Below are 72,089 nucleotides of genomic sequence, written 5' to 3'. Positions count from 1 at the left end.
ATTATTCATGGACTGGCACCTCCCTACCTAGCTGACCTAATTAAACCTTACGTACCAGCCCGGGCTTTACGTTCTCAGGGTACAGGACTACTTTGTGTCCCTAGGGTGAATAAGAAGTCTGCGGGTCACAGAGCTTTCGCTTATCGTGCCCCTGTTCTGTGGAATGGTCTCCCTGCATCAATAAAACAATCAGATTCTGTGGAGACTTTCAAGTCCAGACTTAAGACGCACTTATTTTCCCTTTCATATGGCTAGCATACTGGTACAGTTTTGTTTTACACTTTTTACTCTTTTAATTCATGTTATTAGTAATTGGAGTGGGCCGCAGCCTCAACTTCACCTAAATTCCGGGTCTTTTAGTGAAGCTTGAAGCTGTTTTTCTTGTTGATTAATGCTGGCAAATTATACAGTATTTTTTGTCTTTCTGATGCCTGATTCTGTTTCTTCTCTGTTTAAGGTGCAGCTCCATCCAGAGATGGGAGTTGTGTTTGTGTTGGCGACCCTCCTGTCCTGTGCACCAACAGCAATTCTTGTATATTCGTCAGTGAATTGTTCTGTGAATTATTTCTGTAATTTATGTTTGTAGCATGGCCCAAGCAGAGGGTCATCCCTTTGAGTCTGGTCTGCTTGAGGTTTCTTCCTCAGAGGGAGTTTTTCCTTACCACTGTTGCTCTGGGGGTTGGTAAGGTTAGACCTTACCTTTGTGAAGTGCCTTGGAGCAACTCTGTTGAGATTTGGCGCTATATAAAGGAAAGGAAATAAAAAAAAAATTAAACTGAATTGAAATTGAAGAACAGCATAGTTTGATTAAAAAGTTGATTGGAGAGGGGAAAACTTATACACAAGTGCAAAAAAGTATAGGCTGTTCATCTACAATGATCTCCAATGCTTTAAAATGGACAAAAAAAAAAAAAAAAAAAAAAAACAGAGGCGCGTGGAAGAAAACGGAAAACAGCCATCAAAACAGATAGAAGAATAACCAGAATGGCAAAGGCTCACTCATTGATAAGCTCTAGGATGATCAAAGACAGCCTGGAATTACCTGTAAGTGCTGTGACAGTTAGAAGATGCCTGTGTGAAGCTAATTTATTTGCAAGAATCCCCCGCAAAGTCCCTCTGTTAAATAAAAGACGTGCAGAAGAGGTTACAATTTGCCAAAGAACACATCAGCTGGCCTAAAGAGAAATGGAGGAATATTTTGTGGACTGATGAGAGTAAAATTGTTCTTTTTGGGTCCAAGGTCCGCAGACAGTTTGTGAGATGACCCCCAAACTCTGAATTCAAGCCACAGTTCACAGTGAAGACAGTGAAGCATGGTGGTGCAAGCATCATGATATGGGCATGTTTCTCCTACTATGGTGTTGGGCCTATATATCGCATACCAGGGATCATGGATCAGTTTGGATATGTTGAAACACTTGAAGAGGTCATGTTGCCTTATGCTGAAGAGGACATGCCCTTGAAATGGGTGTTTCAACAAGACAATGACCCCAAGAACACTAGTAAACGAGCAAAATCTTGGTTCCAAACCAACAAAATTAATTCCTCACAGATATGAAGAAATCATGAAAAACTGTGGTTATACAACTAAATACTAGTTTAGTGATTCACAGGATTGCTAAAAAAAATCAGTTTGAACATAATAGTTTTGAGTTTGTAGCGTCAACAGCAGATGCTACTATTATTGTGAACACCCCCTTTTCTAATTCTGAACAATGTCTTGAACATCCCATTTTCCTCAGGCTGTCAAAGAGAAAAGCATGTTCAACAGGTGCTGCTTCATCCTTAAATAGGGGACATCTGATTCACACCTGTTTGTTCCACAAAATTGATGAACTCACTGACTGAATGCCACACTACTATTATTGTGAACACCCCCTTTTCTACTTTTTTTTTTACTAATAGCCCAATTTCATAGCCTTAAGAGTGTGCATATCATGAATGCTTGGTCTTGTTGGATTTGTGAGAATCTACTGAATCTACTGGTACCTTGTTTCCCATGTAACAATAAAAAATATACTCAAAACCTGGATTAATCTTTTTAGTCACATAGCACTACTATTATTCTGAACATTACTGTAAGTGTTTTCATGTTCTTGTGTCATCCATCTATTTTTAATGTATTGACAATTATATTAAGTACTTATATTGAACTGACCAAATAAAATCACACTCTTCACCAAGGAGTGATAGAAGACCACCAGCAGATTGGTCTCCAGGTTGTTCTTCCTGAGGACACGCAGGAAGTGTAGCCGCTGCTGAGCCTTCTTAACCAGAGCCCTGATGCTGGAGGCCCAGGTATGGTCTCTGGAGATGTGGGTGCCCATTTTTGATAGTGGGGGTTGGCGTAGTCCTGTCTGTTCTTCCTGAAGTCCATGATGACTGCTTTTGTCTTATAAACCTTCAGGGACAGGTCATGCTCCAAGCACCAGAGCAACAGTTCCTCCACCTCGGTCCTGTATGTTGTCTTGTCCACATCGCAGATGAGTCCAACCACTGTGGTATCATCTGCATATTTTATAATGCGGTTGGTTTGACGGGTTGGAGAGCAGTCATAGGTATACAGGGCGTACTGTAGAGGGCTCAGAACACAGCCTTGAGTGGAGCCAGTGCCAAGTGTGAATGTGGAGAGATGGTGGGGGCCAAGTCTCACAGACTATGGGCAACTCATCAGAAAGTTTTTAATCCAGTTACAGATGGGGAGATGGATCTGTAATTTCAGCAGTTTGGGGATGAGAGTGTCCAGTATGATGGTGTTAAACACTGAGCTTTAGTGCACAAATAGCATCCTCACATAGCTCTTCTTATTCTCAAGGTGGCTGAACGCTGTGTGGAGAGTGAGGGCGATGGTGTCCTCCTCAGACTGGTTTGCCCTGAAAGCAAACTGGTGGGGATTGAGGAAAGGAAGGAGTCTCTGTTGTGGTGGGAGACTGATCGCTCCATGCACTTCATGATTACAGACATCGGGGCAATGCGTCTGTAAATATTCAGGCTGTCTATAGCAGGTTTTTTGGGGGGATGGAGACGACGGTGGAGGCCTTCAGACATGTGGACAGTGACTTGTGTCAGAGAGAGGTTGAAGAGTTTGGTGAGGATCCGTGCTACTTGATCTGCACATACTTTAATCACCGCACCTGGGATACCATCAGCGCCAGCAGATTTCTTGGGGTTCACTGCTCTTAGGTTTTTCCTCACCTCATGCTCCAAGAGAGAGAAAGAGGTGAGGTGCTGGGACCAGGGGGAGGCAGTGACTGCAGGTGTGTGGTGGTGGTCTTAAACCGGGCAAAGAAGCTGTTTAACTCACCTGCCAGTATGCTGCTGATACTGGAGGATGTTGCTGGGGGGGTAGCCTTTGTAGTTGGTTAGGGCCTGGATGCCCCTCCACATATGATGTGGGTTATTGTCCATCAGGTATCCTTTTGTAGGAGTCCTTAGCCTGTTTGATGCCCTTTCTCAGGTCAGCTCTGGTGGTGCTGTAGAGAGCTCTGTCTCCTGCGCTGAAGGCTGAGTTATGAGCTCTGATCACGGTCTGGACTTCCTTTGTCATTCATGGTTTCCTGATTGGAAAGATCCAGACACATCTGTCCTCTGTGACGTTTTCTACACAGCAACTGATGTAGAAGAGGACAGACTCTGTGTATGTGTCCAGGTCCTGATCTTCAAAAATGCTCCACTCTGTGCAGACAAAGCAGTCCTGCAGCTTTCACACTGGGCCTGCGTAGTGTTGCCTTGTGCTGCGTAAGTTGGGTGCAGAGGGGAGAAGCTTGGCTCCATGATGCCAGACTGCCTGGACACACAGATGGATTGGCACATATGGAAAAAGTCAGAATCCAATATTTCCAGGAGTTAATGGACTTTAGTTAACATGCCACAATTGGGAGAGAACTTTAGGAGGTGAAGGTGGAGCTGCAGCCAGAGATCGCACACGCGACCCATCCATGAGGAGTTAATGGACATAGAACCTTGACCCACCTCTTCTTCTGTGGTTTTGAAACTTCACTGTGAGCAAAGTTCACCAGGATTAACAAAATCTAGAAATGCAGGTTTGTACTGATAAAAATCTTAAAAGGATTTTTCACTGGACTGGCGTAGGGTTGTGTACAATTGTGGAGGCACGGTGTACAGTAGCGCAGTGCTGCATAGACTTACATACAGTAGCAGAGTGTTGTGTAGCCTTGCATAGAGCACTGCGTCCGGTACTTTATGCCAAAAGTCCACAACAAAATTAAACGTTTAATTTTGGAATCCATTTCATGGAACACCCCCCCCCCATTTTGTGTCCCTCAGCGTATTGCCACATAGGGCTGCATAAACTCAGCGTAGTCAGTACTCTGCATTACGCAACTCTACGTTGGCTCGGTGTGAAAGGGGCTTAACGGGAGTGTAGGCTGGAAAGAGAAGCAGAGAGAAGAGATGGTCTGATTTTCTGTGGTGGGGGGGTGGGGTGGGGTGTCACTCTCTAGGCATGCTTTATATTGGAATAAGCATGATCAAGTGTGTTTTCTCACCTAGTTGCACACTTGACGTGCTGGTGGAATTTGGGGAGAACACTCTTGAGACATGCTTTATTAATGTCCCCAGCAATGATGTGCGTGCCATTCGGATGAGCCCTCTGTTGTTTAGACACCATGATCTGAAGCAGGCCGAGTGCCATGCTAATGTTAGCATCGGGCAGTATGTAAAGAGGAGTCACGATGATTTCTGTTATCTCCCGTGGCAGGTAGAAGGGTCGGCACTGGACAGACATGGCCTCTAGCAGGGCCGTATATAGGAATGTGAAAGGGGGGGTTCAAATCCTTGAGTTGGGGGTCCAGTGGGCCACAGGGCCTCCGGTGGGGTTGAGGGGCAATGCCCTTGTGGGGGGCTCAGGGGGGCGAAGCCCCCTGAAGCAGAAGCTTTTTGAGGATTTTGAGGGGTAAAAAGCTACATAAATTTCATTTGAAACCCAAAATGTATCATTTTAGGAAATACATTTTTATATACAAATAGTCCTTGCTTGGGATTGGATCAGTTGCCATAAGAACCACCCAGGAAGAACCAAGATAACATTAATGCAAACTTTATACCTGTCTGTCGATTGCAAATGACGTAACCAACAGGCGTGAAAAAACTCACGCATGCGCACGAAGGTTCAAGCTTGGCTAATGCAAGCGCACATGATTCAAATCCATATAGTTTTTGCAAAAAATAAAAATGTCGGATAATTTTCTAACAGACCTCGTATTTAGCGGTATTAATATTCGTGTTTACATTATGAATATGTACATATATGTACGTTATGTATTAAAATAGCAGTATTTAATTTGGCGACCTTGTTTAACTCACAAAATTCGTATAATAAATCCCACGCGAATATTTGCACCTTTACAGTATTTGCAACAGGAAGGAGAAGCTCCCTTTATTTCTCAGCTTATACATACAAACATGTTTTTACAAACCAGACAAGTGTAATTGTGTGTCTACATGGGTATTTACAAGCCTACTAATCTGTTTGATATCAGAGGAGGATAGGGACCAGGGAGCAACAATTCTCAACCCCCATGGGAAAAGTTTATCTAGCAGTTTCCCCTTTCATCACTTAAGGGATTACTCTAGCAGAGGAAATTGAAACTTGAGGGTGTGTGATAATAGCTGTGTAACAGTTAGTGGTTGTTGCTTATTATCAATGAAAAGAAAATACATAAGGTTGATATCCAGATCAGAAAAAAATCAGCAGAAAAAAATCAGCAGAATTCTCGGGAGGGGGGGGGTTCGGTTGAACCCCTGAACCCCCTCTATATACGGGCATGTCTAGGTCCGGTGAGCAGTGGGTGTATATTAATCTGGTGTCCAAGCACCAGTCCTCAGGCGCGTAAACACAGAGTCTCCTCCTATGCTCTTACTACAACTGGCTTCGGTCCGTTCGTAGCAGTGAATGGTGCAGCCTGCTAGCTTTATTATTATAATATAGATGGTGTGCATACTTGCACAGAATTTAGTTGCAGGGGCTTTTTACTTTGGGGCTTGTCTTCTGTTTCAGGGTTAGCTTCACCTGGCTAGTCAACGTGACTGTGTTGTTTACAACTGGTGCACAACTTATACGGTATGGCTAGCAGTGAGGTAACATACTCAAGACAGCGTGGGAACATATTTCTTCTATATTCGTGTTTCAGAATGACTTATATTACGCTTGTTTGGATGTTGTGAAAGTCAGTTCATTTGAAAATGGCGGGCTGTGGCGCCAGACCAGACAGTGATACAACTTGTGATGTAAACAAACATTATTGATGAGTTGCTGTACTTCGAATCGTGACCAACAAGCTGGATTTGTTGCCTCTGGACAGAATTGTACAGCTTTGTGTGACAACATGAGATCGAGAACTCCAAGAAATAGCTATATGACCTGTGTGCAGACAAAAGCACTTCCTGCAAGAGAATCAGGAAAGGACAAAGAAAAATTAACAAAATTTAGAAGATATTGTCAAGCTACTACAAGAGAAGGTTTTGGAGGTGCCAGTCTTCATGGTGAGAGACTTAAGTTGCTGCGGCCTGTCAACTTTGACAGTATCAATGTTTCATCACTACAGAAACAAATAAAGTCAACTCAAGGTGAAGTTGATATGTTTGAAGGCCTGTGTCAGCTCACAAAATAACGCATGTGACAGCTTGTGGAGGGTGGTGGCCAAAGTTGAATCACGTGCGAGTCACCTAAAACATAAAGGCCAGACATCGGCGAAAGTGGTTAATGTCACTCCATAAGTAGGTTCATCTGATGCTACAGCTGCTCCCTCATCCAGCAGATGGGGTCCAGACAAGGTGTAGGAACAGAGTCACAGGATGAATATAATGTTTTGAAATATTGAAAATGATCACTTGTGGATAATTTTACCTCGAAAAGGGCACCACCTAGTTCAAAGTATAGGTACTTTTAGTTTAAGCATTCATTAATTGATTAGTCTCAATTTAATTAATCAGTCTCAGTTTCTAAAGGATAAGCTCCGCAGGTCAGATCCGACACCCTCTGTAAAACCATACAAAAATCACAGACAACTTCACATGTTTAAGATATTTATTTAACTCTGGCAGAAGTTAAATAACAGGACATATCACAGTGAGCAATTTAATGATGACGACATTGAATGAGCAATGATTATATGATGTTCAGATAATTTGGTTTCGTAGCTGGAGTTTTAGGAGTAAGATTCGTCCTAATTTAACAGGTAATTTACTTTGGTATTATTAACGTGAGAGAAGATTAATGATTCTGAATAGAGTTAAATAAAGCCACCCTGTTTATCTGACAACATAGCCCGGTCTTACTTTGCGCAGTGCAGCGGGTCTCCGTGAGGTCCGATGCTGGAATCGGCTGGTTCACTCTGTCTGCCACACAGCTTCATCAGGGACCTTGACAAAGAGGCTCGGTCTCGTCAGTGGCGGGGATGATTTCTGTTATTGTGCTGTGGTTCAAGTCGCTGTTGAACGTCTCAGCTGACCTGGATGTTTTTCTCTGCAGCGTTCTGGAGTATGGCTTGTCAGAATAAAGGTTTGAGCGTCTTTATTCTCTGTCAAAAATCAAAAATTAGTCTTTCGTCGTCGTCTTTTTGGAAGCTTGGTTAAATCAGAACTCAATGCAAAAATAGCTGACTTTAGAAGAGAAATGTTTGTGAAAGGAATTTTGAAAAAGCTTTTAATTTGACAATTCAAAAAAGGAAGTTAAATGCGCCGGGGCGTTTAACTTGACAAAGGTTGCAAAACTTATCTGTCGGAAAAACAAATTCTTGTCGATGCACCAAACAAAAATGAGTCTTAAGTAGCACGTGGCTTTAAACAAAGAGTCATAAACCTTACTACTGACGGATAGGTGCGTCTTTAGACTCAAGAAAAGTGGAGAAGAGTAAAAGGGAAAAGCGTAAGAGAGCGAATTCCCGGGCGCGAGCTCTTTTAAAGGTTTAATAAGCTCCACCCCCAAGAATTCTGGGTAACGTAGTTTCTGGAGTTTCCTTTCTCTAGTTTTATATATATAAATCAGCGTGGCTCCAACATTCTGCTTTGAAACCAAACCAAGTCCTGCAGAATAAATCTTGTAACTGGTTTACCTGGAATTATACACCACACACACACACACACACACACACACACACACACACACACACACACACACACATATATATATATATATATATATATATATGTGCAGCATATATATATATGCTGCTTTTGATACTGTTGACCATAAAATTTTATTACAGAGATTAGAGCATGCCATAGGTATTAAAGGCACTGCGCTGCGGTGGTTTGAATCATATTTGTCTAATAGATTACAATTTGTTCATGTAAATGGGGAATCTTCTTCACAGACTAAAGTTAATTACAGAGTTCCACAAGGTTCTGTGCTAGGACCAATTTTATTCACTTTATACATGCTTCCCTTAGGCAGTATTATTAGACGGTATTGCTTAAATTTTCATTGTTACGCAGATGATACCCAGCTTTATCTATCCATGAAGCCAGAGGACACACACCAATTAGCTAAACTGCAGGATTGTCTTACAGACATAAAGACATGGATGACCTCTAATTTCCTGCTTTTAAACTCAGATAAAACTGAAGTTATTGTACTTGGCCCCACAAATCTTAGAAACATGGTGTCTAACCAGATCCTTACTCTGGATGGCATTACCCTGACCTCTAGTAATACTGTGAGAAATCTTGGAGTCATTTTTGATCAGGATATGTCATTCAAAGCGCATATTAAACAAATATGTAGGACTGCTTTTTTGCATTTACGCAATATCTCTAAAATTAGAAAGGTCTTGTCTCAGAGTGATGCTGAAAAACTAATTCATGCATTTATTTCCTCTAGGCTGGACTATTGTAATTCATTATTATCAGGTTGTCCTAAAAGTTCCCTAAAAAGCCTTCAGTTAATTCAAAATGCTGCAGCTAGAGTACTAACGGGGACTAGAAGGAGAGAGCATATCTCACCCATATTGGCCTCTCTTCATTGGCTTCCTGTTAATTCTAGAATAGAACTTAAAATTCTTCTTCTTACTTATAAGGTTTTGAATAATCAGGTCCCATCTTATCTTAGGGACCTCGTAGTACCATATCACCCCAATAGAGCGCTTCGCTCTCAGACTGCAGGCTTACTTGTAGTTCCTAGGGTTTGTAAGAGTAGAATGGGAGGCAGAGCCTTCAGCTTTCAGGCTCCTCTCCTGTGGAACCAGCTCCCAATTCAGATCAGGGAGACAGACACCCTCTCTACTTTTAAGATTAGGCTTAAAACTTTCCTTTTTGCTAAAGCTTATAGTTAGGGCTGGATCAGGTGACCCTGAACCATCCCTTAGTTATGCTGCTATAGACGTAGACTGCTGGGGGGTTCCCATGATGCACTGTTTCTTTCTCTTTTTGCTCTGTATGCACCACTCTGCATTTAATCATTAGTGATCGATCTCTGCTCCCCTCCACAGCATGTCTTTTTCCTGGTTCTCTCCTTCAGCCCCAACCAGTCCCAGCAGAAGACTGCCCCTCCCTGAGCCTGGTTCTGCTGGAGGTTTCTTCCTGTTAAAAGGGAGTTTTTCCTTCCCACTGTAGCCAAGTGCTTGCTCACAGGGGGTCGTTTTGACCGTTGGGGTTTTACATAATTATTGTATGGCCTTGCCTTACAATATAAAGCGCCTTGGGGCAACTGTTTGTTGTGATTTGGCGCTATATAAAAAAAAAATTGATTGATTGATTGATTGATATATACACACACAGGAACACACTAAGTAAACGTTCCCCAATGAACAGAGTATAACAAATATAATACTTTCAGGCATAAATACAAAAGAGTGACATGTTTCCTTTTCTCTTTTGTTTTGTTCTTTTGTTACAACCATACAATGAAATTTCTCTTTTAAAGTGTGGCTACAATTTTGAGTCTTGCAGGAAATCAATCCTGTCCTTCCCAAATCGTCCCACAGGGGTCACTATTGTTCCATGGTTAAATTTGGATTTATCTAGCATGAAGGTGAAAGGGGTAATACTGGGTTAATTTCGACCGGAAAACCTTTCCAATAATCAGTGAATCAAGAGTAATCCTTCAGTGAGCTGTTTTCTTTTGAGTTTAGTGTGAAAAACCTCTTTTCAGGACTTTTGGTGAAGAAGGTGTCTTTCTGTGGAGGTTTTTTTATGTGAGAGGGGAGTTGAGTTGCATCTGGTTTGGGGAGCTGATAAGAATTCACAGCTCCGTGTGGAATGCTCTTTGGGTAATCTTAAATCCTGTATATAGTGGGGTTTGTTGACAGATCCAAGCAGTGCCAGGCTTAGAGGTCTCCTCTTTGACACCTGGAGATATACCAGGCCTTGCTGTATGGAGTGTATCTTTCTTTGAAGACACTCAATGGCCTCATCTTAATGCACGCTTAAGATGTTGGCTGTTTGATCACAGCTTTCCGCTACAAAGGGTTCTTATGCACAGCGAGTTGCCCGAGGTTGTGAGAGGTCAATAGAAGGGTCTGCAGTGAATCCTGACCCTGACACTTGGATAACTAATGTGGAGGCCTAATCTTTGACCTCCACAAAAACAGCCAAAGCAAGATGTTAGTACACCATAAGGTTTATAAAAAATAATGAAAACTTTGAGGATAGAGTTATTGGCCAAAAACCTGTCTCACTTGGATGTAAAATCCTTTTGGAAGGAGGTTAAAGTAATGAATCAAACAACACCCCCCTGCCGGCCACCACAGACGGAGTGTCAGGTGGTGCTGCCATATAGCTGCAATGTGGAAGAGACACTTTGAGGACATTTTCAACTACCATAAGAAAACACACGATAACTATAACGACAAGGTAAATCGCAGATATGAAGAGATTTTTGTGTCTAGGGAGGAGATCAAGAACCTAGAAAAGAACAAATCTTGTGGACTTGATGGTATCTATGCCAAGCACCATCCATTCCTCTGCCAGACCTTCTTAGTCATCATTTTTCTAATTTCTTAGTACATGGTACCTGTCTTTAATGACAGGTACTAATACCACTGCAATTATAGAATCTGGCAGCACACCATGTACTAGTAGACTAGTACATGGTGTGCTGCCAGATTCTATCTTTTCATACCTGTCATTAAGGACAAAGCAGGTAATATCACATCCAAGGACAACTATCGGCCCATAGTGTTATCTAGTATTGTTAAGCAAAGTTTTGGAAGTGCTATTATTAAATCATATATCTGAATACATGGTAACCAAGCCAAGTTAGTTTGGCTTCAAAAAGAAGCATGGTACGGATTAGCGTATATATGTGATGAAAGAAATAATAGATGTCTATAGAGTGTTTAATGGTAGTATGTTTGCATGTTTCCTTGATGCTAGTAAAGCTTTCGACTGTGTAAATCATTCAGTATTATAGAAAGCTCTCATTAGTAGAGGAGTTCCTGATTATATTGTCAGATTACTGGTGGGATGGTATGCTAACCAGAAAATTTGTATCCGGTGAGGGAATGATCTCTCAGAGTTCTGTGGAGTATCTAATGGTGTCAGACAGAGTGGCATTTTATCCCCTCATTTATTTAATATCTACATGGATGACCTTGATATTGCCAGACAATGCAGATAGCGACCCTTAACTGGACTAAGTGGTTGAAGGTGAGTGTGTGTGAGTAATCTTGACGTTAAATTAACCTTGTTTCGTTCATACTGCTCTCCTATGTGCACAGCTCAACTTTGGTGGAAATACAAGAAATCATATAAACAAACTGTAGGTGTCCTATCATAATATTTTTAAATTATTCATTGGATTTTCCAAATATGAGAGTACAAGTACACTCTGCACAGTCTTTGATATACAGTGTTGTCAGGCTATGATCAGGAATTTGACATATCGGTTCATGCAGCATTTAGACAAGTCTGCGAATCCCATCATATGTGCTATTCTTGACACCAGCTTAAAATATAGATCCAGGATCAGGACCCACTGGTTATGGATATTACATACAAACTTCACTGTATAAGTCTGCAAATGCCCACATATTGACCTATGTGCATATATCATTTATCTATGTACTCTTTAGTCTGGAATAAAGTTATTATTATTATTGCTATTATTATTTTCAGTGTCATCTTTCTAAAGCTTTTAATGTTTTTAAAAATGATTTTTCTCAAGAGGAAACATGCTACTTGTCAATGTATTCCAAAAATAGATATGCTGTCTTTATTTTATTTTATTTTATTTTTTTTCAGTTTCAGTTCAGAACACTTTGTTGTTGTAGTTTGGGGTTCTCTCACTGTCTTATTTAGTTTTAACAGGGTCTGTGTGTTTTCTCATAAATCTCCTTACATCACTTTATAAAGGTCAGACCCCATAATGTTCTTAACTTCTTTCACATTAGTCTATCGGACCTGTTTCCAAACTGGAGTGTTACACAGAAACATGCTGTCATGATTTACCTTCAACGCCTCTGCTGCTGAAGTACGTCAAGAAGCTGGACCACAGCGACAAATGACTGAGTGAGGACCTCCTGCATCAGCAGACAAGAGGGTGGTGAGGAGGAAGAGGAGACGTCATGGAAGATGCCACCCGCTTCCAAGGAAGAACAACGGCGACAAACCAGCTGTTATGTTGAAATTTGTGAGTAGGAAGCACAAAATCGCTTTGCTCAAACAAGGTCCTAAATTAAAGGGATCAAATGTTTACATCAACGAGCACCTCACCAAACAAAACGCAGAGATCGCGAAAATGGCTCGCTACCTGAGGAAACAGAAAAAAATATGGAATCCTTGGACATTGAACTGTAAAGCGTTTATAAAATTAAATGAGGCACCTGAGGAGGCAAAGATACTTGTAATCAAGAGCATGGAGGAGCTGGAAACGTACAAATGAGTAAAGACAATAGGTAACAAACACATGAACAAGAATTCATCAATTGACAACTTGGACAGCTTAATTCAAAGGATCAATAATCATGACAATACAAAGTTATTTTCCTCCGATTACACTGATCTAAGCACATGGGATGTGGAATACAATATAGACCCAGATAATAACTTTTTTCCTCAAATGGAAGCAGTTGTCTCTATTACAATGAAGACCAGTTCAACAGGAATATACAACCACTGGCAAAAATTATGGAATCACCGGCCTCGGAGGATGTTAATTCAGTTGTTTAATTTTGTAGAAAAAAAAGCAGATCACAGACATGACACAAAACTAAAGTCATTTCAAATGGCAACTTTCTGGCTTTAAGAAACACTATAAGAAATCAGGAAAAAAAATTGTGGCAGTCAGTAGCGGTTACTTTTTCAGACCAAGCAGAGGGAAAAAAATATGGAATCACTCAATTCTGAGGAAAAAATTATGGAATCATGAAGAACAAAAGAACGCTCCAACACATCACTAGTATTTTGTTGCACCACCTCTGGCTTTTATAACAGCTTGCAGTCTCTGAGGCATGGACTTAATGAGTGACAAACAGTACTCTTCATCAATCTGGCTCCAACTTTCTCTGATTGCTGTTGCCAGATCAGCTTTGCAGGTTGGAACCTTGGCATGGACCATTTTCTTCAACTTCCACCGAAGATTTTCAATTGGATTAAGATCCGGACTATTTGCAGGCCATGACATTGACCCTATGTGTCTTTTTGCAAGGAATGTTTTCACAGTTTTTGCTCTATGGCAAGATGCATTATCATCTTGAAAAATGATTTCATCATCCCCAAACATCCTTTCAATTGATGGGATAAGTAAAGTTTCCAAAATATCAACGTAAACTTGTGCATTTATTGATGATGTAATGACAGCCATCTCCCCAGTGCCTTTACCTGACATCCAGCCCCATATCATCAATGACTGTGGAAATTTACATGTTCTCTTCAGGCAGTCATGTTTATAAATCTCATTGGAACAGCGCCAAACAAAAGTTCCAGCATCATCACCTTGCCCAATGCAGATTCGAGATTCATCACTGAATATGACTTTCATCCAGTCATCCACAGTCCACGATTGCTTTTCCTTAGCCCATTGTAACCTTGTTTTTTTCTGTTTAGGCGTTAATGATGGCTTTCGTTTAGCTTTTCTGTATGTAAATCCCATTTTCTTTAGGCGGTTTCTTACAGTTCGGTCACAGACGTTGACTCCAGTTTCCTCCCATTCGTTCCTCATTTGTTTTGTTGTGCATTTTTGATTTTTGAGACATATTGCTTTAAGTTTTCTGTCTTGACGCTTTGATGTCTTCCTTGGTCTACCAATATGTTTGCCTTTAACAACGTTCCCATGTTGTTTGTATTTGGTCCAGAGTTTAGACACAGCTGACTGTGAACAAGTTCAACCAACATCTTTTGCAACATTCCGCGATGATTTACCCTCTTTTAAGAGTTTGATAATCCTCTCCTTTGTTTCAATTGACATCTCTCGTGTTGGAGCCATGATTCAGGTCAGTCCACTTGTTGTAACTGCTCTCCAAGGTGTGATCACTCCTTTTTAGATGCAGACTAACGAGCAGATCTGATTTGATGCAGGTGTTAGTTTTGGGGATGAAAATTTACAGGGTGATTCCATAATTTATTCCTCAGAATTGAGTGAGTCCATATTTTTTCCCTCTGCTTGGTCTAAAAAAGTAACCGTTACTGATTGCCACAATTATTTTTCCTGATTTCTTATAGTGTTTCTTAAAGCCAGAAAGTTGCCATTTGAAATGACTTTAGTTTTGTGTCATGTCTGTGATCTGCTTTTTTTCTACAAAATTAAACAACTGAATGAACATCCTCCGAGGCCGGTGATTCCATAATTATTGCCAGGGGTTGTACAAACAAATGGTGAACTCTCAATAATTCATTTGAATAGCAGAAGTCTATATGCTAACTTTGAATGGCTCAAGGATTACTTGAAGCAATTCACTCATTGGTTCAACATTATAGCAATATCGGAAACATAGATAACAGAAAACAAAGGCGTAAATTTTGAACTGACAGGATATGAACTGACCTACATGAATAGGAAAGATAAAGGAGGAGGAGGAGTGGCTTTGTTTGTGGACAAAAATCTCAGATACACGGTAACAGACAATATGACAACAACAGTGAGCAATTTGCTGGAATGTATAACAATTGAAGCTGATGTAGAGGGTGCTAAAAATATCATTGTCAGCTGTATATATAGAGCACCTGGTTCTAGTGTGGAGTTATTTAAAGAATGGATAGAGGAAAAATTTATAAAGAGAAAAAAATAATCGAATCTATGTATGTGGAGATGTAAATATCGATCTGCTCAACCAAAATAACCACAATGCAACAGAAGAATTTATAAATATGATGTATAGTCTGAACCTAATACCCAAAATAGCTAAGCCATCAAGAATCACCATCAATAGTGCTACTCTTATTGACAATATTTTTACCAACGATCTGAGCATTGGTACAGTGAATGGGCTTCTATTAAATCACATCAGCGATCATCTACCAGTATTCACTATAACAAAGCAAATTACCAAAAAACAGCAATTTGGACAAAAAGGAATTTTACAAGCGTGAGCAATCTATAGAAAACATGAATGCCCTAAAAAATGATTTAATGAAGCAAGACTGGAATGCAGTATATGAAACAAGGGATACAGATCAGGCATATGAATATTTTTTAGAAACATTTATTTGTTTGTATGACAAAAACTGTCCCTTAAAACAAATCACTAGGTGCACTAAAAATTGGAGAACCCGTGGATTACGTTAGGAATTGTAAGATCATGTAAAAAGAAAAATAGATTACATCAAAAATTTATCAGGAAAAGAACTGAAGAGGCAGAAATAAGATACAAACAATATAAAAACAAATTAACTACTATAATGAGAAACAGCAAGAGAGAATATTATACAAAATTAATAGATAAGAACAAGGGAAACACAAAGGAAATGTGGAATATATTGAATACTATTATTAAGAGCAAAGGTAACCTTGATAACTACCCAAAATATTTTATTGAAAATTGAAATTAAATTAATATGGAGGAGGCAGCCAATAGCTTTAATAGATTTTTTTTCTAATGTTGGTTCTGATTTGGCTGCAAAAATCCCTGAACTGAAAAAGGGAGAAAGGCAGCTAGGACAGCTAATAGAAAGAAATCCTCACTCTATGTTTCTACAACCAGCGGATGAATTTGAAATTATAGGTGTTAGAAAATTAAAAAATAAAATGTCAACAGACTACAATGATTTGGATATGGCCCTGATTAAAGATGTAATTAATTTAATTTTAAAACCGTTATTTCACATTTTCAATTTATCATTAATCACAGGTACGGTTCCAAACAGTATGAAGATTGCTGTCACCAACTATAGACCAGTATCTTTATTACCACAATTTTCAAAAATTTTATAAAAACTGTACTGCAACAGACTGAATAAATTTATCTATAAACATAAATTACTACATGATAGTCTATATGGTTTCAGGCAAAATAGATCCACAGCACTTGCTTTAATGGATTCTACTGAAGAAATAACACAATGCATTGATGAAAAGAAAATAATCGCAGGGCTGTTTTTGGATATACGAGCATTTGATACCATAAATCATGATATATTATTGGGTAAGTTAGAGGGGTATGGGATAAGGGGGTGGCATTACAATGGGTAAGGAACTACTTAGGAAATAGGAAACAGTTTTTGAAGCTGGATGATTTCTGTTCTTTGTGTGTGGACATGCTGTGCGGTATCCCACAGGGGGCAGTATTGGGCCCTAAGTTACTTATTTTATATATCAATGACCTGCGTAATGTGTCTCATGTTTTCCAATCAGTCTAATTTGCTGATGACACAAATTTGTTTAGTGCAAATCACAACTTAAGAGAGTTAATCAGTCACATTGAGATGGAATTTGGTAAGTTAGGACAGTGGTTTACACAAAATAAATTATCATTAAATCTGAAAAAAACAAAAATCATGTTTTGTTGGAAATTGTACAGAGACAGAAGAGGTCAAACTTAAAATACAAGGTGTTGAAATTGAAAGAGTAAAAGAAAATAAATTTCTTGGAGTCATAATTGATGAGAAACTAAATTGGAAGAGTCATATAAAACATATACAAAATAAAGTCTCAAAAAGTCTGGCAGTTTTATATAAAGCAAGACATATGTTAGATAAAAAAAAATCATTAAAAACCTTATACTGTTCACTAATATTACCATATTTTAATTACTGTGCTGAGGTTTGGCGCAATAATTACAAAACTGCTCTAAAACCACTAATCAGTTTGCAAAAAAGGGCAAAAAGAATAATCAGTGATGCTGGATACAGAGACCACACAAATCCATTATTCATTGAAACAAACATATTAAAAATGCACGATTTAATAGAGTTTCAAACTCTTCAGATATTGTTTAAAGCTAAAAATAAACAAATTACCTGTAAATATTCAGAGTCTGATTATCAAAAGGGAAAATCAATATAATCTGAGAGGTTTGTATTGTTTTCAAATTCCAAAATTTCGTACAACATTAAAAAGATTTTGTGTTTCTGTGAGTGGAGTAAAATTATGGAATAAATTGAATCAAGAAATTAAACAATACCAAACAATTCATCAGTTTAAAAAAATTAAAAGAAAATTTTTTTCCAAATGTTACCGAAGAGATTTAAAGGTTCACAGCTGAAACTTTGAAGCAGCTTTTGAACGAACCTGAAAGATGTTTTTGTCATTTAAGGACTGATTTGTGAGGGGTGGGGTTATAAAAGTGATTCACTTTTTCCCACTCCTATTCAGACATGCATTTTTTTTTTTTTTTGATATTCTTTTTTCTTTTCCTGTATTGTTTTATATTGGAAAAATATGGTGAATGTGATGTGATGTTTTGATGACAGATCCAACGTTCAATGTTTGTTCGTGTCTGTCTGAATAAAAATACATTCATTCATTCAAAAAAAAAAGATCTCTCCTTGGACTGTATCACCGACAGTCAAGGGGCTGGCATTAAGTAATCCTACCAATGGTTAGTAAAGGACGGCACAGAGGCTCTGATTGTGGTGGCACAAAAACAGGTTTCTTTGAAATCTGATGAGAGCACATGGAGATATTTGACCATCCAAAACACCAAATTTGATATTTTTGCCAACTTCAGCAGCGTCTACTCTCTTAGTCTTCATCATACCACACTATTTTCCAAGTGGCACCGTCTTCCGATATTGAGAGCAACTTCTAGAAATGCCTCAAACATAGAAGTCACTTTAGCAAAAAGGGTTTTGCAGCACCATCAAGTGCCCACCATAATTTTGCTTTTTTCATGAACTCCTTTCATAACAGACTGACACCAGTCAAAATTAAGTTGGGTAGTCATTGGTGCATTGATATCTTTCAACTTTAAAGCTAATTTTCAAGTCCAATTTTGTCCTTCAAGACATGGACACTAAGAGACCCAAATAAAATAAAACCTTTGATATAGGTACCGAGAATGTTATCATTTTCCTATCCGCTCATATACCCCAACCATAACCCACAAATATCCGTCCATCCATTTCCTTTTTTCCAATTTCCATTTTTATGAAAACACAAGAAAAATAAACAAAAAGCAATAACAGACTGCCAGACCAGAAACAACAAAACACTGTAAAGATACAACTGACAAGTTCTATGTCAAATTTATACATTAAGAAACATTTATCCATGAGCAATAATCTAGCACTGAGCCAGGAAGGGTCCCCATATTGCCACATGTCTATGTTGTCTGTCCATAATATCCAGACAAAGACATTCCATCTGTATCACTGAGACCATTTCTTTAAGCCAATGTTCAAAGTTTGGAGGATTGGTGCTTTTCCAGCTCATCAGAATAAGTTTTTAGCAACTACCATTCTGAGTTGTAATGCCAACCACAGATCAGTTGTGTATCCAAATCTATTAGTAGAACATCCCAATATTGCAATATTGTTATCTGGTTTAATATTTCTAAAATAACATTTAGAAAACAATTTGAAAATTGCAGGCCAAAAACCAAATGATTGGGGCAAAACCAATAAACCTTTAAAATAAAACATTTTCTTTCTATGCTGCAAATTGGCAGATATAATGAACTGATTTTTTTTTTTTTTTTTTAAAGATTCATCCATTTTTGAAACCTGCTTACTCCAAGTAAGGGTCCAGGGGGGGTTGCTGCTGGAGCTTATCCCAGCAGTCATAGGGCGTGAGGCAGGGTACACCCTGGACAGGACGCCAGTCAGTCGCACAGCCACATATAGACAAACAAACACATTCACACCCACGGACAATTTAAAGTTTTCAATTCACCCAACATGCATGTCTGGAAGTGGGAGCACCCAGAGGGAACCCACGCAAACATGGGGAGAATATGCAAACTCCACACAGAAAGGACACAGGTGGGAATCAAACACATGACCTTCATGCAGTGAATCACCAGTGCTAACCACTAAGCCACTGTACTGCCAAACAAATGTATATAAAAAAAATCTGCTAAATCTGAAGGGGGCATAAATCACTCTAACAGCAATCTGCGTGAATCTTAAAAAAAAAAGCAGTTCATTACATCCGCCAATTTGCAGCATCAAAATAAAGTGTTTTATCTTAAATAATTTCTCCTGTAAATTTGTTGCCTTTGTTATTTTGTCAACTGTGACATACGAGATTTCTGTGACATAATTCTTGGTGAAACTGCAATAAAAAAATACAAGTGACATTTCTAGAGAAGAAAGTCTAGGAAGTGAATAATGTGGATTTATTTTGGAAAAAGGTCATTTATTGAACAGGTGTTTCCAGAAGAGAGCAGATCAGCAGCAAGCAAAAAAAAAAAAAAAGAAAAAAAAAGTGGCTTATAGAAAACCATTTGTGATTGGTTAATCATTTGTGCAGTTTATCTTTCACAACTCACTGAACATTCCAAACACAAATGTGACATATAACAGAGAAGACCACAGAGATCTTCCAGCAGGTTTTTCATGGTGCTGGTGGGTGAAAGGTCACTGGCCTCCTTCTGCTCACTGAACTGTTTCTGAGTTTAGCCGTCTCCAGTCCAGCTCCTCCTGTAACACTCTCAGCTCCTCGTGATGTCTCTGGACCATCATGTCTCTCAGCCAACTGCTTCCGGTGTTTCTTGACCAACTCTTCTTTTTGGTCACATTCCTGATGGAGAGCTTCCCTGCACTGATGGTCCATCTTCAGTGCCTGCTGGCTGCTCTCATCTCCACTTTCTTTGATGTGCCACTTTTTCTTCTCTCTCATGTTTTCCCTCATAGGCTAAGAAAGGCTGAGTTTTTGGAGGTCTTCCTTGAGGTTCTTGTATGATTCCTCCATGATTTTTATTTCCCAAACGAGTTGAGCAGCGAAGTCGTTCAGAGACATGATGAGTTTGTTGGTGTCGGGCTCCACACCAGCAGAGGGAGCTAGAGGTTGGAAGCTGACTTGAGTGATATTTGACTTCCTCAGCTGCTCCAACTCACCTTCCAGCTTAGTTACAGTCAACCTCAAGTTTCTTGAAGTCTGAAGTAGTTCTTTGTGCTTTTTGTCAGCCTCAGTTTTTGCCCTCTTTGCCAGCCACTCTGCGTCCATTGTCCTCTCGTCTGCTGATTCCAGCTCAGACATCAGCTTGTCCACCGTCTTCTCCTCTCGGCTGGTCAGCAGCTCTGAGAATATCATGATCATGATGCCACTGTGCTTCCAGCGCTTTGCTGCTTCCAAGTCGGCTTTGAGCGCCTCCACTTTCCTCAGCTGCTTCACTTCAGTGTCCTTCAGTGAGTCCTCCAGACGTTTCTGGATGTTTTCATGCTGTGCCTTCAGCTGCAGGTTTTCATCCTAAGCTTTTTGAAAGTCTGACAAAAAGTCCTGAAGTTGCTGGTTTGCAGACTTCAGCTTTTTTTTTTTCATTTCAGCTCTCTCATGTCTGAACCTGAGCTCCTTTTCGTGCAGTTCTTCCTGATAGCGTTCCACATCCAGCTGCACCTCCTGATTCTGCTTCTGATAGTTTTTTAAATCTCCATTTTAAGCTTCTCCACTTCATCCTGATTGTCCTCTCTTGGCACATCCATTTGCTTGTTTTGCTCCTTCTGATCTTCACTCTGCTTTGGTGACTCCTGAATGATTCTTTTAATTTTCCTCCTGCTTGTCTTCAGTTTGCAGAATCTCCTTCTCAGGAGGCAGGTCTTTGTCTCTTCCAGCTTGGACCTCACTGTCTTTTCCTTTGTTAAACACGGCTTGGTCAATTCCCTTCATTTTTATCCACAGAGATTTGGCAAACATTTTAGCCATAGCTTGAAACTTAGCTCGTCAGATTTAACTGCCTTAAAATTATTTATTTTTAGCCTAGTTCATGGCTGCGTTTTATAGCTTGAAAAGCTTGAAGCCTGTTGTGATACTGAATAAAATGCTTAAATAAGGTCTTCAGGGAGATGTGGTGTACAGATTGTAACAATGCTGATTATACTTGAAGCTTTGTCTGTGAAGCCAGATATAACCTTAGTGATGTCATAAGTACCACACTCTTGGTTTTTGTTGATGCTTGAGGCTTCTTCTGCATGCCCGACATGGCAAATATTGCCATAATCCGGCGCAGTCGGGAGGAAAAGAGGCATGGCCAGCTCTGTCAGAACACATCCTGATCACCTCGTCCACATCTACATGATGGCATCCAAAGCATATGTAGACAGCAGGTAGATGATACAGACTGCTGTCAGACGGCCATAAAGGGCGCTGCAGACTGCCCGATCTCCAAATGTCCTGATGGCAGACCTGAGCGCTGTTTTCCTCACATGTATGTGCACGTGGGAATTTCCAGGGAATTTTCTTTTTTGCTGACTTCAGCAGCACAACACAACTCTGGACACCGCAATGGTTGGATTATCACATGGGATTAATTTTTTTCTTTTGGGTGAGCGAATTCTAACCGCAGGCTGCTGTCCTGTCCAAGTGTAGCAAAATGAAGTCCGGATTGGTGGGGATGGCAGTGGGATCGAACCCTGAACTGCTCGAACTATAGACCAGAACTCTACCAGGTCAGCCAAAGGGGAATTCCCCGTTAGTCAAGCTAGTGAGAGCACTTTTTCAATCCGGACTTCACCTTGCTACACAAGCGATTTTGGAATTTTGCTTGGCTTCCTGACAAGTAGTCCTTGTGATATGATTGTATTTTTTTTTTTTTTTTACATATATGGTAAGATTAATTACTTCTCTTTGTATTAGCTAAATGATAGGCTGCAGGTATGGTCCACATAGTGACAATTTACATTAATGCACAGCATGTTTTTTTTTGTTTTTTTTTTTACTTTTTTTGCATAGCAAATTCATGTCCTCAAATAAATTTTAAATTCCAAATTGACTTCTTTGACAAAAAAAATAAATAAATAAAAATAAAAAACTTTTCTGACAAGGAGAAATGTGCTGCTTGATATTTATGTGGTAAAGGTTTGTCTGACATCGAATTTTCTCAGTTATTCTGCTCTGAAACATGCCTATTTCGCCCATTGTTTCACATCTGTAAAACGGCACATTTTAGCCCAAAAATACAAGACTGGTTACCATGTCAACCACTGAAGGATATGTTAAAATATTGTGTGACAGTTCTACACTAGCCAAATACTGTTCATACACCAAATTTCATTGAAATGTCACTTTCCATGTTTTGGGCCCCCATGGCTGATTTTCTCAGTCAGCTGCTCTTAAAAAGTGACATTCTGTTTCCCAGTTCCCATCAATTCCTGGAAGAAGGTACCACTTTGAATTTTTTTTTTATTTATTTGGGGGGGGGGGGGGTCTTATCATGCAAAGCTAATTTTGTATTTCAGAACAGGAGAGGCAAGACAAATGCGAATAAGAAAAGGGTTAAAGGTTTTATTCAGGAGGTCACAGCATCTCCAAGTTCAGCAAATACTATTAATTTGCATTTTCCATCATCCCAAATTTTTCTGATTTGGGGTTGTAAAGTGTATCTTTATGTATAGTAAATAACAATGTTAACCTCAAAAAGGCATACTTCTTTGAACTGGAATGCAGCGAAATGCACCATTTCAAGCCTTGGATTTCCAAATTTTCCAGCCCACGGGCACCTGTGTCTGTGGACAGATCTGTGTGGATTACTGCAATGTGACACAAGAACTAAGTGCTATCAACTCACACCTGTGTTTGTGGGATCCACTTCCTGTCGGGTAAATCAAATCAAAATCAAATCAATTTTATTTATATAGCGCCAAATCACAACAAACAGTTGCCCCAAGGCGCTTTATATTGTAAGACAAAAGCCATACAATAATTACAGAAAAACCCCAATGGTCAAAACGACCCCCTATGAGCAAGCACTTGGCGACAGTGGGAAGGAAAAACTCCCTTTTAACAGGAAGAAACCTCCAGCAGAACCAGGCTCAGGGAGGGGCAGTCTTCTGCTGGGACTGGTTGGGGCTGAGGGGAGAGAATCAGGAAAAGACATGCTGTGGAAGAGAGCAGAGATCAATCACTAATGATTAAATGCAGAGTGGTGCATACAGAGCAAAAGAGAAAGAAACACTCAGTGCATCATGGGAACCCCCCAGCAGTCTAAGTCTATAGCAGCATAACTAAGGGATGGTTCAAGGTCACCTGATCCAGCCCTAACTATAAGCTTTAGGAAAAAGGAAAGTTTTAAGCCTAATCTTAAAAGTAGAGAGGGTGTCTGTCTTCCTGATCCAAATTGGGAGCTGGTTCCACAGGAGAGGAGCCTGAAAGCTGAAGGCTCTGCCTCCCATTCTACTCTTAAAAACCCTAGGAACTACAAGTAAGCCTGCAGTCTGAGAGCGAAGCGCTCTATTGGGGTGATATGGTACTATGAGGTCCCTAAGATAAGATGGGACCTAATTATTCAAAACCTTATAAGTAAGAAGAAGAATTTTAAATTCTATTCTAGAATTAACAGGAAGCCAATGAAGAGAGGCCAATATGGGTGAAATATGCTCTCTCCTTCTAGTCCCTGTCAGTACTCTAGCTGCAGCATTTTGAATTAACTGAAGGCTTTTCAGGGAACTTTTAGGACAACCTGATAATAATGAATTACAGTAGTCCAGCCTAGAGGAAATAAATGCATGAATTAGTTTGTCAGCATCACTCTGAGACAAGGCCTTTCTAATTTTAGAGATATTGTGCAAATGCAAAAAAGCAGTCCTACATATTTGCTTAATATGCGCATTGAAGGACATATCCTGATCAAAAATGACTCCAAGATTTCTCACAGTATTAGTAGAGGTCAGGGTAATGCCATCCAGAGTCAGGATCTGGTTAGACACCATGTTTCTAAGATTTGTGGGGCCAAGTACAATAACTTCAGTTTTATCTGAATTTAAAAGCAGGAAATTAGAGGTCACCCATGTCTTTATGTCTGTAAGACATTCCTGCAGTTTAACTAATTGGTGTGTCCTCTGGCTTCATGGCTAGATAAAGCTGGGTATCATCTGCGTAACAATGAAAATTTAAGCAATGCTTTCTAATAATAATGCCTAAAGGAAGCATGTATAAAGTGAATAAAATTGGTGCTAGCCAGTGGTGTCAAAAGTACACACATTTGTTACTTAAGTAGAAGTATAGATACTGCAGTTTAAAAACACTCTGGTAAAAGTTGAAGTATCAACTTGACTTCTTTACTCAAGTAAAAGTGAAAAAGTATGTGCTCCAAAACCTACTTAAAGTATAAAAGTATAAAGTAACCTTTAAAAAAAAAGGTAGATGCCACTATATGAATTGAAAGCTTAATTTAAAAACTGATTCCTTCTACATGTGGCCCAAGACCCAAAATTACCCCCCAACACCACTTGCACGAAAATGTTTCAATTCTAGAAGCTCTGAAATGCAATCTGGGACTATTGCAGACAATAAACTGGAGTGAGTGCTAAATCCATTTAGTGAAGAAAAAAAAAAAAACAACTTTCCTTATTCAAATTCATTCCAGTAGTATTCTGCTCTTACAAGGATGCAGCAGTTTTCTAGTTTGGCAGATAGTTCTGGAGGAAATCACTGAAGAAATTAACACATTGAAAATATGGTTTGACCGAAACAAATTGTCATTAAATAAGACAGGGATGAAGTGGAGGTGTAATAGTCACTCGGTAATCACAGGAAACACTTATTTATGTCTGTGGTGCAGTTGAAGGTGCTATATTATTTTTTCACGGTTTGGAGGATTTAAGAAAATTGGCCAGATTTCTAGAAATGAGAGCTGCTCCATCCAAAGTGGGATGGATGCCGTCTCTCCTAACAAGACCAGGTTTTTCCCAGAAGCTTTGCCAATTATCTATGAAGCCCACCTCATTTTTTGGACACCACTCAGACAGCCAGCAATTCAAGGAGAACATGCAGCTAAACATGTCACTCCCGGTCCGATTGGGGAGGGGCCCAGAGAAAACTACAGAGTCCGACATTGTTTTTGCAAAGTTACACACCAATTCAATGTTAATTTTAGTGACCTCCGATTGGCGTAACCGGGTGTCATTACTGCCGACGTGAATTACAATCTTACCAAATTTACGCTTAGCCTTAGACAGCAGTTTCAAATTTCCTTCAGTGTCGCCTGCTCTGGCCCCCGGAAGACAATTGACTATGGTTGCTGGTGTCGCTAACTTCACATTTCTCAAAACAGAGTCGCCAATAACCAGAGTTTGTTCCTCGGCGGGTGTGTCGCCGAGTGGGGAAAAACAGTTAGAGATGTGAACGGGTTGGTGGTGTACAGGGGGCTTCTGTTTAGGACTACGCTTCCTCCTCACAGTCACCCAGCCGTCCTGCTTTCCCGGCTGCTCGGGATCTGCTGGGGGACAGCTAACGGCGGCTAAGCTACCTTGGTCCGCACCAACTACAGGGGCCTGGCTAGCTGTAGGATTTTCCAAGGTGCGGAGCTGAATCTCCAATTCACCCAGCCTGGCCTCCAAAGCTACGAATAAGCTACACTTATTACAAGTACCATTACTGCTAAAGGAGGCCGAGGAATAAACATTTCACACCCAGAGCAGAAAAGTGCGGGAGAGACAAGAGAAGCCGCCATGCTAAACCGTCTAAGAGCTAGTAGCTACGCTAAGCTAGCGGATTCCTAAAAACACACAAAGTGAATAATGTGTAAATAATTTAGAGGTGATTCAGCAGAGGGAGTGCTTTAGTTAAGGCACATGAAGATTACACTGTGAAACAAATCGTTATCTAGTTATCTAGATCAATCTAACTGCGCAGACTGAACAGCTAACAGATACAGCAAAGCACCACTGTGCTCCGGAACAGGAAGTGATACAATACCGCAGTGAGAGCCAACCACCAGTAGAGGCCCGTAGAGGGTAAGTCGTGAGTACATTTAAATCATCAGAAATGTCAAAGGAATAATTGCTATTTTTGTTTGGTGCACCAGTTCAATAAAGTTCCTCACTTTCCAGCGAGCAGTAATTTATTTACACCATATATTTACAGTACATCCATTGTTGGAAAATGTATGCGGTCTGTTCAAGGGGATGATGAGCTTCTCTGTCTGTTTAGACATTAATTAATTCAATTTCTGTCCAACTTCAAAATTACACTTGAATCCATCAAAAGCTGAGATATCTCAATTTCAACCTATTTCATTTATACAGCGCCAAATCACAACCATGTTGCCTCAAGGTGCTTCACACAAGGTCTAACCGTACCAACCCCTAGAGCAAGGACACAGGTGACAATGGTAAGGAAAAAGTCCCTCTGATGAAGAAGAAACCTCAAGCAGATCAGATTCAAAGGGGTGACTCTCTGCCTGGGCCATGCTACTGACACAATTGACAGAATCAATATACAGGAAATTTTGGGAGTCCATGCTGGTGCACAGGACAGGAGACCTGCAGAAGAAGACACCCACGCCCATCTTTGGTTGGAGCTGTACCTCAAACAGAAAAAAAAAAAGACTCATGCATCAGAAAGACAACAAACACAGTATAACTTGTCAGTATTGTGCAACAAGAAAAACAGAAGAAATACTAAGGTGATCGCCGGCCACTAGCCCTAAGCTCACTAAAAGACCCAGAATTTAGATAAATTTGAGGCCCTTAAAATCTGATCTCAGGGACAGGAAGCCAATGAAGAGATGCCAAAATGGGTGCAATGTGGTCAAACATTCAGCTTCCTGTCAAAAGTCTGGCAATTTTGAACCAATTGGAGACCCCTAATGCTGGACTTGCAGTAAACCAGAAAATAGAACGTTGCAGTAGTCCAACCTAGAAGAAACAAACGCATGAATCAGGGTCTCAGCATCAGCCATAGACAGGATGGGGTGAATCTTTGCTATATTTTGCACGTGGAAGAAATTAGTCCTCATAGTTGAGGAATTGATGTCGCCGCAATGATAAATAAGGTTGTTGTTCCACTAAACATGGCAGCAAAACTGTAAACCTAGTAAGTGAGTGATCAGAGACCACTGATGCAAGAGGCATGATGTCAATATTTGTGACAGCAATACTGCTGTCAGGGGGTGTGTTTGATCTTTTATTACTTTGCTTTGATCTGTTTTTGTCTGTTGGTTTCTTTTCCGTTTGTTTATTTTCTTGTTGGACTTTTTCTTGCTTGGTTCTTTCTGTCTCTTTTGGCAGTGGGCATTTCTCTCTCTCTCCCTGGTCATGCCCTCCTTCTGGTGCTTTCCACACTCACCTGCTCTCAATTATTGTATTGTTGGTGTGAAGAATGGTATATGTTTTATAAAGGAAGGTCAGAAAAAGACGTCAAGGTCGGAGCGAACGTCACCGCGTGGTCTTTTGTCAAGCGCCTTGGACTGGAAATGCGAGGTTGACCTCGATGAGAAGCTGATATTTCCCACAGAGATCTCAGCAATGAACTTGCGCCCCGATATCCTGATATGGTCAAGATAGAGTAAAACACTACTGATAGCGGAGCTCACTGTACCGTGGGAAGAAAATGTAGAGAGTGCCTGTGAGTTAAAGACGACGAAATACGCTGAGTTAGTGGAAGATTGCAAGAGAGGAGGCTGGAAAGCCCACATGTTTACTGTCGAGGTTGGGTGCCGAGGGTTTGCCGGGAAATCACTGGGTTATTTCCTGCACAAGATCGGTATGTCTTGTAGGAAGAAGGTGAAGATTGTTGAAGAAGTGTCAACGGCTGCATTACTTGCGTCGTTATCAATCTGGCAGCGTTTCAAGGCTGACCGGGGTGGTGTCTGACGAGACACTGCTGGCCCCACTCACCCATTTGGTCGTTCTAGGTTAAGGGGCCGAAATGACCAGGTGAGATTCCTAGCTGATGCCGGTCAGTGAAAGCGCAATAACATCTTGTGTTTCGATTCTTCGGAAGTGGGCTCTTCATGTGTGATCGTTTCTGTGGGCTTCTGGGGTGTTAGCTGGGTTTACACGCGTTCCCCATGCTATGTGATAGTGGTTTGCTCTTCAGAATTGTGTGAGAACGACGACCTGGTGTGGGGCCGTGAGGCGTTCACGACGCACAGGTAGAGCAGTTTCAATAGTTTTAATTGTTTTAAATATTAAAACCCTAGAGAAATGTATTGTGTGCTTTTTGTAACTGTTGTTTTTGTGTGTAATTTTACAATGTTTTGCTGCCTGCAGTCTTTGTTTAGTTGTGAGTTTTTTATTTTTGTCCGGCCTGGCTCGGCCTAGGTGGCGGTATAGCTGGGAGGGCGGACTGATTTTATTTCTTTTTTGTTTGTTTGTTAATGGTCACTGTCCCCCAAAAAACACCTGTTGCCTGACTTAATGAAATCTATTCTCAGACACGGTATTGTTTGCAGTGTCAAAGTTAGTGTGGTGTGCTTTTTTTTTAAAGTAAATTTGCAGTGTTTTGGTTGGGTTTGCGGGTTGTCCCACCCTGTGCCGTGGCCTGCTGCCGTTTTAATGTATGTCAGCTTCAGTAATGAAAGAAATGGACAAACCCCTATATATGTTGGAATAAATAATGTTAAATTATATTTCTGACTTTGTTTCCTCTTATTGCCACCACAGCAATTGGCGTCACGAACAGGATGGGAAGTGACCATTTAGTTAGTAGAGAAGCTTGAATCTTCGACTGGATTGGGTTGCGTGATGCGAGGACATTTCGCTTATTTGAAGCGAAACGTCCTCGCGTCAAGCAAAAGAGGAAGATCATGCGCTGGTGTTGGACACAGTGGTTTGGCCTGGGACCCTTGCATACAGCCATGGATGAGGCGGAGAAGCAGGCCATGTCACAGCATATAAAAGAACTGGAAAGTGAGCTGGCAGCTTTGAAAGTCACAGCTGGGGGCTCTGAGGCGCTGTCCACCTCCAGTGGAGCAACAGCTAGGAGTTTTGCACTAACACCGACCCCTGTATTACTGGTGCAGAGGATCGGAAGATGCCATCATTTTCAGGGAAGGTAGACACCAAAGACTTGTGGACACTGGATAGAACAAATGAGACTTTTTGCGCAAACAAGAGGCAGAACTGGAAAACAGCAAGCACAAATTGTGTTTGACCACCTGGAGGGAGCAGCCCGTACAGAGATTAATTTTTTACCTGCTGCCCAAAGAGAATGTATGGAGTCAGTCTTCACTACAGCGTCGGTTTTATAACCGCAAACAACTTGAGGGTGAAACTTTGACTATTCACACTCCTTAATGGACTTTCTTTCTTTCTTTATTGTTTATTTGATGAGGACAATGCACATTAATGAACACTTTGTACATTTTCATGCCTTAGTGTAAATATGCCAGATTTAGCTAAAAGCTACTTTCCATCTGTAGTCCTCAGACACACAACAACAAACAATAATTACAATAATTAAAACAAAACATGAGATTATGTACAATGCATCTCACCTGTGTTGACAGGTTTGATTGTTTTTGAGCCATTTTTAAAAGCACTCAGGGTGGGAGTGTCTCGTAGGCCTATAGTTGTTGGAAGACTGTTCCAGTTTGTACAACCCTTCACAGAGATGGTGTTTTGTCCTGTGGCAGTTCATCTGAAGGGCACCTCACAGTCCCCTCTAGAAGCAGACTGAGTCCTGAGGTTAGGATCTCTATGTCTAATAAATTCCTCCAGAGGAGGAGGGGCCAGGCCATGGAGAGTTTTGTATATGAGATGGATATGGATATGATAAGTAAAAATTATGCTGAAGCTGCCCCTATTGCTGCCTCTAAAGATTTGCGCGATCAGTTTTGTGACGTGTTAGAGATCAAGATTTAAAAATAAGACTAAGAGACTTGATTCATGCTAATCCGAGCTGGAGCATTCGGGAGGCCAGAGCAGAAGCCAGTAAGTGGATGGCCCAATGTGGTGGTCAGCCTAGAAACAGGAATACTGAGCTCAGTCTGGCCTCTAATGAAATGGTGGCTTCATGTGACAGTACCTTGTCTGGTTTATTTCAATACAATGAATTATTGTCTCTTTTGAAAGCACAGCGGTCTCAGTTGAATTTAGTGATGAAAGCATTGGTCCGCCAAAATTTACCTCCAACTAGAACACGCTTTACCAAGTCTAGACAAACGGCTGATGGAAAGCCTATTTGTTTTAGATGTGAGCAAAGTGGCCATATTGCATGAAATTGTCCAAATGCTAATAGTGAAACTAAAGAGCCAAGTCAAAACCAATCAAAGCCAACGGGAAACTAGAGCCCACCAGTGTGCAGAGCCAAACACTGGTGGGTGGGCAACAGGGCTCTCATAATGTTTTTTATGTTGATTCGGATATGAGCCAATTGATTGGGAAATGTTTGGAGGTAAAGGTCAGTTTTGGTGGTGTTAGTGTTCCATGTTTATTGGATAGCGGTTCCATGGTGACCACTGTGACTAAGAGTTACTTTAACAATAATTTTTCACATCTAACCAACAAGGGATGGAAGGACTGTGGTTGGCTGGGTTTAAAGGCAGCTAATGGTTTAAAAATCCCTTATTTTGGCTACATAGAGCTGGATGTTGAAATTTTGGGGGTGTTGCTCCCTCACCGGGGGTATTAATTGTTAAGGATCCAACGGATGATTATATGAGACTGAAGAAGTCCGACATACCCGGGGTTTTGGGTATGAATGTGTTTAATTCTCTTTATTGCGAACTGTTGAAAATGCATGGCCCTGACCTGTGGGAGGTGCCAGAGGTCCAGTCTGTTCCACCTGGACTGAGGAAAATCCTGAGAGATTGTCATGTGATGGAGGCCATGGTCAGCTCCCCAGGTCCTCGTATTGTGAAAGTACAGGATAAGAAGCCTTTTTGTGTTCCAGCTGGCAGTTTGAAATATGTCCCTGTTACTTGTCCACTTGTGCCCTTAGACCAGGCTGTGGATGTGATAGTTGAACCCCTGGGCCCTGAACATACTGCCCTTCCAGGGGGACTTTGAGTCTCACCCTCCTTAGTAAAAGCAGAGCGAGGTAGGGAATTTGTGCCTCTCACTAATGTAAGTACAATAGATGTTTGGTTAACACCTCGTAGAATACTGGCTACTGTGCAAATTGCAAATGAGATAATCAGGGAGCAGTCACAGGTTCAAGTTTCGGTTGAGTCTGAAAGCTGTGTAGCTTTTGTTATTAGTCAAGAAATAATGTCGAACAAAACTGAGTTAGACCTACCTGAGTTTGAAAATCCGGGAGATAGGGAGAGTGAGCAAGCGAGGGCCCTCTTAAATAAGTACAGTACAGTTTCTGCAAAGGGTGAACTAGATGTTGGCTGCACAAACTCAATAACTCATGAAATTCCACTGCTTGACGAAACTCCTGTGCGTCAGCCTTACAGAAGAATTCCTCCCTCACAGTATGAATTGGCTTGTAGTCATATCCAGCAATTATTACAAAGTCAAATTATACATGAGAGCAGTAGTCCCTATTCTTCTCCAATTGTCCTGGTGGTAAAAAAGACAGTACATTATGTAAAAACGCAAAAACCCGAAAAGTTGCTTTTCCTCTACCAAGAATTGAGGAATCTTTAGATGCTTTGGCTGGAGCTCAGTGGTTTTCTACATTAGACCTGGCCAGTGGCTATAGTCAAGTGGAAATGGCTGAGAAGGACAAGGCAAAGACAGTTGAATTTAACCAGATGCCTTTTGGCTTATGTAATGCCCTGGGTACTTTTCAGCGCTTTAAGGAGCACTTGTTTGGGGATTGTTGCTACCAGTCTGTGCTTCTGTATTTAGATGATGTGATTGTGTTTTCCTCGTCTGTTCAGCAACATCTGGAGAGGTTAGAGCAAATTTTTGCCCGCCTAGAAACACAGGGATTAAAGGTGAAACATTCAAAGTGTAATTTTTTTCAGAAACGTGTGAAATACTTGGGTCATGTAGTGTCTGCTGAAGGTGTTTCCACTGACCCTGACAAATTGGTAGTTGTGCGGGATTGGATGCAGCCCAGTAATTTGGCAGAGTTAAGATCCGTTTTTGGTTTCGCTTCTTATTATAGACGGTTTATTGCTGGGTTTCGAATATGGCTGGCCCTTTAAATCGGTTAGTGGCAAAGCTCCTCCCACTAGGTAGGAAAGGGAAAACTCCCAGAAGGCCCTTAGATGACTTTTGGGATGCTGAGTGCAAACAGAGTTTTTTTTTTTTTTTTTTTCAGGCTTAAATCTGCATTAATAACAACTCCTGTTCTCACCTATGCAGATTTCCAGAAGCCATTTGTCCTGGAAGTAGATGCGAGCCATGGGGGACTAGGTGCGGTATTATCAAAGGAGCATGGGGGTAAGTTGAGACCCATTGCGTTTGCTAATAGGAGTTTGAAATCTACAGAGTGGAATATGAGCAATTATAGGTCCATGAAGTTGGAGCTAGTTGCCCTTAAATGGGCAGTTACCGAAAAATTTAGAGAATATTTATTGGGCAATAAATGTACTGTATTTACAGATAATAATCCACTGAGTCATCTGCCCACAGCAAAATTGGGGGCTGCAGAGCAGCAAAGGGCCTCCGAGTTAGCTTCTTTCGATGTGACCATAAAGTACCGCCCTAGATCACAAAATGCAAATGCAGATGTGCTGTCCCACCTTCACTTAACTGTTGATGAGGGTTTGGGTGAGAGAGAGCGGGTTTTAGGATTACAAACAGAATTAATTGCTTTACCTGGGCTGGCTCTGTCTGATATTTCTGTATTTCTGAGGAGAATGCCTAATGCTAAAGAGAGACAGGAGATGAGCAAGGGTTCGAGAGAGCTGGTGCATCAGTGGGGCTGTCTAAAGAGACTAGAGTCAGTGCTTTAACGTTTCGCCAACAGTCCAGAGGGGGAGGTTCAGTAGCTGGTGTTGCCCCAGTGTTTGTTACAGATAGATAGCTTTTATTGTCATTGTCATTACAACAATGAGATTTCCGCACTCACATTCTACATACAAACAGCAATTAATCTACAATTATTACTTGTTTACCGTAATAATGGCACATCAGAATTAGGACAACACATATACATTTGACAATGTTTATGTGCACTAAACTTGAAACAGTCCGTTTTTCAATTGAGGCGATGTGAGTGTGTTTGTAGCCGCTGCAACTGTCAGGTCGCGCCGCCTGCCAGCTTGGGAAGAACGGGGGCCTGGCGCAGGGGGGGAGGGGCAGGAAGAGAGGTAAAAGGAGAAACTAGAGCATGCTTCAGTCCATGTGTAAGTCAGTTATTGTCTTTGTGGGTTGAGATAAGAATGGAGCCGAATAATCTCACCAAGGACTGAATAAGTTCCTCTGGAGGTAAACAGTGGGCAATTGACCTTGAGGCTAGATAGCCTGTACTGTTGCAGCTGAGCAGTGAAAAACACTTTTTAACAGTTCCACTTGAACAGCCAAATCCCAATTATGAATTAAGAATATTCCCAATTATGAATTAAGAATATTCACCGGCCTCCGAAATCTTCAGCTTCAACTGCAAGGCACGCATCAGCTCCAAGGTGTCATCCAATTTGCGTCAACGCAAGAGTCAACGCAGTCTGAGAATGCACTGCCTTGCCAACCTCGATAATCATGATGGACAAGCGAGGGCCCGTGGTTCTTGATGCCGCCGTCTTGCCAATTTTCCAGTAGATCAGGGCAGCACATAAGCCAAAAAGTACCAGCCCTGCTGCCATGAGACCAAAAATGAATAAATCCTCGACATCCTCAACGGAGAAAGGCGCCAAGCATGCCAGATGCCAGGAACTCCAGGAGTCGAGGACATAGCCCACAGGATACATTCCATCTGGGCAGGCAGGATCCCCCGGTCCTGACCTTCTTGTAGAAAAAATGGTGTCAATATCGTTCAGAGACCAGCTGATCAATTCCATGGTTAATCCAACAGTAGTCCAATAGATCCAGAATCCAATATAGTTTTTGAGGAATTCACAGCCTGGTGAAATAGGGTCTTGAAGGTTAAAAGCAGAGCGATAAGGGAGACTGGAGGAGATGCAACTGCCCTCGTCGGAGTCCCAAGCTGGACAGCGCATTCTCTGATCACTCCATGATGAGCATGGGCATCAGGGAGTAGAGCGCACCTTGTCATTGATCCACTCCAGGTATTATTGGCCAAATATGTACAGTGATATTGAGAAGTGGTGCAAAAAATGTAATAGATGTGTTCTGTCTAAAGCTATGCAGCCAAAAGTGAAAACCTTTATGGGTTCAGTTAAAACATCTAGGCCTCATGAAATCCTGGCTATAGATTTTCCTGTTTTAGAGCCCTCCACAGATGGGAAGGAGAATGTGTTGGTAATGACAGATGTTTTTTTCGAAATACACTCAGACTGTTGCCACTAAAGATCAGCAGGCTAGTACAGTAGCAGAAGTCCTAGTTAAACACTGGTTTCAGCTATTTGGGCCCCCCAGCTGTATCCACTCTGACCAGGGGCAAAATTTTGAAAGTAGCTTTGTTCAGCAGCTGTGTAGGACGTATAACACTGATAAAAGTAGAACGCCTTACAGACCGCAGGGGAATGGTCAGTGTGAGAGATTCAACCGCACTTTGCATGACCTGTTTGAGCTCTTCCATTAGAGCAGAAGTGTAGATGGCCACGACACTTGGCTCAAATGACAAATGCCTATAACACCACAGCGCATCAGTCAACTGGTAGGACCCCTTATTTTTTGATGTTCGGGAGGGAGCCGAGGCTACCAGTTGACATGTTAATTGGGTCAGAGCAGACAGAGTGTGACCTCTCTTTGGAGGAATGGGTGGAAGAACACCAGAAGTCCCTAAATATGGCTTACGAGATGGTACAGAAAAGATTGGACTGCAAAAGAGCAGAGAGAATTAAAGGAGCAGGACCAGTGTATGGCTCCTGATTTTGGGGAAGGTGACCTGGTCTACACGAGGAACCATTCTGTCAGGGGGAGGAATAAAATTCAAGATTTTTGGGATCCTGCCCTTTATCAGGTTGTCCATCCTCCACCTGTGAAAGGGGTGGGCTATTCAGTTGCTCCTGTAGGTCAAGAGGGCCGGCTCCATCATCATCAACTTCATAGAACCAAACTGAGAAGTGTTCCTGAACACTGGATTGGATACATATGTATACAATGTCTGACAATAATGTAGAAGATGCACCCGTGGATCAGAATGCAGATGACTGTAGTGATGACCAGGCTGAATCAGACCCTGTGCCAGAGTTAGATAATGACAATGTGTCGGCTGAGGCCCAGCGTCTGTCAGGTTAGATCCTCTGAAGGAAGCGGATGTACCCTTAGTTATTGAGCCTTAAAGGTAAGCTAGAAGAACTGCTGGACAACATTCCAATCCTTTCAGGCTACCAAAGTCTGTATGAAAGTAGAATTTTATGTTGTATGTCATCGAGTCCACGATGCCCCTTGTGGGGGAGGGATGTAATGGGGTCAACCCCCTGGTGTCGTTGTCATGCCTCAGATAGGTTAAAAGGGGAAGTGGGCTCTTCACGTGAGATCGCTTCCGGGGCGTTAGCTGGGCTTACGCGCGTTTCCCACGCTATGTGATAGTGGTTTGTTCTTCGGAACTGTGTGAGAGCGAGGACTTGGTGTGGGGCGTTCACGACGCACAGGTATAGCAGTTTTAATAGTTTTGTTTTAAATATGAAAACCCGACAGAAATTTATTGTGTGTATTTTTAGTGTTTTGCTGCCTGGTCTCCTTGTTTAGTTGTGAGTTTTTTTATTTTTGTCCGGCCTGGCTCGGCCTAGGTGGCAGTATAGCTGGGAGGGCGGACTGACTTTATTTCTTTTTTGTTTGTTTGTTAATGGTCACTGTCCCCCAAAAAACACCTGTTGCTGACTAAATGAAATCTATTCTCAGACATGGATTGTTTTGCAGTGTCAAAGTTATTGTGGTGTGTTTTTTGGGGGTTTTTTTTGAGTAAATTTGCAGTGTTTTGCCGGTTCTCCCGCCCTGTGCCATGGTCTGTTGCCGTTTTAATGTATGTCAGCTTCGGTAATGAAAGAAAGCGACAAACCCCTATATATGTTGGAATAAATAATGTTAACTTATATTTCTGACTTTGTTTCCTCTTATTGCCACCACAGCACTTAGGTGTATATATACTGCTCATTTTGCTCTGCTTCTTCGCCAGATACATGTGCCCTGTGCCTTCTTTCCAGCTCTCTGTTCTGTATTCCATAGTCCTGCCTGCCTCATCGTGTTCTCGACCTCCTGCCCGTTGGTTCCAACCTTGCTTAAGCCTGATGTTTATTGTAATGCTGTTGTGTTTTTTGGACTGCCTTCCCGTGTAACGACCATTGCTTTCCACACCACTAAAGTTTTTCAACCAGAGCTGTTGGTGTGAGCCTTGCATTTGTGGCCTAACCAACCTGCTTGTCAACTGCGTGCCAGAACCAAAGCCAGAGTATTTCCACTCATGTGTGTCAAATCCTGAATGCATTGCTAGAATCCTAATACATCCATAATTTCCATAAATGATTTGCAGAGGGGATCAGAAGTCTTATTTATATGAATGTTGAAGTCACCAATAATCAGAAGGTTATCTGCACTAGTTGACCAGTTAGAGATGAACTCACCAAATTCATCTAACAATTTAGCGTATGGACCGGGGGGCTATAAGTAATACAGCTGATTTTTATTCTTGGGAGCTTAGCAATACATCACATTGTGGAAGAGCGGAGAATCAGATGTTCAAAGGAATTATATTTGTGACCTCCAACAGCTAAACTAAACCTAGATTTATAAATAAAAGCAACACCCTCGCCTTGCTTCGCATCATAAGGGACACGACTAAATCTGTAGACCGGTGGCCAGGCCTCATTTAAGGGGAGAACAGCTGTAGGTTTAAGCCAGGTTTCATATAACCCAATCATATCTAAGTGATGATACATAATTAGATCATTAATCAACAATGATTTTGAGGTCTGTGATCTTATGATGTTATGATGTGATGTTATGTTATGACTAAGGACCTCAGAGTCGTTGACAGTTTCCGTCAGGATTCAGAGCCAGGTATTCAGCAAAATAGAACCCAAATGCAAGACATCCAAAACACAGGAAGTGAGTTTAAAAAACTAGCCAAGTTTTACTACAGTCATTGAGCCAAACATACAAAACAGGAGTGGGTAAAGTTTCTAAAAAAAAAAAAAAAAAAAGGTCTTTGTCCAATAGGGGACACGACAGGAGAGTGCGAGGATTCAACAAAAATACAGTCTTTATCCAATTAGGAGTGAGGTGTCAAAAACAGCAGGAGTGGGGAAGGTTACAACTAAAATACAAACTAACCTTGAATGCAGTGTGAGGGAAAAACCAGTAAAGCAGAAAGTACAAACAAAAGACAAAAATGCTTAGAGCCCCTGGGAATTACCTGAAGATATTAGCTATCAAATAAACTTAAAGAATTTCAATGATCACTGTTATACACACCACCAATAAATGAAAGCATGAGTAACAAACAATGGACCAACAAAGACTAACTCAAAATGTGACCTGATGTAACCAGCTGAACTAATGAGGCACACCTGCACTGATTACGCAACAAGAACATGTACTGACAAAATGAGAACACAAGAGTGCAGCAGAGAACAGACTTCCATATGAAAAGAAATACAACACTTGACCCCAAGTCATAACCTGAACACACCCAGAGAAAGGAACTGCAAAAATCAAGCGAAACCTGAAGGAATGTTAGCACAGAAAAAAAAAAAAAAACAAACACAAAGAGGAACAGACCTGAACAAACACCAAAAATAACCCATCACAGAGGGCTGGCTACGTGACAGTTGCACTGTTTGGGTTTAGTGGTGGTTCCAGAGTAGCATATAAGATGCCTGGAAGTAGGTTTAGGTTTGAGACATTCCACGCGGGTTGTAGGTAGCAAACACGAAATATTTGATATTGCTGGAACAGCCAACAGGCCATCCTCAGCTTCAACATCATCCAGTGTTATAATGGGTATTAAGTTAGCAAAGCATATCCCGCTATGATTTTTATGGACACGTCTGTGGAAACAGGCCAGAGTCTCAACTTGATGAATTTCCCTCCCTGTCACATAAACTGCACTATCACCATAGTGCATTTTCTGGACTAATTTTCCCGCTAAGCTCATGGATTCCACACCCACATTTACCATAACCCTTGCAGGGTCTCTTATCACCTGCTCTGTGGCCTGCTGTAAAGTCCTAATGTTACCCTCCCTGTCGAGCTCTATCTATGTTTGCAGACAAGATGGCGGTGCCATTTTACACCAGCATTTAAGTACAGCACCCATTTATTGAGGTATGTGGAACTGAGCAGCTTGAGAAGGGTATTTAATCTTCAAGCAGCCTGAGCCATACACAAATATTCATCTGTAAATTAATGCAAAATGATGCCACAATTTATTTTTAAGAACTTTTTTAAAAGTCAAAAATAATCAAATATGTGAAGTTAAAAATCTGTACGTAATATTATTATTACGTCCGCCAAGGACGTAACAAAATCATCGGCATTATACGAGGTCTGTCAATAAAGTATAGGTCTTTTTTATTTTTTCAAAAACTATATGGATTTCATTCATATGTTTTTACGTCAGACATGCTTGAACCCTCGTGCGCATGCGTGAGTTTTTCCACGCCTGTCGGTGACGTCATTCGCCTGTGAGCACTCCTTGTGGGAGGAGTCGTCCAGCCCCTTGTCGGAATTCCTTTGTCTGAGAAGTTGCTGAGAGACTGGCGCTTTGTTTGATCAAAATTTTTTCTAAACCTGTGAGGCACATCGAAGTGGACACGGTTCGAAAAATTAAGCTGGTTTTCCATGAAAATTTTAACGGCTGATGAGAGATTTTGAGGTGATACTGTCGCTTTAAGGACTTCCCACGGAGCGAGACGTCGCGCAGCGGTCCCAGGCGCCGTCGTCAGCCTGTTTCAAGCTGAAAACCTCCACATTTCGAGCTCTATTGATCCAGGACGTCGTGAGAGAACAGAAGTTTCAGAAGAAGTCGGTTTCAGCATTTTATCTGGATATTCCACTGTTAAAGGAGATTTTTTTAATGAAAGACGTGCGGGTGGATTGCAGCGTCGGCTCACAGCCGCCGTGACGCTCCGCCACAGGAAAAACACCTCTGTTGGAAGCCTTAAGGACAAGTTGGAACATGTCCAGCTGTTAAACAATTTCTCATATACTCACTCTACTGAAAGCCATCAAAAGCCACCTGGATTTTACAAATGGTTATCAACACGGAGGTGTTTTTCCTGTGCCGCCGCACCGCGCCGGCTGCGTCCCGACGCGCGGACCCGTCCGCACGCCGCAGGTGCTAAGTGTATTGGGGGGTCAGGGGGCATGCCCCCCCCCCCGGAACTTTTTAAAAAAATGGTGCCTTCTGGAGAAAAAATACCTTTCTCAGGTATGAAGCCCTCTGAAACAAAGAAAACTCATTTCAAACTGTTAAGTAAAAACACAGTACTGATTAGGAGGGGTCTGGGGGATCTCCCCCAGAAATCTTTTAATAGAGCAAGTCAAATTTTGTATATTCTGGTGAATTTTAATGAGTATGAAGCCCTCTGAAACAAATAAGTCATTTCAAACTGTGAAGTAAAAACACATTTTTGATTATGGGGGGTCTGGGGGTGCTCCCCCAGAATTTCTTTAAAAGAGCAAGTCAAATTTTGTATATTCTCATGAATTTTAATGCATATGAAGTCCTCTGAAACAAAGAAAACTCACTTGAAACTGTGAAGTAAAAATTCTTTGTCTTCTGTAGTATTTTGATCGGTTCTAATCCTGTAAATGCGCCAAATGGTTGCTGTGTTGCTGGCTGTACAGTCAATAAAATACAAAATTAGGGCCTAAAACAACTGACAACATTGTTCTGCTGTGCACAAAGTAACACTCTGTTGTGTGGGCCGCTGAAGAGGAGGTACTGCTGGCCCACCACCACCAGAGGGCACCCTGCCTGGAGTGCGGGCTCCAGGCACCAGAGGGCGCTACCGCCTCACAGGAGCAGCCGGGGTGACAGCTGACACTCATCACCTGTGACAGCTGTCACCACTCATCTGATCTGCATCGGTATATCAGCAAGACGTCATCTCCACCTCTTTGCCGAGATATCGTTCTACCTGAAAGGTAATATCCTCAGCCTGACTGCTTGATAGAAAGCCCTTTTTGTGATTTTTGTGAGTGATAACAGACTTTTTCTCCAACGAGAGGTGGAGGTAGCTTCCCTGCCGTGCAGATTGCTGGGTGCAGACGCACCCACGTTTAATTGTGTTTTTGTTCCTCGCCAGCAGTACCAGGTCCGACACGTGGAGGCAGTGGCCACCTGGGAGTTCGGGACTTGGCGGCTCCAGTATTCCCGGGGTCTGGTGGCGGAGGAAATCGTGTGGTTCCGGTTGTGCTTTGGACAGGCGTCTCCTATCTTCGAGCCTGCCCACACGACACCTTGTAATTTGACCTCTGATCTATTGTGTAATCTGTTGTCTTTGTTGTGCACGTTCGCAACAGTAAAGTGTTGTTATTTGACCTATTCCATTGTCCGTTCATTTGCGCCCCCTGTTGTGGGTCCGTGTACTTACACTTTCCCAACAACTGTCACCAGTTTTGAAAATGTATGCGCACTGAGAAACTCAAAACTGACTGGCTTATTCACATTTAATTGGTAAAATGCTCTCACTCGTAAAACAAACTAGGGCTGCAACTAATGATTATTTTAGTAATCGATTATTTTTTCGTTTAATCTTTTTTTTTTGCTTATGTGAGTTTTGCCATTGTTTCCATTGCCATTATTTCTTTAAGTGAGTTATTATTAAAAGGACTTTATCACGCAACATCAAAGTTTGAGCTTGTAACAAAGTTATGATGTAGTGTTTTGTTTTATTTTGCACATACATCACAGAAACACCACAGAGATTTCCATCAGGTTTCACCCGATTATGAACATTTTTAGATGCCTACGGCAACTATCTCAACCACTGACAACATATTACATACAGCAAGAGTGCACAAAAGCATTTTAAAGGTCTGACTAAAGTGTAATATGTGATCTTTAATAAGATATTTTCATGAAAAAAGACACAAATGTGCAGTTTACTATTTTTTATTTTAGTTTCAGTTTATTATTTTTTCTTATGTAAAAACACAGCTTAGATGTGGTTTGACTGAAACAAATTGTCATTAAACTTAAAACAGGGATGAAGTGGAGGTTTAAGAGTCACTAGGTGTTCACAGGAAACAGTTACTTATTTCTATATTTATGTTCATTGTTAGTTGGTTTTCTTTTCTGTTGTGTTTTGTTTTGTTTCTTTAAAATTGTATTGTAGCATTATTGGTTATTATATTACTATTGTTGTTGTTGCTATTATTATTATTAATATATTAATAAATAAATAAATATTACACTTCGTAATACATTTGACTCTTATGACAAGAAACGCTGAGCCATTAATTATTATACATAAAATGCACACAAACTGTGCTGAGATGCGAACAACTTAATGTTAACTTTAACACTGAAAACACCATAGACATGCTAACGCATTAGCATCGGTTCCGTTTTTAAGTTATAAAATACATCTATCAACTGTTTCAGAAGACCATAAGAGGTCAGTTTAACCTTAAAAAAAGGTAAATATTACTCACAGATATATGCTCTTTAGGGTTTTAGCGGGACAAAATTAAGATAAAGCGAAATAAAACAACGAACCACGAAGCAGCAGATCAAAGATCGATGCACTGCTTCATTGGTTCAAGGTTCAAAGCAAAGCCGCGCTGCAGAAACGGTTGATTATACAGACCCGCTGCAAGGTCTGCAATCAATGTAGGGAAATGATCATTTTCCTGACAAACATCCCCAAAAACAACAGCCACTCTGAAGGAGCGAATGGATCAAATCATTTCTTAAGGATACCTGAAAAGAACAGGTTCCCGACACGCAACCCTAACAGCAACACGCTTTTTTTTAAAAATAAAACTCACATTAAAGACTCACGATTATCTTAGTTAAACACCTAAATACATATTTTGGTTGAACTCACCTCCGTAACAACGCAATGTTGTTTGTTGCTTGTCCACTCCACCACCCGCAAACGCTTGTTTACACTGACGAGATCTCGGCCACCGTAAAGGTGTCTATACTTTGGAAAGGAACAGTATCAAATACAATACAACACTTAAGTTCTTGAGCAAGGAACATTTCACCATTTGACACCAATTACACACATAGTACACCAAACTGTACTGCACTGCCATTATCTTCAGACAAACAGATCCTGGGTTTCACAATGACACCCCTTAACATAATAGAAAATTTCACCAAATTTAGACTCTTTCAAAATTGGAACAATTCCTCAATTGACAAAAGAACATTATGTACATACTACAATGTTCACACCACCTTCCAAAAAGAGAGAGAGAGAGAGAGAGAGAGAGAGAGAGAGAGAGAGAGAGAGAGAGAGAGAGGCAAAATTAAAACAGTTGGACATAAGTTGACAATAGTTTTAAAATAAATAGTTTGACTGTGAAACCTGAGCAACATAATTTAAAACATGTAATTTATTTGGACTTCAGTGAAATATGTTTAAGAAATATTTTTAAACTTCACAAAATTGAGGTAATAATTTGCATGAACATTACTGAGTGGAATGGAGGCAAAATAAAGAAGCTAGAATAACTTAAATTAAATAATTTGGCTAACTAATAACTCCAAACCTTTAAATTAAATTGGTTAAATTAATTAACAGTGTAAAGGATAAAGCAAATGAAGTATACAAAACCACTTAATGCTTTGCTAAACTTGAGTTAGTCTGACTACGTATAAGCATCTTGTGTGTAGTCAGTAATGGCTGAGTTAGAATTTCTTTTAAAAAAATGCAAATTGCTAATTTAGATTTTGTTGTTGTATTTTTAAGATGAGCAAATCATTCGTTTTAGACTGTGGAACACTCCAAAGAATATTTCACTTATGTGGGCTGATCCTCATCACATGTAAGGTGAAATCAAATGGCTGCAGCTTTGAACACTGTGACAAACAACCCCGGTCTCCTCTAAACCTCATAACTGGTCCGCTGTACCAATAAAGATCACAGCTTTGACCCACTAAAACAAACAAGCAAACATCACTCATTCATTTTATCGTAAATTTTCATCCTCATTTCCACACCAGGAAAAACATTTGGGAGTAAATCAGCTCATCAGCTCACCTGATCTGAAGTGGGATCCAAAGGTGAATCCGCAGACAACCGAGGACATAATGACCAGGAGGAGCAGCAACCATAAAGTCCCAAAGTTCTTCAACTTACTCGAGCAAAACACAAGGAGACAAAAAAATAAATATAACCCAAACGTCCGTGGGGTATCTGTTTCTGCCAAAAACAGCAGCACTTTGATAAATCTACAGGTGACCAAAGCCATTAAATTTGGCGATGCTGATTGGCCAAATATTTATAATATTTCCTTAGAAACCACACACAATTGGTCATTTCGCTGCACTTCAAAGGGCCGATGAGTGAGCGCCCAAATGATACATTCTGTGAGGCCGCGGCACGCTCTGTTTCCTAATAAAATGAATTTAAAAGACTAAAAAGCATAGTAACATACTATACCAGTATGCTAGCCATACGAAACGGAAAATAAGTGCGTCTTAAGTTTGGTCTTGAAAGTCTCTACAGAATCTGACTGTTTTATTCACGCAGGGAGATCATTCCACAGAACAGGGGCACGATAAGAGAAAGCTCTATGACCCGCAGACCTTGTATTCACCCTAGGGACACAAAGTAGTCCTGCACCTTGAGAACGCAAAGCCTGGGCCAGTACGTAGGGTTTATTTAGGTCAGCTAGGTAGGGAGGTGCCAGTCCATGAACAATTTTATAGACTAGTAGCAGCACCTTAAAACTGGTCTCACAGGGACAGGAAGCCAGTGAAGAGATGTCAAAATAGGTTTAATGTGGTCGAACTTTCTGCTTCCTGTCAAAGGTCTGGCATCAGCATTTTGAACCAATTGGAGAGCCCTAATGCTGGACTGCGGTAAACCAGAAAATAGATCATTGCAGTAGTCCAATCTAGAAAAGACAAACGCATGAATCAGGGTCTCAGCATCAGCCATAGCAGGATGGGATAGTAGGTGGGATAATGTACAGGAACATCTGTGTCAAATATGGATGGGAAGTTCTAAAGTCCAAATGAGGAACACCAGTAAAGGTGGTTGAGAACAGCAGAGCTAAGGTACTGTGGGACTTCCAGTTCCACACAGACAAACAGGTGATGGCCAACCATCCATCCACATACAGTGGGGGTTGGCAAGGAGCACAAAAGGGCAGAGGTGTCAAATCCAGCTTCAGAAAGTAAAAACCCTCCCATGTGTTGCTTCTACCTGTGCACCTAAAACAGGTGATCTCAATAATTAGCTCATCCACCTGCCTGAAGAGCTGAACTAATTACAATCAGCTGGTTTATTGGGAAGATGGAACAAATATGTGGCTGGACTTTTACTTTCTGAAGCTGGATTTGACACCTCTGCAAAAGGGCAGTGATGGCAATATCAGATCGAGAAGACAGCGAAATACTAGTGATTGAAAGAAGAACTAAAAAGAACTTGAAACGTGTTGCAGGCATCCATTTCAAAATGAGCAAATATTTGCATAAAAACAATAAAGTTTATCAGTTTGAACATTAAATATCTTGTCTTTGTGGTGTATTCAATTAAATATAGGTTGAAGAGGATTTGCAAATCATTGTATTCTGTTTTATTTACATTTTACACATGTAGCCCTGTCTAAAATCACTGACTACAGTACATAAAATCAGTAACACAACATGTAAATAGTTGTAGGACACACCAAATGTTCATGATATTAAAACTGGTTAAAAGGTGCATTAGATACATTTGCATAAATAACATATGGACTGTTTAAAAGTTAAGTTACATATTTCTAAAAATGTGTAATGGTCCTTTAAAATCCAGAATTTAGGAGAATATGAGTTTGTTTGAGCGAAAAGTCTGTGTAATCAGCTGTGCAATCTAACCTGTTACCAATTTAATGTCAGTCAGTTTGTTTTAAGTATTGCTATTGGATTTTACTGAATTAACAGCCAATCCCAAGTCTTTTCCTAAAAAGGGGCAGAACAAGTGACGTGAGCCAGAGTGTCGTTTTTTTTTTTGTTTTTTTTTTGAGCAGACGTACTGAGGTTCTGAGGGAAAAGAGTCAATCGGTGTGCGTTCTTCAAGTTTTATCTGCACGGTCGACTACTCGTGGGCCTGATAATAACTTGTTTGTAACCTAAAAGGTAAAGAAAAACGTGTGCCATCCGTTCTGTGCTGTAACGAACAGTTATAGTGGCATACCATACTGTTCCTGTAGTATTGTAATGCTTCCTAGTTGAAACATTTCGCATTATTTCATCACGAAATAAGTGTTGGTATTGTGGCTCAACTGAGTTAATATGCTTAAAGGAGACGTGGAGAGAGAGAGAGAGGTTCGGAGCGGTTTTCCCAGTCTTCCCAGTGGATGGACTCTGCTGTTTTCTGTTGCTGTTTCGTATTTCTTCTTCCTGGTGGTTCCTGTGGTCCAGACGGCTCCTGTGGTTCCTTGTACTAGCTGCTCCGGTCTTACTGCCATTGCCCTGGTGACTGTTAGCCCCCCTATCAATTCGTTTGGGATTTGTGAGTATTAATTGAATCAGCTGAACTGCACGTGCTTTTTGTTCTGCTCATGTCAGAGTGAAGCGGCCATTAAAGTTTTAGGCCCCATCGCACCCTAGCTTCAACTCAGGCCTGTAACCTTTTGATTAAGGAGTAAAAATTGAGTGTGTGTGTGGGCCCACAGATGATTTTGAGTTATTGAGGGTTTTTTTTTGCATATATTTTTAGGGTTCTAGCCAAAGTTCAAGAGTACTTTTTTTTTTTTTTTTTTTTTTTAAAGAAAGTCGCAAGATACTTATTTTTTTAGTAAAAAGACAGGTCACTTTATTTTGGTGCAGCTCAAGAACATAAAGAAGACAATTTTATTTCATATAAAAGTGTAAAAAAATTTTTTGTTGTTTACTAAAGAGAAAAAACTTGAAAGCAGAAGAAACCTCAGTTCAACTTGCACATTTTCAGTTATAACATTTTTAGTTTTGTTTATATTTTTATTTTACCAAAAATTTATTTTTTTCTTCTTCAATTGTGTAAATAAATACCTGTACAAGAATTATTGCATTTAAAGTACCGTTGTATGGTGTCCTTATTAATTTTATTAGGAAAACTCAGAAATCAAGATTTGGTAAAATGCAAAAGGAGGTAAATTAAAGGGTAATAAAACATAAAACAGTTCATCAACAAACTCAGGCCCGGTCCCATTGTACTACCCACTCTAGATAACTATAGCTACATGGGACTTGGGTTACACACAATGCCCCAACTTCATTGGAATTGGGGTTCTATCTATCTGTCTAACTGTAGTTACTTTCACTGTATTATAAGTCAATTACAGTAAAACAGTTGTGTAATACTCATGTAACTGCACACGTAATCCACATGTAATTGATGAGGATGACTATGGGTGCTGGATGTTTCTGGAGAAGGCACACAGACACACAAATAAACCACACCCCTGTTCAGCAGCAAACATGGTACAGTCTCAGTGCTGGTGAAGTACCCGTGCAGCACCAGGACGATCCCACAGGGCCAGAGGTAGGGGTGTGGGGGGATCAGGGTTACAGACAGATTAACCACATGGAGTCCTATAAAGCTGCTGTGTAATCCTCATGCTGCAGACACATTCAGAGCAACAACAGATATCGTACAACAAAACCCCACTGGGGAAGAGGGACGAAGACATTTGATAGTTTTGGATTTTAAACAGCAACATCTTATAAGCAAAGGAGCTCAAAGAAAAAGTCATGAAAAAGGGAAAGGTGAGAACCTTATAGTCACACTAAGTTTGACATGATGCTTCAGTAGTCAATGGCTTCTATCGATCTATTATTGACTGATTTATTTATTTTTTTTTAATTTGAAGTCTATTATTAACCCATGCAATATAGATCTTATGTGAAGACAAATGTGAAACTATGACTTTTCCGCAACACAGGACAAGGGATTGAAGTGGACAGTTGCAGAGAAGCTACCCTCCAAATCAAATTTTAACCAAATTTATTAACTACAATAACAGATCTCTATGTGTGTAATTGTTCAGATCTGCACACAGGCAACTATACCACAACTGTCAAATAATATGTGAACGCATCGGTGCGTTTGTGAGAGAGACAGGAAGCAAGACATTTTTCACTGCTGGTCAATATGGAGGATTTAAGAAAGTCAGATGTTACATGTCTTTGGTTTAATCCATCAGGTGAGCGCCGAAAGCAAAGAGAACAATGAGCCGCCCAGTTATAAAGAGGCCACTGCAGGTAAAACAACTCTGTTTAATTCATTGTATTTTAGGTTATGACAAATATGTTTGCTTGACACCTTGTACTTTATATTGTTTTATATCTGGACTAATCTTGCTAACCTGGCTGTTGCTTGCTAGCATTGGAGCAGTTGTTGAACTGGATATTTCAACATTTGGAGCACATCATATTCCAGTATTATTTAATTCATATATCCACTCAGTTACTGAGTCAATACGCCAAGTTTTAATACCCACACCCAAACCTCCTGTTATGGAAACCATTACACCAAAAATATGCGTTAAACGCCTTGAACCAAGACCCTCTTTAGCGTGTTTGGTAACTCTAAAGATGAGGGGCGTGCTGGGACTTCATTTGTTCTGTCCGTATCATGGTGGTCTTGCCCACTCTGTCTGTTTACCCATCTACAACTTGGCTGGAAGTTAGTTGGGGTCAGGTTAAGATAATGACATTTGGAGGCGCACCATTTGAACTTCAACCCAGTTCATCAGTATACCTATGGTTGACATCACAGACGGTTTGTCCAGTATACAAACTGAATATAATTATTTTGGCAGAGACATTTATGCTGTCCCTCAGACAGGGAGAGCCCACTCGTCCTAGGGTCCACTGATCCTAACCTCTTTATATTATTTGATGGTGTATATTACAATTCCAAACTGATTTTAAAGTTCACAAATAAATGTAATACTTTCAAACACCTAACAAACCAGATCCAGTTTTGTTCAATTTACAAAAATAAAACATACGATTCTGTTGACATACATCATTAATCACCTTTAATTGTACTGTTGTGTATAAATCTGTTGAATTGAAAAACAACAAATAATGGCAATTCACCATAATTAATGTTTGCTTTTTTTATTGTCACACTTTTGTAACATTACTTAACCGACTTTAGTGCAATATATAGCCTACCATAAATGTAAAAAAAAAACAAAACTTCAACATGCTCTCCTTAACAGTCACTAGGAGTAGGACTAGTGGACCCGAGGACTAGTGGGAAGTTCCCCCTGAGGCAGTGGCTCTGTGTTCCCCAAAGTGGGTTTACCCACAGTTTGAGAGACGATGAAGCCTTAAATGTGTCTCTTTGTCCAGGCTATGAGGAGATGGAGGCCCAGTTTGCATGGGATGACATGACCATCAGGAAGACCTTCATCAGGAAGGTATTTAAGTGCACTTAATGAAAAAGACACCAGGAAGTTGAGCTCACAGTTACTGAGCTGTCATCCTCCAGGTTTATGCCATCCTCATGGTCCAGCTGTTGGTAACCACGGCGATCATCGGCCTCTTCACATTTTGGTATTGTTTACCTGCAGCATTTACATGTTAATACAATGTAATATGAATGAATAATTACATTTATTGAATAACTGTCCCTGCAGTGCACCTGTGAGGTTTTATATTCAGACTCATCCCGGCCTGTACAGTGCATCATAGTGAGTGAACACACACACACAGTGCAATCCCACAGTTCATTGTTACTGTTTATTAACTCGTGTACTTTCCTTTTTGACAGCCTCTTGTTTTTTTCCACCTACATTACGCTGTGCTGCTGTGGAGATTTGAGGTAGTGTTTCTTTGTGTTTACACAAATATAATTCAACGAAATTTGGTGTATTTACCTTCCACCATTCTTCTTTAAACAGGAGGCAGTTTCCATGTAACATCATTCTCTTAATTCTCTTTGTGAGTAATCAGTACATGTTTTACAGCAGTCTGTTTACTTTCATGGCTTATTTTTCTGAGCATAATTGTCCTGATTTTTCTGTCCCAGACTTTGAGCATGGCTGTCATGATGGGATTTGTGTCAAGGTAAATACATATTGTGATGTGTTCATTACATACAACACAGATTGGGCCACATTGTGCCAAATCAGTTTTAGCTACCAGTTACATGTAACCAGTGGTGGGCACAGTTCAACAAATCAGCTAACAGCTAATTAGCAAAGCTAACTTTTTTATTCGTGGATTAGCTTTAAAACTAACTTAGAAGACCATTAGTGGCTAAATTAGCTTAATCCACCAAATTTAGTTCTGTTAGCATTATGTACGCTGACAGCTCCCCCCCCAACAAACAAAAAAACATTTAACAGGTACGGGGAACCATCCAAGCTGTCTACAGTAAGGATGGGACACTCTTGACCTCAACTAAGGATGCAATCCGGCGCTGGAAGGAACACTTTGAGGAACTCCTGCATCAGACTGGAGTGCCCTCTGTAGTAGAGGCAGAGCTGGAAGCTGATGGAGGATTATCAACAATTTCCCTGGTGGAAGTCACTGAGTTAGTCAAATGACTCCACAGTGGCAAGGCCACAGGGGTTGATGAGATCCGTCCAGAAATTCTGAAGGCTCTGGGTGTGGAGGGACTGTCTTGGATGAAACGTATCTTCAACATTGCGTTGAGATCTGGGACAGTGCCAGAGGAGTGGCAAACTGGGGTGGTAGTCCGATATTTAAAAAAGTGGACCAGAGCATGTGTGCCAATTATCATCAATTCATCATCAATTTTATTTATATAGCGCCAAATCACAACAAACAGTTGCCCCAAGGCGCTTTATATTGTAAGGCAAGGCCATACAATAATTACGTAAAAACCCCAACGGTCAAAACGACCCCTGTGAGCAAGCACTTGGCGACAGTGGGAAGGAAAAACTCCCTTTTAACAGGAAGAAACCTCCAGTAGAACCAGGCTCAGGGAGGGGCAGTCTTCTGCTGGGACTGGTTGGGGCTGAGGGAGAGAACCAAGAAAAAGACATGCTGTGGAGGGGAGCAGAGATCAATCACTAATGATTAAATGCAGAGTGGTGCATACAGAGCAAAAAGAGAAAGAAACACTCAGTGCATCATGGGAACCCCCCAGCAGTCTAAGTCTATAGCAGCATAACTAAGGGATGGTTCAGGGTCACCTGATCCAGCCCTAACTATAAGCTTTAGCAAAAAGGAAAGTTTTAAGCCTAATCTTAAAAGTAGAGAGGGTGTCTGTCTCCCTGATCCGAATTTGGAGCTGGTTCCACAGGAGAGGAGCCTGAAAGCTGAAGGCTCTGCCTCCCATTCTACTCTTACAAACCCTAGGAACTACAAGTAAGCCTGCAGTCTGAGAGCGAAGCGCTCTATTGGGGTGATATGGTACTATGAGGTCCCTAAGATAAGATGGGACCTGATTATTCAAAACCTTATAAGTAAGAAGAAGAATTTTAAATTCTATTCTAGAATTAACAGGAAGCCAACGAAGAGAGGCCAATATGGGTGAGATATGCTCTTTCCTTCTAGTCCCCGTTAGTACTCTAGCTGCAGCATTTTGAATTAACTGAAGGCTTTTCAGGGAACTTTTAGGACAACCTGATAATAATGAATTACAGTAGTCCAGCCTAGAGGAAATAAATGCATGAATTAGTTTTTCAGCATCACTCTGAGACAAGACCTTTCTAATTTTAGAGATATTGCGTAAATGCAAAAAAAGCAGTCCTACATATTTGTTTAATATGCGCTTTGAATGACATATACTGATCAAAAATGACTCCCAAGATTTCTCACAGTATTACTAGAGGTCAGGGTAGTGCCATCCAGAGTAAGGATCTGGTTAGACACCATGTTTCTAAGATTTGTGGGGCCAAGTACAATAACTTCAGTTTTATCTGAGTTTAAAAGCAGGAAATTAGAGGTCATCCATGTCTTTATGTCTGTAAGACAATCCTGCAGTTTAGCTAATTGGTGTGTGTCCTCTGGCTTCATGGATAGATAAAGCTGGGTATCATCTGCGTAACAATGAGAATTTAAGCAATGCCGTCTAATAATACTGCCTAAGGGAAGCATGTATAAAGTGAATAAAATTGGTCCTAGCACAGAACCTTGTGGAACTCCATAATTAACCTTAGTCTGTGAAGAAGATTCCCCATTTACATGAACAAATTGTAATCTATTAGATAAATATGATTCAAACCACCGCAGCGCAGTGCCTTTAATACCTATGGCTTGCTCTAATCTCTGTAATAAAATTTTATGGTCAACAGTATCAAAAGCAGCACTGAGGTCTAACAGAACAAGCACAGAGATGAGTCCACTGTCTGAGGCCATAAGAAGATCATTTGTAACCTTCACTAATGCTGTTTCTGTACTATGATGAATACTAAAACCTGACTGAAACTCTTCAAATAGACCATTCCTCTGCAGATGATCAGTTAGCTGTTTTACAACTACCCTTTCAAGAATTTTTGAGAGAAAAGGAAGGTTGGAGATTGGCCTATAATTAGCTAAGATAGCTGGGTCAAGTGATGGCTTTTTAAGTAATGGTTTAATTACTGCCACCTTAAAAGCCTGTGGTACATAGCCAACTAATAAAGATAGATTGATCATATTTAAGATCGAAGCATTAAATAATGGTAGGGCTTCCTTGAGCAGCCTGGTAGGAATGGGGTCTAATAGACATGTTGATGGTTTGGATGAAGTAACTAATGAAAATAACTGACAGAACAATCTGAGAGAAAGAGTCTAACCAAATACCGGCATCACTGAACGCAGCCAAAGATAACGATACGTCTTTGGGATGGTTATGAGTAATTTTTTCTCTAATAGTTAAAATTTTATTAGCAAAGAAAGTCATGAAGTCATTACTAGTTAAAGTTAAAGGAATACTCGGCTCAATAGAGCTCTGACTCTTTGTCAGCCTGGCTACAGTGCTGAAAAGAAACTTAGTGATGAGTAGTAAGATGTCCTAGCTTTACAGAGGGCTTTTTTATAGAGCAACAGACTCTTTTTCCAGGCTAAGTGAAGATCTTCTAAATTAGTGAGACGCCATTTCCTCTCCAACTTACGGGTTATCTGCTTTAAGCTGCGAGTTTGTGAGTTATACCACGGAGTCAGGCACTTCTGATTTAAAGCTCTCTTTTTCAGAGGAGCTACAGCATCCAAAGTTGTCTTCAATGAGGATGTAAAACTATTGACGAGATACTCTATCTCACTTAGAGTTTAGGTAGCTACTCTGCACTGTGTTGGTATATGGCATTAGAGAACATAAAGAAGGAATCATATCCTTAAACCTAGTTACAGCACTTTCTGAAAGACGTCTAGTGTAATGAAACTTATTCCCCACTGCTGGGTAGTCCATCAGAGTAAATGTAAATGTTATTAAGAAATGATCAGACAGAAGGGAGTTTTCAGGGAATACTGTTAAGTCTTCAATTTCCATACCATAAGTCAGAACAAGATCTAAGATATGATTAAAGTGGTGGGTGGACTCATTTACATTTTGAGCAAAGCCAATTGAGTCTAATAATAGATTAAATGCAGTGTTGAGGCTGTCATTCTCAGCATCTGTGTGGATGTTAAAATCGCCCACTATAATTATCTTATCTGAGCTAAGCACTAAGTCAGACAAAAGGTCTGAAAATTCACAGAGAAACTCACAGTAATGACCAGGAGGACGATAGATAACAAATAAAACTGTTTTTTGGGACTTCCAATTTGGATGGACAAGACTAAGAGTCAAGCTTTCAAATGAATTAAAGCTCTGTCTGGGTTTTTGATTAATTAATAAGCTGGAATGGAAGATTGCTGCTAATCCTCCGCCTCGGCCCGTGCTACGAGCGTTCTGGCAGTTAGTGTGACTCTGGGGTGTTGACTCATTTAAACTAACATATTCATCCTGCTGTAACCAGGTTTCTGTAAGGCAGAATAAATCAATATGTTGATCAATTATTATATCATTTACTAACAGGGACTTAGAAGAGAGAGACCTAATGTTTAATAGACCACATTTAACTGTTTTAGTCTGTGGTGCAGTTGAAGGTGCTATATTATTTTTTCTTTTTGAATTTTTATGCTTAAATAGATTTTTGCTGGTTATTGGTGGTCTGGGAGCAGGCACCGTCTCTACGGGGATGGGGTAATGAGGGGATGGCAGGGGGAGAGAAGCTGCAGAGAGGTGTGTAAGACTACAACTCTGCTTCCTGGTCCCAACCCTGGATAGTCACGGTTTGGAGGATTTAAGAAAATTGGCCAGATTTCTAGAAATGAGAGCTGCTCCATCCAAAGTGGGATGGATGCCTTCTCTCCTAACAAGACCAGGTTTTCCCCAGAAGCTTTGCCAATTATCTATGAAGCCCACCTCATTTTTTGGACACCACTCAGACAGCCAGCAATTCAAGGAGAACATGCGGCTAAACATGTCACTCCCGGTCCGATTGGGGAGGAGCCCAGAGAAAACTACAGAGTCCGACATTGTTTTTGCAAAGTTACACACCGATTCAGTGTTAATTTTAGTGACCTCCGATTGGCGTAACCGGTGTCATTACTGCCGGCGTGAATTACAATCTTACCAAATTTACGCTTAGCCTTAGCCAGCAGTTTCAAATTTCCTTCAGTGTCGCCTGCTCTGGCCCCCGGAAGACAATTGATTATGGTTGCTGGTGTCGCTAACTTCACATTTCTCAAAACAGAGTCGCCAGTAACCAGAGTTTGATCCTCGGCGGGTGTGTCGCCGAGTGGGGAAAAACGGTTAGAAATGTGAACGGGTTGGCGGTGTACACGGGGCTTCTGTTTAGGACTACGCTTCCTCCTCACAGTCACCCAGTCGGCCTGCTTTCCCGGCTGCTCGGGATCTGCCAGAGGGAAACTAACGGCGGCTAAGCTACCTTGGTCTGCACCGACTACAGGGGCCTGGCTAGCTGTAGAATTTTCCACGGTGCGGAGCCGAGTCTCCAATTCGCCCAGCCTGGCCTCCAAAGCTACGAATAAGCTACACTTATTACAAGTACCATTACTGCTAAAGGAGGCTGAGGAATAACTAAACATTTCACACCCAGAGCAGAAAAGTGCAGGAGAGACAGGAGAAGCCGCCATGCTAAACCGGCTAAGAGCTAGTAGCTGCACTAAGCTAGCGGATTCCTAAAAACACACAAAGTGAATAATGTGTAAATAATTTAGAGGTGATTCAGCAGAGGGAGTGCTTTAGTTAAGGCACGTGAAGATTACACTGTGAAGCAAATCGTTATCTAGGTAACTAGATCAATCTAACTGTGCAGATTAAACAGCTAACAGATGCAGCAAAACACCGCTGTGCTCCGGAACAGGAAGTGATACAATACCGCAGTGAGAGCCAACCACCAGTAGAGGCAAGCAAGAGCTTGAGCCAAAGCCAATGCTTTGGCTTTGGCTCAAGCATTACAGGGGCATCACACTACTCAGCCTCCCTGGTAAAGTCTACTCCAGGGTCCTGGGAAGGAGGGTTCAGCCGATAGTTTGAAAAGGAACAGTGCGGGTTCCACCGTGGTCATAGAGCAACCGACCAGTTCTTCACTCCCACAAGGATCCTGGAGGGTGCCTGGGAGTATACCCATCCAGTTTACATGTGTTTTGTGGACTTGGAGAAGGCGTATGATTGGGTAACCCCGGGAGATACTGTGGGAGGTGCTGTGGGAGTATGGAGTGAGGGGGTCCCTTCTCAGGGCCATCCAATCTCTGTACTCACAAAGCGAGAGCTGTGTTCGGGTGCTTGGCAGTAAGTCGGACGTGTTTCCAGTGGGGGTTGGCCTCCGTCAGGACTGCACCTTGTCATCAATCCTGTTTGTGATATTCATGGACAGGATATCGAGGCGGAGTTGGGGGGAGGAGGGTTTCCAGTTTGGTGGGCTTAGGGTCTCATCACTGCTTTTTGCAGATGATGTGGTCCTGTTGGCTTCATCGGCCTGTGACCTCCAGCACTCACTGGATCAGTTCACGGCCGAGTGTGAAGCGGCTGGGATGAGGATCAGCACCTCTAAATCTGAGGCCATGGTTCTCAGAAGGAAACCGATAGATTGCCTACTCCGGATAGGGAATGAGGTCTTTCCCCAAGTGAAGGAGTTCAAGTACCTCGGGGTCTTGTTCATGAGTGAGGGGACAATGGAGCGTGAGATTGGTTGGAGAATTGCTACAGCAGGGATGGTATTGCATTCACTCTGCTGTACTGTTGTGACGAAAAGGGAGCTGATCCAAAAGACGACGCTCTCGATCCAATGGTCAGTCTTCGTTCCTACTCTCGCCTCCGGTCAGGAGGGTTGGGTCATGACCGAAAGGACTAGATTGTGGGTACACATGGCCAAAATGGGCTTCCTTTGGAGAGTGGCTGGGGTCTTAGAGATAGGGTGAGGAGCTTGGAGTAGAGCCACTGCTCCTTCACGTTGAAAGGAGCCAGCTGACGTAGCTCGGGCTTCTGGTAAGGATGCCTCCTGGGCGCCTCCCTAGGGAGGTGTTCCAGGCACGTCCATCTAGGAGGAGACCCCGGGAAGACCTAGGACGAGATGGAGACATTATATCTCCACACTGGCCTGCAAACGCCTCAGTATACCCCAGTCAGAGGTGGTTAATGTGGCCCAGTAATAGGGAAGTTTGGGGTTCCCTGCTGGAGCTGTTGCTCCTGTGAAGATGAGTGAGTTTTAACAGTTAAAAACATTTGTAAACCCTAAAATTTAACATGACACATCATGCAAAAGCAACAAGTCTCACCTCGAGGAGCTAGAGGAGCAGGTGGTTAAGTCCAACTAAATGTATTAATTAGATTATTACAATTATTTTCCATTTGTATTTTTCTTATTTGTTTCATATTTTCTGTATGGTGAATAAACTATGTCTTGCTTGCTTATCCTTTTTGGGAACCTCCATGGTTACACATCAACAGCTCTATAGGACTGTTTTTTCAGGGTTTTAGAATTAAATCATAAAGTTAAATCTAAATCCATATAATAAAAGTGGCTAGCAGTGGTTTTAGCTAAATGTTTTAGCAGTTTAGTGTCATCACAGCTACCTTAGTTAGCACATAAGCAGTTATCAAAATCCAATTTTTAGGTTAGCTGTGCCCACCACATCCATAATATCGATGATAATAAAACTGTTCACAGACTGGCACCTTCCTACCTAGCTGACCTAATTAAACCCTACGTACCGGCCTGGGCTCTGCGTTCTCAGGGTGCAGGACTATGTGTCCCCAATGTGAATAAAAAGTCTGTGGGTCACAGAGCTTTCTCTTATCGTGCCCCTGTTCTGTGGAATGATCTCCCTGCGTCAATAAAAGTCAGATTCTGTAGAGACTTTCAAGTCCAGACTTAAGACGCACTTTTCCCTTTCGTATGATTAGCATACTGGCATAGTATGTTACTATGCTTTTTACTCTCTTAAATTAATTTTATTAGTAAACGGAGTGGGCCGTGGCCTCAACTTTATCTAAATTCTGGGTCTTTTAGTGAAGCGTAGGGCTAGTGGGTGGCGATCACCTTAATATTTCTTCTGTTTTTCTTGTTGCTTAATGCTTACAAATTATAATGTATTTGATGTCTTTGTGATGACTGATTCTTTTTTTTATCTCTCTCTCTCTGAGGTGTGGCTACATCCAGAGATGGGTGTGGTGTCTGTTTCTGTAACTTTCATATCCTGTGCACCGGCAAAATTTCCTGTATATTCGTTTTGTGAATTGTTTTGTAACTTGTGTCTGTAGCATGGCCCAGAGAGAGGGTCACCCCTTTGAGTCTGGTCTGCTTGAGGTTTCTTCTTCAAATCATCAGAGGGAGTTTTTCCTTACTGCTGTCACCTGTGTGCTTGTGCCAATTCAACATGCAGATCCACTTTGGATTTGCTGTGGCGACCCCGAGTGCAAACAAGGGAGCAGCCGAAGGGACTTTACTTTTTTTTTGTCACCTGTGTGCTTGCTCTGGGGGTTGGTAAGGTTAGATCTTACTTGTGCGAAGCACCTTGATGCACCTTTGTTGTGATTTGGTGCTATATAAATGAAAATAAATTGAAATAAATTTAAAAATGATATCTGTTATGAAGACGATGGGAGAAGAACACCGAGCCTCATCCACCAAGAGTGATGACTGGCGCAGTGCTCATGGGTTATCCACTCTACAGAGGTGCCGAGGTCCACACCTGAGGTGATACATGCGCTGAATACCTGAAACATCTTTCCACTCTCTAGGATGACCACCTTCCACTGCTGTTGAAGGAGCTTGGAAAGCTTCACATTGCAGTGACAATGTGCTCTGAGGTTCACAGTTCTGGAAGCAACCAGATCTCAATATTACTGCTAATCCCATTGCTCCAGTGGTCAGACAATTGAGGGAGTGGCAGTTGCTATGGCAGAGCAATTATGACTGTCAGAGATCACCCTTGTCAATGAGCAGATTATGAACCTCTGACTTCTCAGGATCAGGTATTATTTGGGTGTCCTGTCTGTTGCGTCAGTCTACACTCTGACTGCATAGAGTGATATTTCAGTAAGACAGAATTTTTTCTTTTGCTGCTTCACTGATTGAGGGCTGTCCTATAGGTGACTCTGATTTCAATGCTACCACTGCTACTTACAGACCAAGTATCAGTTCTCAAGGATCTAGGAGTCAAAGTGTCTGCTTGTAGTTACCCTCAGTCTATAGTAAAATCCTGGCTTTCAATTGCTTCCTGGACTTGGGCATCAGAAGTGTATCTGTATGTCCTTAGTTTCAAACTTGAGAGACATTGACTTATCTCGACAGTGACATTCACGTGTCTGCTGAGATAAGTGAATGTCTTAGTGACATAAGTGAAGGCCTTTGGTCTTTGGGAAGAGCTTATGGAGTAATGAGGTTGCTGGACAGAGATGTTGGTGGTGTCGATACTTTTGCAGGAGAATGAAGGTCCAAGTCTAGGGTTCTGGTGTTTCCTGTCTTACTGTGTGTTTGTGAGACTTGGATGTTGTGACCTATGGTGATGACTGGATGTGTTTTGAATAAGTCTATTTGGAAGATCCTTAAGTGCCACTGGAATGACTGTGTCAAATGAATGGTTATTTAGGGAGACTCAGAGGGAACATCAGTTACGACATTTTAGCCATGTGGTGCATTTCTTTGAGCAGGATCTAGCATAGTGTTGAGGACCCCAGTGGCTAAAGAAGGTCAAGGGAATGCCCACATAACACCTGGCTGCAACAGTCTGTTATCCAAAATCCAAGGAGGTGGTATAGTGTGGTGGATGGGGCAACATGCACATAAGCACGTGCTCCTAGACCTGAGCTCTATGTCCATATCTGGACATCAATGGCTTGCTCTCTGTAATGATCATTTGTATTTTTTATCCTCTAACCTATTTTTAAGCATATTATCTTGCTGAGAAGTTGGCTATCACAGTGAATAGAGAGACAAATTAAGAGATTAAAGGTGTTTTCTTACTCCTCCTAAAGCTTTTACAACACGTCATCAGTGTTGCTGTGTGTGGGGATCACAGCTCTGGTTTGTCTTAGCGTCACCATCTTCAGCTTCCACAGCAAGGTGAGAGAAACAACCTTCATCTTCACATTTAAACTTAAACACATGAGGAAATAGTGCTCGTTTTATGTTTTGTTTTGTTTTTTTCTCACCTGTTGTAGATTGACGTCACTTCCTGTCAGGGCGTGCTGTTTTCTCTGTGCATCGTCATGCTCCTCTGTGCCATCACGATCTCCATTGTTGTCCCCTTTGGATATGTAAGATCAGCACCTGTTCTAGCATGGTTCAATCACTTTGCAGTTTATATAGAAGTAGCGTATTTTCCAGAGTACAATATTGCACCGGAGTATAAATCGCATCTGTCAAAAAAATACATTTTGAAGAATAATAAATTGGGTCAGCCACAATCAAATGGTTACTTATTTATTTACTTATTATTGGGCATAATAACATGGTGCCCATTTTTATTGTACAGCACTTTTTTGACCACTGTCTTTTTAAATGTGCTTTAGAAATAAAGTTTGAGTTGAATTGAGTCAGGAATTTTGCAAAGAGGGTGATTTTTCACTATTATCCTATGATGATCAACTTATGTGCAACGTAAAATATAATCGAGGAATACTGGTTCAAAATGTCATGAAGTATCCTCATCAAATAACATTTTACAGTTATGTATATAATGACCATGCTTGCATTTTCTGGCATTACATAGTAAAAACAACCAACCATACAGATTCTGAATAAAACAGGTATACAATATCATAATTTAAGATAGCCTCTTGCATAGCAAGTTACTGTTTTGACAAATCCCATGATTTCAGAGAATATTTGGACATCCCTATGATCAATGGACTCTACAGGCCAACTATGACTACCATTTATTGTCAGTTATTTATTTATTTATTTTGTTATCTTAGTGTTTCAATTTGAATTTTATTCTCAGCAGAAACATATTCAGAATACAAGCATATACATGTTATTTTTAATACTGAAATAAACAGGTTATGTCCTCATTATGAGACCGTTATGGATACCAGACAGCACAACAGACACTTAATGGCTCTTTTACAATCCCCAGACAGTTCAGATTAAAGCACATCAAAGTATTGATATCATCAAGTCATATAATCTATTTGCAAATTTGAAACAATGGAAAAAAAACACTTTTCTTTTTTACTTTACTTTAATTTACATTCAGTTTAAAAGAATAAAAAAAAATTAAGTTCATAATTTAATGCATGGATCAAGTAGGCAGTTATTGGTGTTATAACCAAGAAAAAAAACAGGTAAGTAAGTCCCTTCGGCTGCTCCCTTGTTTGCACTCGGGGTCGCCACAGCAAATCCAAGGTGGATCTGCATGTTGAATCGGCACAGGTTTTACACCGAATGCAACTCCACATTACATGGAGAAATGTGGCAAGGGTGGGATTTGAAACCGGAACCTTCTGCACTGAAACCAAGCGCATTAACCATTTGGCCACATAGGTACTAATGAAAAACTCATCACAGCAAAACTGTAACAACTTCTTATACATAGATGCCATTTGATGGCAGCTGATGCGATATACACTCAACAAAAATATAAACGCAACACTTTTGGTTTTGCTCCCATTTTGTATGAGATGAACTCAAAGATCTAAAACTTTTTCCACATACACAATATCACCATTTCCCTCAAATATTGTTCACAAACCAGTCTAAATCTGTGATAGTGAGCACTTCTCCTTTGCTGAGATAATTCATCCCACCTCACAGGTGTGCCATATCAAGATACTGATTAGACACCATGATTAGTGCACAAGTGTGCCTTAGACTGCCCACAATAAAAGGCCACTCTGAAAGGTGCAGTTTTATCACACAGCACAATGCCACAGATGTCACAAGATTTGAGGGAGCGTGCAATTGGCATGCTGACAGCAGGAATGTCAACCAGAGCTGTTGCTCGTGTATTGAATGTTCATTTCTCTACCATAAGCCATCTCCAAAGGCGTTTCAGAGAATTTGGCAGTACATCCAACCAGCCTCACAACCGCAGACCACGTGTAACCACACCAGCCCAGGACCTCCACATCCAGCATGTTCGCCTCCAAGATCGTCTGAGACCAGCCACTCGGACAGCTGCTGAAACAATCGGTTTGCATAACCAAAGAATTTCTGCACAAACTGTCAGAAACTGTCTCAGGGAAGCTCATCTGCATGCTTGTCGTCCTCATCGGGGTCTCGACCTGACTCCAGTTCGTCGTCGTAACCGACTTGAGTGGGCAAATGCTCACATTCGCTGGTGTTTGGCACGTTGGAGAGGTGTTCTCTTCACGGATGAATCCCGGTTCACACTGTCCAGGGCAGATGGCAGACAGCGTGTGTGGCGTCCTGTGGGTGAGCGGTTTTCTGATGTCAGTGTTGTGGATCGAGTGGCCCATGGTGGCGGTGGGGTTATGGTATGGGCAGGCGTCTGTTATGGACGAAGAACACAGCTGCATTTTATTGATGGCATTTTGAATGCACAGAGATACCGTAACGAGATCCTGAGGCCCATTGTTGTGCCATACATCCAAGAACATCACCTCATGTTGCAGCAGGATAATGCACGGCCCCATGTTGCAAGGATCTGTACACAATTCTTGGAAGCTGAAAATGTCCCAGTTCTTGCATGGCCGGCATACTCACCGGACATGTCACCCATTGAGCATGTTTGGGATGCTCTGGACCGGCGTATACGACAGCGTGTACCAGTTCCTGCCAGTATCCAGCAACTTTGCACAGCCATTGAAGAGAAGTGGACCAACATTCCACAGGCCACAACTGACAACCTGATCAACTCTATGTGAAGGAGATGTGTTGCACTGCATGAGGCAAATGGTGGTCACACCAGATACTGACTGGTATCCCCCCCAATAAAACTGCACCTTTCAGAGTGGCCTTTTATTGTGGACAGTCTAAGGCACACCTGTGCACTAATCAGCATCTTGATATGGCACACCTGTGAGGTGGGATGGATTATCTCAGCAAAGGAGAAGTGCTCACTATCACAGATTTAGACTGGTTTGTGAACAATATTTGAGGGAAATGGTGATATTGTGTATGTGGAAAAAGTTTTAAATCTTTGAGTTCATCTCATACAAAATGGGAGCAAAACCAAAAGTGTTGCGTTTATATTTTTGTTGTGTAAGTGTAATTTTTTCTTTTTCTGGATTATCGTGCATTGTTGTTATGTGATTTTGTTACTGGTGTTTATTCTTTTATTATTGGAGTTTATTTCATTCGGTGCTTTAATTTCTGGGAAAGCACAATATTAAATAGTTATTTTTATTATTAATAATGAATGTTTGATTCTTCGGTGTGTGAGTCGTACTGGAGTCACATGACCCCCCAAACTAATAAATAAACCAAACATGACTTACGAGGGCTGTCAATAAAGTAAGGGTCCTTTTTATTTTTTTCAAAAACTATATGGATTTCATTCATATGTTTTTACGTCAGACATGCTTGAACCCTCGTGCGCATGCGTGAGTTTTTCCACGCCTGTCGGTGACGTCATTCGCCTGTGAGCACTCCTTGTGGGAGGAGTCGTCCAGCCCCTCGTCGGAATTCCTTTGTCTGAGAAGTTGCTGAGAGACTGGCGCGTTGTTTGATCAAAATTTTTTCTAAACCTGTGAGACACATCGAAGTGGACACGGTTCGAAAAATTAAGCTGGTTTTCAGTGAAAATTTTAACGGCTGATGAGAGATTTTGAGGTGATTCTGTCGCTTTAAGGACTTTTCACGGTGCGAGATGTCGCGCAGCGCTCTCAGGTGGCGTCATCAGCCTGTTCAAGCTGAAAACCTCCACATTTCAGGCTCTATTGATCCAGGACGTCGTGAGAGAACAGAGAAGTTTCAGAAGAAGTCGGTTTCAGCATTTTATCCGGATATTCCACTGTTAAAGGAGATTTTTTTAATGAAAGACGTGCGGACGGATCCACGCGTCGGGACACAGCCGGCGCAGTGCGGCGGCACAGGAAAAACACCTCCGTGTTGATAACCATTTGTAAAATCCAGGCGGCTTTTGATGGCTTTCAGTGGAGTGAGTATATGAGAAATTGTTTAACAGGCAGGACATGTTCCAACTAGTCTTTAAGGCTTTCAACAGAGGTCTTTTCCTGTGGCGGAGCGTCGCGGCGGCTGCGTCCAGACGCGCGGACCCGTCCGCACGTCTTTCATTAAATAAATCTCCTTTAACAGTGGAATATCCGGATAAAATGCTGAAACCGACTTCTTCTGAAACTTCTCTGTTCTCTCACGACGTCCTGGATCAATAGAGCCTTAAATGTGGAGGTTTTCAGCTTGAACAGGCTGATGACGCCACCTGAGAGCGCTGCGCGACGTCTCACACCGTGGGAAGTCCTTAAAGCGACAGAATCACCTCAAAATCTCTCATCGGCCGTTAAAATTTTCACTGAAAACCAGCTTAATTTTTCGAACCATGTCCACTTCGATGTGTCTCACAGGTTTAGAAAAAATTTTGATCAAACAACGCGCCAGTCTCTCAGCAACTTCTCAGACAAAGGAATTCCGACGAGGGGCTGGACGACTCCTCCCACAAGGAGTGCTCACAGGCGAATGACGTCACCGACAGGCGTGGAAAACTCACGCATGCGCACGAGGGTTCAAGCATGTCTGACGTAAAAACATATGAATGAAATCCATATAGTTTTTGAAAAAAATAAAAAGGACCGTTACTTTATTGACAGCCCTCGTATATCCTAGAAAATATGGAAGTCAGAAATAACCACAGCTGCTGCATTGGGGACTAACGTGTTGACAGTAGCCTGTTGGTTTACTGACCTGTCTCATTTAAGTCTCCGAACAAACACTGTTGTGTAATTGTCTCTCTTTAACCACAGGTTCCCTGGTTACACGCCATTTATGCTGTGACAGGAGCCATCCTCTTTACTTTGGTGAGAGCTCACGCGTCGTCACTGTAACCTCTCTGAGTGGCGTTTTGCACTAACACACTTTCCACATGTCCATCTCTCTGCTCCAGTTCCTGGCATTTGACACTCAGGTGATGTTAGGGAACAAGCGCCTCACGATAAGTCCTGAGGAGTATATTTTCGCCACCCTCAGCCTCTACCTGGACATCATCTACCTGTTCAGCTTCCTGCTACAGATCACAGGAGGAAGCAATGACTAAAACACCTCCTCTCCTCTGTTACAGCAGAGCCACTTTAAACTTGCCATCTCACCAAACTCAAGATGACATGTTGGAACTTGGTACTTTGGACCATGATATTGGTTTCAAAATCTGATGTGGTGGTTTTGAAATGCTGACCTGTTGATATCTTCCAATAACTGTTCAGTGTTTATTTGTTGTTTTATTGTTGTGGGCATTCGGACACTCTGCATCTTACAATGAGCGATTAAACGCTCATTAGGCTCAGTATGCATCTAATGATCAGCTGTGGACCTCAAAAAAGTAAATTAAGAAAATATGCATTTTAAGACTCAACAGACATGAGTTTGTTTAGTTCACAGAAGTGTTTGGACAAACATATATAGATATTCGGTTGCAAAGTCTGATGTAACGCGTCACGTGATAAATCTCCTTCCAGACCCAAAGAAAGAAAACACGTGTTTTTCTCTGCACTCGTTGGTTCTGGCGGCGCAGTGTAAACAGTAGAAGAATGCAACGTTGTGTGCCCATGTGCACCAATCAACCTGAAACTTCGCTGGATTTGTCTTTCTATAGGCTTCCGACTAATGGCAAAGAAAAAAGTAGATGGCTACAGCTGATAAGGTAAATAAACATGACTATATTAGACATGTTACTGCCAAGTGGACCCAACAGATAATGTTAATGTCACCTTCGCAAAAGTATTTAATTTAGATCAGTGATGGCAAGTGGAACGGGTATCGTTAAGAATCTATAAATTATTCGTTTTTCAGTTCACATTGTGCCAGAGCTAACTGGTGGTAGGAGATGACAGCTATGACCACCTACCATGACGATAACGTTTGTTTTTGTCCCGCAAATGCTTTGCTGAGGAAATTAGAGTATTCTGACTATTTACCCAGACTGACAACAAATATGACAAAAGTAAGTACTTTTATGCACTTTTTGAGGCATTTTATGAATGCAAGAACGCGGTCCCGTGTTACTAAACAAACACAACCTCACGTAATGCTCCGCTGTGGAAAATTTAATTAGCTGCTTAATTAGTGGTCGCAGTCCGACTGTCTAGCCAGACTGACAACAATTATGAGTAAAGTAAGTACTTTTATGCATTTTTTTTTGTGTGGTTTCTTGAGGCATTTTGTGAAGGCAGAAATGCGCTCCGACCTCAAAACACGCTTCTGTGACATAAACCTAACGCACCCTCTCTTTGGCGTTTAATGGCAGCCGGCATCCTTATTGTTGCATTGTACCATTTGTGACATTTACAGACGTCACCCGACCAGAATCAAATGAATTCAAGCCCTTTTTAACCTGTTCTGGTGCGCAAGAAAATAAGTTTGTCAACTGACCGGCTCAGCCATCACTGTAGAGAAACCCACGTGTGAAGTTTGTGCATGATAAATCTCATCGCGTAAGATTTATCACATGATGCGTTACGTCACGGCTTTGCAACCGAATAGATATATCATTTTACATTTATCGTCAGATCCATAACAAATTGGACAGTGACAGTTTTTGTAATTTTGCTTCTGTGCACCACCACAGTTGAGTTCAAATGAAAAAGACTTATCTATAATTCAATGCCTTTGATAAAAAAAATATGGCATTAATAATTTAGGAATTACAGCCATTTGTATACATTATGCCTCCATTTTCGGAGTGCATAAGCAATTGTAAAAACTACATACAAGAATTATTTTAATACAAATCATAAGTGTTCATTTATCAATTACCTGTCTTAAGAAACCTGGCTGTAAACATGGTATGGCTGCGAAGCTACGCGCACTTTGATTGGCTGATTATCAGTTGGATATTTTCCCATATCCGGCCCAGTTACCATGACAATCGGAACAATTCATTACAAACCAGGAAGCAAAAAACAAAAATAAGTGTTCATTTATCAATTACCTGCCTTAAGAAACCTGGCTGTAAACATGCTAATTTGTAAAAGAAACAATTCTTATATTTAGTACACCCAATTGTTATATGGCTGCGTCGCTACGCACACTCTGATTGGCTGATTACCAGTTGGATATTTTTTCCATATCTGGCCCAGTTACCATGACAATCGGAAAATTCATTACAAACCAGGAAGCAAAAAACAATTAAAAAAAACCAAGTCGGACATAAACATACTCCATAAATATCCAAACAGCATCTGAAAAACACAGATTGAAAGCTTACCAGCTAACGACTGGACCATCTGTTAGCAAGTTCTTCATGAAGGTGAAGCAAACAGGTCTGAGTCCGAGCCATCAGCAGTTTTCATATTTGAGTGATACTGTAAGTTTGTGTGCTTATATATAATAGCCATATAATAAACATATTAACCTTGCTTGCTCGGTCTGTACGGGGATAGCAGACCTCCGTGTTTTTCACACGAACCTTGCTAACACAACCTCAACCCATCAGTCTGATATTTCCCCGTACAGACCTCGTGGTCGGTTAATAATCCTTTATTGTTTTTATGAATGTGGTTGTAATTTGTAAATGGTTAATGCAAGTTTTTTTTTAAATCCCCTTGAATTAAAGCTAAAAGTCTACACTACAAGCACATCTTGATTGTTTCATTTAAACTTTATTTTGAGAGTGTAGTGGCCCAAAACTAGAAAAACTGTCACTGGACAATTACTTATTGGTCTGACTAAATCTGTATATGCACACATTGGTAGATAATTAGTATTTTACTATATGTATTAAAGAATTTCGTACTAAATACAGGATTGTTGTTCAATGACGACATTTATAAAGGAGAATGTGGTATCTACTAATATAAGCAACAGGTTGGTTGTCATCGGTGGTGTATCACAGCAACTGATGTTCAAGGTTCTTCAAATGGAGTAATATCTCCACCTGGCGGGCATTTACTATTAATGTAGGTACAGCGGAGTTTCTCCAAGAGCTTTCCTTATTAATTCTGTTGCCCTTTATATTGTGTTCCTAATGTGGCCTTTGAGATGTAATGTCATCACATTTAGAAAATTACTTAATTTCAATTCATATTTGAGCATCATTAATCTTGTGTAATAAGTAAAGCAATGCTGTACATATTGTTGTGGACATAAGTTTACGTTCACCTTCAACTTTTAAACTCAATTTTCCCCCCAAAAATATGTACATTAGAATTAAGATGTGTACTTTATTTCCATCTTAAAAGTTAGATCATTTAAGTAAGATATTTGCAAAGTTGAAAAATAATACATTCTCAGTGGGTCAGCAGTCTCCACACACCAAGATAAATGCCTTTTAAAACAGCATGAGCAGTTCCCAAAAATGATTTACAGTAATTAACGCTTCTGCAGGACTAATTGTCCTAGTTAGTTAATTGAGGAACCTTTAGTTGCATTTATTTTGGTTGTATTTATTTCTTTTTTGGGAGGTGGTGGCGTATTGGTTTGCACGTTAGGCTGAGATAACCAGCAATCCAGGTTTCATTCTCGATTGCAGCCACGCTTCCAACTGGCACATTCAACAGCAGTGCTGGGAAGGAGTGAGAGACACGTGCCGTGGGATCTTCTGGAAACAAGCTTCAGGCTTTCGTTGGCTACCCATGTTAAGCAAGATCCTCTACCTCTTATAGGCCTACCCACAGAGACAGGGCTTTCTTGTGTTCAAGAGCAAGTGTATAAATTTGGATATCCACAGGTTTTGTGGTATCACAAGTGACTGTACAATCAATTATACAAAACTGTGTGCTCAAGGTCAGTAAAGCTTTTGATGCTGACAAAGGAAACTTAGCCTCTTGTTTCCATAACCTGACCCAACTTCCAGTTCATACAATCAATGAACAGAATGGGAGCAAGAAAACATCCCTATGAACCCACTTTTCACTAGGGAATATTCATAAACTCTGCCCCTGCTCCACAAAACACTCATACTACCTGTGTATGGGTTGGATATGATGTCCAGGAACGTACTGAAGGTCCTATGAATTCTCAGGATGTCACAGAGAGCAGCCTGGTTAACCAAAACAAAAGTTTTGCAAAAAGCAACATATGCTACAAAAAGCCACCGCTGATATTCACTTTGTGCTGAGAGCTAGGATGCTGCAGATGGTTGAATTCTTGATCACTGAATGCTTATGTATGTGAGACAAATGCCAAAATAAAAATGTATATTTACTGAATATGTTTGACAGATATTTATTTTTGAACCCATGGCAGAGATGTGGTTGCTTTTGGGAGAGTATATATACAAAATAATCTTTCTAATCTCCACCACCTCCCAAAATTCCTACTTGAAAGAAAAAAAAATTGTCATGTTCATACAATTCTATTTGCTACACAATACAATACTTGACAGTGGACATGTTTTAAAATTTACTGTTATACAAGAGTACACCTTGGTTATACGGTAGTGTGATGACTTCCAACTGTCCAAAATGTCAGTTTATTCAACCAGTGTGTTGGTTAAATAATAATTACTGCAGCATCTGCCAGTAATCAGTTAATTAAAAGTACAATGCATTGTATTATTGAAATCAAGACTTTTATTAAAAAAAAGGAAATCTGACATTCAAATTTAAAGAGAAAACAGAAAAAATTAAAATCATTTCTCAACTGGTAAAAAAAAAATAAAAATTAGACGCTCAGACAATTTAGCAACTCTGGCACAGGAAGACAACAGAAGCCAAGTGGCTTTGCAAAACAAAGTAAAACACCCCACTTTCCTTCTAACAAAACTGTACAAAATGAGTTGTATAAATAAAAAAGTTCACAAGCAGCAAGTGAGAGGAGCCCATTGCATTTTCAAAATGTCTGATTCACACAAACCTGGTTCACACAGTGTAGAACAACCACAAGATACCTCATCAGCACATTTGTACAAAAAATATTTGAATTTTTAAAATACAAACCATATAACATAGTAAACTGTATATCAGTATCACAAAATGTCTTTAAAAGCAAACATATGAGGGATTCATTGTAACACCTAGATGAAAATAAGACATTTTGAAAATCCAGAGTGAGCCACATCTCACAAACTGTTTGAAATCCTATTTTAGCAGCAAATATTTTGAAGCTATGAAACAAGCTATCAAATTCACACAGTCGTCTTTAAATTGAGAGAAGTCAGTCCTACGTTCGGCCCTGAAGTTCTTTGGTGCCGGTGGTCATCTGTGAAGCGGATGAGTCTGCGACTCTCCCTAGATGGGAAGCCAGTCCATCACAGGTTACCTCCCCAGCCAAAGCTGATACCCATTTACAGCTGGGTGGACTGAGACAATGCCGATGAAGTGTATTACCCAAAGACACAGGTAGCGTAACTGAGAATCGAAGCCAGGTCTATGTAGTGGTTGCCTAGCTCCATATCCAAATGAGCTACCTGCTCTGCATGGAATTGGTGAGGTCAAAAAATAAGTGCAAGGACTAAAAATAATTTAAATATCACATCTTGTATATAGAACACACCTTGGATGATTACATTCCTATATTTTAAATGTCAAGGGTCTAGAGCGTTTTGATTTCCTGTGATATCATGTATGACAAATTGGTAAATGAATTTAAAAAAAAAATATATAGTGTATAAAAAATGGTCATTTCATAGTTCCAAAATCCTTTTTGTGTTCAAAGTGATGGCTAAGACATGAACTGTCATTTTTATGAACAAATAAACCGCATCTGTGACATTTTCCTTCATGATGCACTGACTCGGAAAACCTGATAGTCCAACGTACAGTCCAGATAAGGCAAAAACAGTTATGTAAAAAAAAAAAAAAAAAAAAAATACAGAAAAACACACAAGGACAAACAAAACAGAAGTAAAATATATATATATAAAAAAAACACTTACAAAACAGCTGTTGACTAAAAATGTGGGCTCTGTAATGCTACTGGATGCTGACTACAGCCAACAAAGTTCACACCGAATCAGTTTATATTCTCACCAACATTCTGCTACTTATCTTTTTAGAAATATGTGTATACAGACGTTAAGTGTTTCTCAACTCTTTAACAGTGGTGGTGATTGGGCGGGGGGCGCACAGTTCAGCTAATCAGCTAAGAACTGTGCGCCCCCTACTTCTACTGGATGTAGGTCCCCTAAGTTAGTCAGCTAACATTTTTAAAATAAATTTTAATGGTCAAAACTTTTGTAAACCCTAACAGAATATATTTGTTTCTGTTACAGCTCATATACTAATTCTGTTAGCAAAACTGACACATCGTGAGAAGACAACAAGCATAACCTCAATATGCAATAATTAGATTATTAAAATAATTTTCCATCCATTTTCTATAATCACTTGCTCCAATTAAGAGTCAAGGGGAAAAATCTTTTCTATGTGTATTTTAATTTCTTATTCATTTAACACTTTATGCATTGTGAATAAACTGTATGTTGAATGGAAACTCTTTCAATTTGTTAATTTAAAATATCACATCTACAGCTTGATGATCATCTCATCTTGGCATGCTAAATCTTTTATTGGAAACCTCCATGTTTACACTTTAACATCTTAACATTTCAGGTGTTTAGATTTGTTTTTTAGGGTTTTAAAGTGCCCCCCCCCGCAAAAAAAAAACACAACAAACAAACCAAAGCTAAATTCATGTAATACAGTTGTATGTAAAGGTTTGGGCACCCCTGATGATTTCCATGATTTTCCTTTATAAATCATTGGTTGTTTGGATCAGCAATTTCAGTTAAATATATAATTTAGCAGACGAACAGTGATATTTGAGAAGTGAAATGAAGTTTATAGGATTTACAGAAAGTGTGCAATAATTCTTTAAAAAATTAGGCATTTGCATAAATTTTGGCACCCAAACAGAAAAAAATACATCAATATTTAGTAGATCCTCCTTTTGCAGAAATAACAGCCTCTAAACGCTTCCTATAGCTTCCAATGGCAGTCTGGATTGTGGTTGAAGGTATTTTGAACCATTCTTCTTTACAAAACATCTCAGGTTTGTTGGTTTCCGAGCATGGACAGCCCGCTTAAAATCACACCACAGATTTTCAATAATATTCAGGTCTGGGGACTAAGATGGTCATTCCAGAACATTGTACTTGTTCCTCTGCATGAATGCCTTAGTAGATTTTGAGCAGTGTTTAGGGTCGTTGTCTTGTTGAACGATCCAGCACCGGCGCAACATCAACTTTGTCACTGATTCATGAACATTGTTCTCAAGAATCTGCTGATATTGACTGGAATCCATGTGACCCTCAACTTTAACAAGATTCCCAGTACCTGCACTGGCCACACAGCATGACGGAACCACCTCTAAATTTTACTGTAAGTAGCAAGTGCTTTTCTTTGAATGCTGTGTGCTTTCAGCCCTGCATACCACCCCTTGTTATATCCAAATAACGTAATTTTAGTTTCATCAATCCACAGCACCTTATTTCAAAATGGCTTATCCAAATGTACTTTAGCATACCTCAAGCGACTCTGTTTGTGGTGTGTACGCAGAAAAGGCTTCCTCTGCATTACAGCATCATACAGCATCAAAGTGCACTGTATAGTTGAACGAAGCACAGAGAGACTATCTGCAACAAGATTATGTTGTAAGTCTTTGGAGCAGGTCTGTGGGTTGATTATGACTGCTCTCACTATCCTTCGCTTCAGCTTATGAGATTTTTCTTGGCCTGCCACTTCGGGCCTTAACTAGTACTGTGCCTGTGGTCTTTCATTTCCTCACTGTGTTCCCCACAGCGGAAACTGACAGCTGAAATCTCTGAGATGCTTTTTGTATCCTTCCCCTAAACCATGATGTTGAACAATCTTTGTTTTCAGGTCATTTGACAGTTGTTTAGAGGCTCCCATGTTGCCACTCATTAGAAGAGATGCAAAGAGGAGAAACATTAGCAAATGGCCACCTTAAATACCCTTTCTCATGATTGGATTCACCTGTGTAAGGAGGTCAAAGGTCAATGAGCTTACCAAACCAATTTTGTGTTCCAATAATTAGTGCTAAATGTATTCATTTCAATAAAATGACCAGGGTGCCCAAATTCATGCACCTGCCTAATTTTGCTTAAATAATTATTGCACACTTTCTGTAAATACTAGAAACTTCATTTCACTTCTCAAATAGTGTGCTTATCTGTTATATATTTAACTGAAATTTCTGATCCAGACAACCAATGATTTATAATGGAAAATCATGAAAATGATCAGGGGTGCCCAAAATTT

At 40.7% G+C, this 72,089-nt stretch overlaps 1 protein-coding gene across 3 annotated transcripts; it reads left to right on the top strand.

Moving 5' to 3' along the window:
* Positions 1-45,365: 45,365 nt before the first annotated feature.
* Positions 45,366-68,652, top strand: faim2b (Fas apoptotic inhibitory molecule 2b). Of its 3 annotated transcripts, XM_034166750.1 has the most exons (13): positions 45,366-45,478; positions 45,645-45,854; positions 47,527-47,584; positions 48,686-48,753; positions 48,825-48,889; positions 48,973-49,026; positions 49,107-49,157; positions 49,237-49,276; positions 49,365-49,402; positions 58,773-58,860; positions 58,959-59,054; positions 63,681-63,734; positions 63,821-68,652. In XM_034166750.1, exons 4-13 carry the CDS (start codon positions 48,697-48,699, stop codon positions 63,968-63,970), a joined length of 693 nt encoding a protein of 230 aa, XP_034022641.1. In that variant the 5' UTR covers positions 45,366-45,478; positions 45,645-45,854; positions 47,527-47,584; positions 48,686-48,696; the 3' UTR covers positions 63,971-68,652. The 3 variants fall into 3 exon arrangements, with proteins under 3 accessions (XP_034022641.1, XP_034022640.1, XP_034022638.1); XM_034166749.1 differs by lacking the exons at positions 45,366-45,478; positions 45,645-45,854 and adding an exon at positions 46,173-47,089 and having other exon boundaries at positions 58,848-58,860; XM_034166747.1 differs by lacking the exons at positions 45,366-45,478; positions 45,645-45,854 and adding an exon at positions 46,200-47,089.
* The last annotated feature ends 3,437 nt before the right edge of the window (positions 68,653-72,089 follow it).

The sequence above is a fragment of the Thalassophryne amazonica genome, chromosome 3, assembly GCF_902500255.1.
Source record: "Thalassophryne amazonica chromosome 3, fThaAma1.1, whole genome shotgun sequence".
Classification (NCBI taxonomy): Eukaryota; Metazoa; Chordata; class Actinopteri; order Batrachoidiformes; family Batrachoididae; genus Thalassophryne; species Thalassophryne amazonica.
Note: the sequence above shows the minus strand (reverse complement) of the source record. Positions and strands in the feature narration are given on the sequence as shown.

Coding starts and splice junctions, on each gene's coding strand:
- faim2b (XM_034166747.1), top strand. Junction 47,585..48,685: donor TTATAAAGAGGCCACTGCAG/GTAAAACAACTC, acceptor CTCTTTGTCCAG/GCTATGAGGAGATGGAGGCC. Junction 49,158..49,236: donor TGCTGCTGTGGAGATTTGAG/GTAGTGTTTCTT, acceptor TTCTTTAAACAG/GAGGCAGTTTCCATGTAACA.